The following is a 72089-nucleotide window of genomic DNA, read 5'->3' as shown; positions in this document are numbered from 1 at the left end:
CTAAAATTTTATTAGTACGGCCCGCCACAGCTCTCCTTAGTGCCAAAGTGGCCCGCATGCAAAAAAGGTTGGTGACCCCTGTTTTAGTCCATGACGAAATAATGCGTTTCATCGCAATTCGTTGACGTGAATACCAGCGTCGTCGCTTTCGATAAGTTTAGTGTTGACTTTTATCGCGACCACAGACGTGTGCGACGGATGGGTGGATTGCAGCGATTGGACGGACGAAAGGAACTGCACCTGCCCCACAGACTTCCCACTGCCCTGCGCCTGCCGCGAGTCGGGGGGTTCCGCGTGCGGGAAGGTGGATACCTTTACGACGTCACAAAGGAGTTATTCGATTCTGTTTAGCTGCTACTCGGACTGGGGTGACTAAAGTTGTGTTTTTTTTAATTTCGTGCCTTCTATCAATAGAGGGCGCCACATACCATCATGCTTCACCTGCTTTTCAGATGAACTGCTTCATGAATATGCTTCCAAAGTTGTAGCTGAGGAAAATTTCTGGTTTGATAATAAAACATGTTTACTTTTGTGATCCTGATGATTTGTTTATCATTGATAATTATAATTAATCTTCGGTTGACTAACCCCCTTCCACTTAAGGGCACGCACCGCAACTTACAAGGACTTGAAGATTAGCCTACTGGTCACAACGGTAAACCATAATCATGGACTTCTAAATAGTAGCATCTGGACTGGAAACTCAGTGGGCAACAGTAGGCCAAACAGTTGGTACAACAGTGGGCCAACAGCCAAGTAACTAACCCTGTTGGCCCACTGTTGGCCAATTGTTGTACCAACTGTTTGGCCTACTGTTGCCTACTGAGTTTCCAGTCCAGATGCTACTATTTAGAAGTCCATGCCATAATCTCTTCGTGGGAAAGTTGTAACATAAGATTCCCGGATGCGTTCGTCTGTATGCAATTACCGAAAAAAAAACGCTCTTCTGAAAACGTCTATTCAAAAATTGTATTTCTGTAAAAATAGCCTCAAGGCTGTCGAAATTGCGACGCAACACCGTACGCCACTAAAAGTTGTCACTACAATACAAATTACTGAGATAAAGACGGAAATTTCGTCCAGCTGGCAAGCACTAAGCAAAACAGTTAAATATGCGACCAACCTTTCAAGCAACAATTTTAAAATGACGAGAATAGATTTCAATATTTCAAACGCACGTAGGCAGCTACTGTGACGTAATAATGATAAGCATTATGAAGCTATTCCAACACCTGTTGGCTTTGGCTTACACCAGGGCTTCCCGATTGGGGGTGCTCGCACTCCCAGGGGGTGCGAGAAGCTGTTGATGGGGGTGCGAGAATCCACCGAGCAAGAAGAGCTATTCCATATATAGAGATGGATTTTGTTTGACGACGGAGGTGATGATTATCTCTCAGAGCATTCTATGTTGGCCCACACAGCACAACAAGAAAATACCACCTGACAAGTAATTGATAACAAAAAGGCTGTGGTTCGATCGTCACGTGATTGTTGGAGGGATAATGCGATAATATTGTGTCAGCAATTTGCTCATTGTTGGCAATTGTTCGCTCATTATTGGCAATTTAATGCGTTTTAAACGAGAACGAAGTTTTTCACGTTGTTGAGTTGTAGACTGACTTCAGGGTTGCCAGATTGGCCTTTTTACGGCCAAATGTCAGAAATTTGGCCTTTTTGAAAAGTGTTTGGCTGGACAATTTTTGTTTGGCCGCTTGGCCTTTTTTTGGCCTTTTTTAGTTTCCCGATTGGCATTTGTTTCGCCTTTTTTTCTTTTGGTTTTCATAGTTCTTTTGGTTATCCCTAGCAACAGTGAAAAGTTTTAGTGTAGCGTTTTACATCATGCTCATTTCAAAGACCTTGCTAGCTATGCTTTAACATGTCTCTGCATCCCTGTCAGTAATGCAGTAGTAGAGAGGATTTTTCATTACTTACCGCAGTGAAAAAAAAAAACACGAAACAAAATGCAGACTGAGCTTTTGGAAACGATTTTGCGAATACAAATGGACATGCTGCTAAATGGAAAATGTTGCACAAACTTTGATGCCAGTGCCATAATGATAAGGCGTTTCACATCTGATATTGTTTATGGTGAAACTAGCAGTAACGAAATGGCAGAGGCGCTAGCATTCCTAGAATAGTAAGGAGTGTTCATTGTGGAAGGATGTTGGACATAAATGCAATTGATTTGTCTGATTTTGCAGTGTTGGGTGTTTAATGTAGCCTACAAGTAATTGTATTGGGTATAAATATTGTATATATATATATACTATTTCATATTGCATTAAGTGATATGCCAATATTAACTCCTTCTCACTAGTCACCAGGGTCTCACTGGTGGACGTTAATGGCTTTTTAGTCTACAGGATGATGCTTAGCCTAATGTTGTATGCATATTTCAGTTGTATTGTAATTGTTTCCATACCTATCTGTTTGTATTTTATGGATTGCATTTTTTCAGGAATTTTACTAAGCGATTCTTCTTTAACAGATAACATGTAAAACAATAGAAACTGGGTAAATATTATATAATTTGTTGTTGAAAGTAAGTGCAAAAACACCACTGATTTCAAAAAAGAGAATAAAACCTCAGGTTTGGCCTTTTTTTCTATAATTTGGCCTTTTTTGGGGATGCATTTGGCCTTTTTTGTTTTATCAATCTGGCAACCCTGACTGACTTACGAAAAGGAAAGTGTTAGCTACTAGACAGGCTAAAAACAGAACGGAGATTGGCCTGACTAGCAACTGTTTGTTGTTGACAATGGGCATTGTTTCTATAGTTTTTACAATTGGCATGTAGTAAGTAGGCCTAAATGGTGTTTTGTGGCCAGCTTTTGGCAGGGCAGCGGGCAGGTAGTGCAAGCAAACCAAGGATTGGTCATTAGTGCAACTCTTACTAACTAATTACTAATGGCTGTAACCTTTAGGATAGCCTTATGGTAGCCTATCCCTAAGTAACTGTGTTTCACTAGCAGCCTAACTAATTTCATCATGACTACTAAAAAAGTTCGAAAATGGAAAGAAGATTACACCGAGTATGGTTTTACTAAAACAATCATGGATGGCATGGACAGACCACAGTGCATGTTCTGCGATGCTGTATTTTCCAATTGCAATCTGAAGCCATCAAAACTTGGCCAACATTTCCAAGTTAAACACGGTGGAAACAAAAGAGCAGGCAACGATCTTAATTCCTTGAAGGCTAAAAGGGCACGCTATGACAACAAAGGAACACTTCCAAGGTTAGGGTTTGCTCCCGTGGACAAGCCTCTACTTTTCGCATCGTACAAAGTTGCATATGAAGTGGCAAAAACGAAAAAGCCACACATTATTGCGGAGACTCTTGTCAAGCCCTGTGCTTTGGAAATGGTGAAGGCTGTCCTGGGTGAGGAGGCCGCTAAAAAATTACAACAGATTCCTCTGTCAAACAATGTTATCCGGAGTAGAATTGATGATATTGGCGCTGATATTCTTGATCAAGTTGTGTCAGATATCAAAGCTTCTTTCGCCAAGATCTCAGTTCAGTTGGATGAATCGACAGATGTCAGTAATTGCAGCCAACTTTTGGTTTTTGTTCATTATGTAAAGGGGGATGCCGTCGAGGAACATTTCCTTTTTTGTAAACCACTCGAAACAACTACAACAGAAAGGGATGTTTTCGATCTGCTTAAAAGCTTTTTTAACACTAACGACATTCCGCTGCAAGCTATCGGATCTATTTGTACAGACGGTGCTCCAGCTATGCTAGGAAACCGGTCCGGATTTGTTACTCTCATGCGAAATGACATTCCAGAGGTGATGAATACTCATTGTATTCTTCATCGTTAAGCTCTTGTGTCAAAGACTTTGCCCGTTACTCTGAAAAATGTGATGGATTCGTTAGTTAAAATTGTTAATTATATTCGAGGAAGAGCTTTGAATCACAGGTTGTTTAAAGCATTTTGCAGTGATCTTGATGACGGTGCTTCTGTGCTGCTATTTCATACAGACGTCAGGTGGCTCTCCAGAGGTAAGGTTTTGCAAAGGTTTTTTGAGCGCAGACTGGAAATTGAACAGTTTCTACAAGAACGAAAAAGTGCTCTTGTGCATACTTTTGAATCTCCTAACTTTGCTCCTATGTTGGCATACCTGGCGGACGTTTTCCAACATCTAAATGACCTAAATCGTTCGATACAGGGAAAGAATGTGAATATTGTGACCGCTTGTGGCTTGTTGCGTGCTTTCAGACAGAAACTGCCGTTGTGGAGTCGGCGTATCCTGCAGCAGAATTTCGCTAATTTTTCCTTGCTAGAGAAAGTCATACTGGAACACAGCAACTTGGACTTGGAAGAAAGTGTCAAGGTAGAAATTAGTAAGCATTTGGAAAGCCTGAGAGAGTCATTTGACGGATATTTCTCCCCAGGAGATCTGGAAGAACCGGAAGCTTGGATCATCAACCCCTTTGCCTTCAAATTAGAGAAGATGGAAAATGAGGATGAAGATAAGGAACATCTGATAGATATGCAAGTATGCCAATCGACAAAGCTGCTTTATGAGTCCAGCTCACTCGAAACTTTCTGGTGCAGTGTTCAAACTGGGTATCCAACTCTGGCGAAGAAAGCGCTGCAAGTTTTGGTTCCGTTTGCTACCACTTGGCTGTGTGAATCGGGATTTTCATCTCTACTTTACATAAAGAATAAATACCGCAACGCCCTGGACCCCGAAAATGATCTGCGCATTGCATTGTCCCACAAGGTTCCACGTTTCGAACAGATAATTTCAAAGAAGAGGCAAGAGAAAGCTCAAAGATCTTGATTAACGCCATTATGTTCTCAGTTTGTGTTATTTCTTTATTCGCTTCTGCATTTTTGTGTGATTACGTTGTTGAAGGCTGCCCCTTTTCCTACTCGTTAGCCATGTAAAGGCCGGTGAGCTGCTTTTCTGCGTTGTTTTCGTAAGTATTTTGAATTTTTTTCTCAGAACTACTCTGCTTCAAAACAGGGGGTGCGAGATTGGCTTCATCAATCCCATGAGGTGCGGGGTGATAAACGAATCGGGAAGCCCTGGCTTACACCATATCTCGTAATTCAAGATTTAACGATGATGTAATGTTTCAACAGGTGTGACCAGAGGTGATGCAATCTTTGCTAATTTCTAGCGATAGTCCATTACGTCATACGCCAAGATTCAGTAGACCTGAACGGTTTTATGTGACGTTTGATTTAAAAATTGTCCGGAACACCTACTGCAACTGATATTTTAGTCTTTTTGTTGCGTTGGTTGGAGATTACAGTTTCATACCTTTTAAGCTTCAAATCTTCCTCTATATTGTCCAAAACACAATCAGACGTTGAATGCATTTGTCTTTGCGCAGACGCGTGCGACAACAGCGGGGATTGTCCGGATGACAGCGATGAGACGTGCGAAGAATGTCCCGCTGTACGACCCTTCCCTTGCGCCTGCAAAGAATCGGGACGCTGTGGCGACTCCATCCTTTGCTACACATCAGAAGGTGAGATTGTGACGCATCAATGGCAAAAAAACTTAAACTTGCTAAAAAATGAACAAAAGATCAGTGACTGTCCAGAGTAGGCTACTTGCAAATTAGCATTGTCACGAATGGAAGGAAACGAGATACCAACCTTTCAGTTTTATAGGAATATGCTGGCTCTTTTGAGTAAAAGTAAATTAGACATGTCACATTCTAAAATTAATCGTGATTTAAGTGTAAGTGAGATGGCGCAAACCTTTGCAGACGCACCAACTGCTGATGAAAACATTTTGTTAGTCAGCCGCTATGCTACACCGGAGATAATTTCCAAAAAACAAACAACAACAGCGTTTTTTGCTTGACCTTCCACAGTTTGAACGGGGATCGTATTTATCATTGAAATTTTGCACTTACGCAGATGGATGCAACGAGGTGTTCGACTGTGGCGACCACAGCGACGAATGGAATTGTAATTGTTCTGAAAGTCAACTCAAGAAATGTCCTTGCAAAGAGCTGCGGAGTGATACTGTTTGTACCGGCGCACAATCATGTTACTCGAGCAACGGTTTGTTTTATTTTTAATATTTTGCACATCGCGATCTACAACAATGAGATAGACGCCTATGTAATGGTACTGGCGTGTGCTTCGAAAGCAAATTCTTGAAATGACTAAGTTTTATCAAAAATAAAGAGCCCAAATGTAGATACTAAACTCATGTTCAGCAAACAATTCGAAAACTAGGCTGTCTTCATATTCAATGCTAGAAATATATAGTTTTATCTTCAGTAGTGATTTTACTTTAGGAATGAGATTTATTTGTTATTGTACCTTCTGTGGGCTTCCGCTTTTTAAATAAAATTTTGCTATTTGCGCGAAAACGTTCCTTCAATGCGTATGATGTCGCAATGTTTGGTGTAAAACATTATTATCACTTTGCGACGCATGATAAACTATACTCAGAGATGGGCATAATCGTAATCTTTAAAATCTCTTTTCTTTCGCTGATCTTGATCTAAGATCACTCTTTGGTGTGATCTTGATCTTGAAGAACAATAAGATCAATATCACTTAAAACTGAAGTTTACTTACTAGATAGAGGCAATTTTTTAGAACTCGTACTGTACAAAATAATTAATGTCAATTACTAACATTAAGTCCTTGTAAATATGATATGTGTCCAAGAAAAGTCGACTTGAAGCTTCAATTTAACTTGGTCAGTGTTGTCATTTCAAATTTTAAAAAGTTTTCTGTGGTGTTTAAAAAATAAGTCAACTTTCTTATATACTTTATGTTAACAAATGATAAAAAATGATACAACTTAGTTCACAATTCCGTTTTGTGTATTCTAAAAAAATATTGCTTTCTTTGACCCAATTTTAGATGTTTAAAAACTTTACAATAACCTCCCTGAGAAAAGCGGTGTTAAAAAAACTGGGCTCTAATAGCCGACTTTCGTCAGGTAAAGTGGTTTATTGCAGCAAATCAACCACACCAATAATTGTTCAGGACCTAAGTGTGAACAAATATACTACATGTGAAAACATGCGCGGCTTCTTTTTTGTGTAGATGTTTCGTTTTTGTTTGGAGCGGTTTATCTGGCCGAAGACATGACTAAGTTTTATCAAAAACTAAAAAGGCCAAAATGTAGATACTAAACTCATGTTCAGCAAACAAACGTTTTGAAAACTATACTGTCTTCATCTTCAGTGCTAGAAATATATAGTTTTATCTTCAGTTTTGATTTTACTTTAGATTTATTTGTTATTGTACTTTATTTGGGCTTCCGCTTTTTAAATAAATTTTTGCTATTTGCGCGAAAACGTTCCTTCAATGCTTATGATGTCATAATGTTTGGTGTAAAACATTATCGTCACTTTGTGACGTCATGATAAACTATACTCAGAGATGGGCATGATCGTGATCTTGAAGAACAATAAAATCAAGATCACTTTAAGTTAATTATATTTGTTAGATTTTAGTTAAAATTTTCCTTGTCATTCAGTGACCTGCGACCAAGTGCAGGACTGTATGGACTGGGGGGACGAACACAATTGTGACATCACAGACCCCAACACACACAAGTGCGACTGCGACCAACCAGGCAACGTCACATGCGCTGGGAAGCCATTTTTTACCGAAGAAGGTTCTTGAGTCTTTATTTTTATGTTTGTTTAAAAAACGTTTTAATAATACAAACTATAGAATACTGATAACATGCTTCAAAGATAACTACTTGAAGGAAAAATGAATGGAAAACGAACTAGGGGCAGACCACCAAGAATTTGAACTAATGATAAGAAAAATCTCACAACAAGCAAACTTGGCGCTCTACTGCCTCAAACCCTCGACGAGAGGAATGAACTTAATGATGATGATAAAACGCTTTGGAAAGCTTTTCAGTTCAAATGTTTAAATTAAAAGTTTATTGCGTGAATGTGGATTCATTTGTAGAACGCTGTAACGGGGCGTTGGATTGTTCTGATGGAAAAGATGAGGCAGATTGTTCACCTTGCCCCCAGTCGAGGCCCATGCAGTGCGCTTGCGGTAAAAATGAACCCCCAACGTGTCAGAGAAAAAGACCTTGCTACACTGCGGAAGGTAATATAATGATTTCCACAATATGTCGTCATAATAATTCTTATGTGACGTCACTTAGTGACAAGCCGAACCACTAACGAATGGAAATGAAAGCCCATCGCAATAATTAAGTTTTGCTGATGTTATGTTTTAATGCTACTCCGCGATGTTCTTTGTAATGCACAAATACAAGAATGACGTCATCGTCAATGACCGAAGAGCGGTTCAGACAGTAATTGTGTGCTACTTGATTTCGGATGTTTCTGTCCAGAAGCACTTTGTGTTTTTTTGTTTGTTTGTTTTATTATCTTTATCCTGCATTGCGGGAAAGCGGACTTGAGCGCTATGCATCGGTGTACGCCTTCCGACGTACACCTGACCCACACTGCAGCCGACTGCAATGTCTGTTTCCGGTTGCCTACTCTATATAATTTATGAGTTAAATTTGGTACTACCCATTACTCGAAATCGATCACTGGGTAGAGGCAATTATCGTAAAGTTTCTTGCCCAGAGAAACAACAGCAAGTGCGGGTGGCTGGAGTCGAACATGCAGGCTCTCGACTGCGAGCCCAACGCGCTAACCACTCGGCCACTGCTGCTGCTGTCCACTCGGCCACTGCTGCTGTGTTGACGTTATCTACTTTGTTTGCGACGAATGAGATATGTCTTGTGGGATACCACATGGGCCTGTCTACTGACTGCCTGTGGACCTGTATCTGCCTGTGGACCGCGTTGTAAGCGTTTTAGCTTCAGACTGGTTTCGCTTGTAGCAGTGCAGTTGCTTTCGTTAAGTCGCTGTATTCTTTTGTGAAAGTTTTGTTAGTTAACATTATTGTGTTGTAGCCTGTGTAAATTCTTAGTTGATTAAAGTCAACATTATTTTGTGCGTCTGAATCTGTGAAACAAAAGGCTGATGATGTTAGATCATTGTGATGGTGAGGATGATTGTGGGGACTGGAGTGATGAGCGGAATTGCTCTTCATGCCATTCCAGCAGGCCACATCTATGCGACTGCGCTAGGAAGAATCAAACATGCGCTGAGGGACCGCAGTGCTACAAGAACGAAGGTAAGGATGTGATGGCAATGTCGGGACTAACGCACCCAGACAAAAACAGTATTTATTTTCATTGAATCAACGTCTGCAGACGATTGATTTGTGGTCTGTGAAGTTGGTAAGCTGGTAAAATATTTGGATCAATATGGTAAATAAAATATAAACTAGACAAGACTAGAATGCAACAAGTAGGCTACACAACTTTTCATTCTTGACAACATTGAGATAATGGAACAGAGGTAGAAGAGAGATCATCGTCTGCTTCATCATTTGTACACAAACCTGGTAAAATATCTTCTTGTTTGAATAAAATAATACAACCAAATAATAACAGATGACCTCTGCTATGTTTGGCATGCATTGTTTTTTGTTGTGATGGTCAGAAATAAAAACAAACTGAACTGAACAATATTGCTATTGGCTACAAGGCCAACTAATTTTATGAGGTAATAATTTATTGATACTGTCGTTATAGAAGCGTGTAATGGTGTGAATAATTGTTGGGACGGCTCTGATGAGAAGAATTGTAATCCTTGTCCGAGCTTCCGCAAATATTCATGCGCGTGCTTTTTGGACGGTTCCTGTAATAAAAGAAAGTGCTTCTCTCACGAAGGTGAGTTACCACGTGTTCACATGAGCATCTGGCATCATTTGGCATAATTTATAATTTGTCCTGTGGTTAAAAATTAACAAAAATATAATAAACATCGGTACCTAATAATTAACATAAATACATTAATAGTTATAATTACAAAAAATCTAAACTGGCTAAGTCAAGCGCTATTTCATTCTAAGTGACCTGGCAATTATCAGGCGCAGCACTGAAAAACAAAAATAAAAGTAACAAGGAAAAAGTAGAAATGCTACCAACGGATGGAAAGCAGCTTGTTTTTCAGTGTTGCGCCTGATGATCTATGAAATATATTAATAGTCATATGTAAAGAATATAGTGGGCTTCATGGCCTATTAGATTTCCAACCAATAAACTTGACCATTGAGTAATTAACATACAACTCGCAGCAACACTTTCTTCACAGAGATATGCGACGGCGTGGTGTATTGTGAAGATGGGACTGATGAGTGGGGGTGCAACTGCATGTCTGTGGATGAAGTGCCTTGTCGATGCAAATTGTTACGTAATAAGGACGTGTGCGTTGGTGAAATGTCCTGTTATGACGGCACCAATGGTGAGTAGATGGCACTCTAGAGGTAGCTAGGATTAGAATATCCATTCCGGTTGCAAGTCAACGATTTAACTTCCGTTTCTCCAATGTGGTTCATCTTCAACGTCTACTTGTAGAATTAACCACATATCAAATGTCATGTCGAGTATGTGTGGTCTTTGACGTGTCTGATGTTAGCAATAAGTGATCGTCTGCCCCGATAGCTCAGTTGGAGGAGAAACTTCGTCAGAGTCAAGTGGCGCTGGTTTGACTCTCTGGGTCTGCTCTTTATTTAGCAATTAGCAATATAAACAGACATAACTAAGCAACAACACTACATTTAACATTATAAAAACAAAAAACAACAAGCGAACGTTTTCGGCTAGTCATATAGCCCTTTTCAAGCCTATAAGAAAAATACATTATTGAAAGAAATGCTAAAGAATCATATAGTATCACAGCAAAAATATGGTCAAATCTAAACATTTGAGAAACTACCTCGCTCACACAAAATGATAACTGAAAATTACACAGCGCAACGGGTCAAGTATTTCAGAGGTGCATTTTGCGTATGCATTTTGACCCGTTGCGCTGTGTAATTTTCAGTTATCATTTTGTGTGAGCGAGGTAGTTTCTCAAATGTTTAGATTTGACCATATTTTTGCTGTGATACTATATGATTCTTTAGCATTTCTTTCAATAATGTATTTTTCTTATAGGCTTGAAAAGGGCTATAGCCTATGACTAGCCGAAAACGTTCGCTTGTTGTTTTTATAATGTTAAATGTAGTGTTGTTGCTCAGTTATGTCTGTTTATGGTTTAAAAGAGTTACCTCTCTACCCAAATTGAATTAGCAATATTCACAGTAAATAGAGTAATTCCCAGATAATAGCACTTCAACTAGGCTACAAGTAGAAACTTTACTCTGTCAATCTGGGTGATCGGACCAGCGTCAGTGATTCACAGGATGAAGACAAACGTACGTGTCGAAAACATTTGAGTTGGTTTTTTAATTATGTTATATCTCTTTGTAATAAAACATGTTAACCCGCTAAAGTTGCTTTTTTGCTTGTCTATCTTAAATAAATTTGGTTCAAACTTTAATTGAAGAAAATAAATTGTGGTAGCCTAGTTGTAAATTTGGTGACACACACAGTGGTATGCAATGCAATCATACATAAGAATTATTCCCCCAAAACAAGCCAGAAAATGTCTTCAAACTATTCGTTGCAAACTTGCGTTGGACAAACGCAATTTTAATCGTCCACCCCAGCACGGAAGGAAGACATTGATTTTATATTTTGCTCCAGAGAAGTGCAACGCATTTATCGATTGTGACGACAGAAGCGATGAATGGAATTGCACATGTTCCGCCCTCCAACAGCGCCCATGCGAGTGCAAGCTCTGGCACAGTAGGAACGTGTGCATAGGCGACGATACTTGCATTAAGGAAGAAGGTAAATGACTGGATTCGAATTTTTGTAAATGATTTTAAATTAATTTCTACAATTTTTAAAATTTTTTGTGTAAAATGAAAAAAAAAATTGATTAATTTTGAGTAATGTCATTAAAAATAGTATTTTGTTTAAAAATGTATAGAAATCTGGCAACATTTTTCGTAAAGCACTCTAATCTCAGAACTCAAAATGTTACTTTCGTTCGTGCTTCCGGTACGTTCTCGGTACTTGATTGATTTTCTGACTGTGCGGCATACAACTGATCTCGAGTCTTGTGTGCTTTAAGTTATGTCACTTCTTGTTAGACACCACTCGGCTATTCCATGTTCCAAAAGCAGACGCTATGAAGCAAGTAGGCTACATCAATTGTGAAGTAACAATCAAATTAATCTTTCCCTGTTTTGTTCAGAGCGTTGCAACGCGATCAGTGTGGATTGCCAGGACGGTTCTGATGAGCGAAACTGCACCTGCGACGATGACAAGTTCACTTGCTATTGTTTTACGAAGAACAATCCCGCTTGTTCACGAAGCAAGGGATGCATAGATGCTGCATCTGCTAACAATGGGGTGGTAGACTGCCCGGACAAATCAGACGAGCCCCACCTTGTGACCAGAAGAACCACCACTTGTGGCGCATGTGAGCTTGTGCTGTACAGACTTGATGACGTAGAAGCATGCCGGTTGTTTGGTCCTGATGTTTGTGACGTCAACACATGCGTCACTGTCCCAGCTCTGGGATGTTTGGAGGCGAATTGCTCCGAGACGAATGCCATTTGCATGTCTCCATGTGAAAGCGCGACTGAGAACTGCAACAGCTTCTTCCAATGCGAGGACCAGACCTTAATTCTGAGATTTAGATTTTGCGATGGTGTAACCCACTGCCCGGACGGAAGTGACGAAACAATGGAAGACTTTGGATTTTCTTGTCAACAATCAAACGATTCGCTGCTTTCGTGCATTTTGCCACAGTGGAATCTTTATGACGAAAACTCTGCTCAGTGTTTCAAAGAGATTGATGTTTGTTCCAACGAAGAAAATCAGTGTTTCCAATGTCTCGACAACAAATTGAAGCTCTCCATAGGTCAAGTCTGTGACGGCATAATAGATTGTCGCGATGCGTCTGATGAGTGTTTGTGCAGAAGCAACTTTGATCTTACCTTTTGTAAAGACTTGTTCGTGAATGACGACCCTGACACTTTCACTTGTGGGCGGAAAAACTCGCGATGCGACAGCTTCACTCCGAGTCACATAATCGGCGTCAATTGTCCCGATACAAACGCTACTACCACAAAAACCTCATTGTCAAACAATTCTGAAATACAATGCAATACCAAGCTCGGACCTTCCATTGCAAAGTTGTGCGACGGAAGACCGGAATGCGACGATTTCGTCGATGAGTGTTCGGAAGCCTGTGACACGATACCAAAGTTTTGTAAAAGCTTGAACGAAGGACAATGCAGCTCCTTCTATAATCTTGGTGACCGTTATTGTGACGGAACAGAGGATGACGTGTACAAGTTGCTGCAAGATCCGGTCAACTGCCCGAGAGGCTTCGATGAGAAGAATTGTGAAACGCGATTTCTTTGTCCATCTGGACGATCAATAAGCATTGACGTCCGTTTCGTCGACGACGGCGTTATCAATTGTGACGATGGAAGCGATGAAAATCTCAGTATTTTTTCTTCTGCCACGGAAATGATAAGTAGCCCAGTGATCCGGTACGCGATGTGGCTCATAGCCGCCGCGACTCTCTTCGGTAATTCATACGTCATTGTTACAACTTCCAGGAAGATAATAAACAAAAAACTTTCATCAACATTGCTTTGCAATCATGTCTTGATTCTGAACTTAGCAGTGGCCGACTTTCTAATGGGAATATATCTGTTGATGATTTCTGTTCAAAGTGTCATTTATAAAAACGTATATGGCAAGTTTGACTTCATCTGGAGAGGAAGCTCCACCTGCACTGCAGCTGGATGTCTGGCTATACTCTCCAGTGAGACCTCTTGCTTTCTAATGAGCGTTCTGACAACGTTTCGTTTCGTCAATGTTCTCAACCCAGTCAAGTCTCTCCACGCCTCCACCAAGCCATGGCAGCTTGTCATCGCTTCAGTGTGGACAGTTTCTCTCTTACTCGCCGTCATCCCAGCCCTCCCACAACTATCTGATTATTTTGTCTACCAAGCCTCGTTTGATTCGCCCTTCTCAAAACTATCTTTGCTAAATAAAAGTGAAATAATCTCTTTCTCCTGTCGCCATGCCACCTTGTCTAATATCACTCTAATTGATCGTTTGAATGATACAAGCTGGAATAGCATCACTGCCTTCATGGCTGAGACTTTTCCAGACTACACTTTGAACAAGATTAGCTTCTATGGCGAGACGAGCCTGTGCATGCCGCGATTCTACGTTGACTACGGAGATCCGGCTTGGGCGTTTTCATTCGTTATCATCACCATCAACTTCGTTTCGTTTATGTACGTTTGTATCGGATACATTGTTCTTTACAAGGTCTCCTCTAACCGTCCCGTTCTGACCAAGCAAACAGACGCTGCCAACGCAAAGATGCAGCGTCGCATTGCTCGATTGTTGATCACTGACTTCATTTGCTGGATTCCCGTATGCATTATCGCCTACATTAAGCTGAACACCGGCCTTCAGTTGTCGATTGACGTCTATGCGGTCACAATCGCTTTCTTGCTGCCAATCAACAGCGCGTTGAATCCATTGCTCTACTCTCCGTTCTTTGACAAAATTATAGACAAGTACATTTGCCGTAGATTCCACAGAACAGAAGAAAGCTCCTACACGCATCCCAAGCCTATCATGCAGAGCCAAACAAGCAGACTGTAGTTCCTACTTGTCCTTTAGAATGTCCTTTACAAATCTTGAACCTTCGAAGTTTTAGAAAATGTTGAAGCATAGAGAAAAGTCGTCACTGTGACGTAGCTGAGGATTTTGATGCGATGGTTGTACAAATCATGAAATGAGCTTTTTTGCTTTGCTTCTCCAAAGTGTAGGCCTATTGTACTTGAAATGCAGCACCGTGTCGGTACTGTGACGTCACGCAAAACGAGTAAGCTCATTGCACGTGACATTGCATATGACATTGAATATGACATTGCATATGACATTGCATATGACATTGCATATGGCATTGCATATGGCATTGCATGTGACATTGCATATGACATTGCATATGGCATTGCATATGACATTGCATGTGACATTGCATATGGCATTGCATATGGCATTGCATATGGCATTGCATATGGCATTGCATATGGCATTGCATGTGACATTGCATATGCATTATTATATTATAATCCATGCATACATAATCCATCCATTAAATGCCACTGAATGGAGAGCAGTCCTTAACCGAAAATTATTTTATCCACTGAGTGCCGTTGAATGGAGAGCAGTCCTGTAATGCGTTGCTCAACTGCACACCCCTACAACCGAAACCAGCGCCGCTTGATCTTGAGTCGAGCACTGAGCTAACGGGCACGTACTTTACTGGGGCTTCCCGGCGAGTTCTTTGACGCCCGAGACACGGAAAACATTCAGTACTCGTTGTACGCTCAGAACCTATCATTCCCCATGCGAGTATTGCACTATACTAGCCTACACTCAGGGTTGGAAGTAACGACTAGTTGTCACTATTCGATAGCGTTATTCGTTGCTTTCTGAATATCGAATGCTTATACCCATTCCTTTTAAAAATAAATATCGAATGTGCGTTATTCATTGCTTTTTTATGCAAGCAACGAAGTCATTATTCGTTTTTCACTAATCGATATTTAGGAGAACTGCTGAATCATTTTTTGTTGTTCACTTACTTCGTCGTCAAAGTTACTTCGTCGTCAAAGTTTTTGGATTACTATTCGACCTAGTCCTCTTCCGGTTTTCGAATTTTAAAGGATTAAGGAACATTTTTCGGCAACACAGTTCTGTTTTTTTCGAGTTTTCGTATTTTTTTTAGTTTGCAGATTGCTTGTTTTTGGGCTTGTTTTTTGGCCAGTCAATTTTTAGTAATTGCTATTCATTGCTTTTGTATCGATAGCGGAAAGTCATTGCTTTTTTGGGCACAATCGAATAGCAAAATAGTCATTGCTTTTTGACTAACGACTTCCAACCCTGCCTACACTCATCCCAAGCATCTCAACAATCGAGCCAACTTCCTGGATGAGGCCATGTCTTCATGTAGGCTACCTACGTATGTATTCGTCCGGACGGATGGAGTGCTGTCAAGCCTGCAGAGGCCGTATCAGTATACCGTAACCTTCTTGCTGGCAGGATGTCCGCTGCACAAGACCTCTGTCTCGCCCAATTGTTGCCGACCAGCCGCTCTACTGGAAACAGATGAACTATTAACGTTCGCATCGTGTGGAAGGGATCCAACCCGTTATTCCACTAATCGCCTTTACCATGTTCACCTCTGTACTGTTGTGTAGTTGCAATAGTGTGTCTTGTGTAAGCTACTTTTCGCACATCTTCATCAGAAGTCAAACGGTACAACCCGTTTGCCTTCTTCAGGGGGTGTCTGTATTATTAGCTCCTTCGAGCTGTACATGCGTCGTTTCTACGTTTTCTGAAGTCAATCATCATTGGTTCCGGAATCTGTGTAATCCTGCCGGCTGATTACTCATTTCTCGTTTCTCGGGGCATCATTGCTTTCTTTCACAACCCTAAGGACTGGAATTCCACAAAGTGCTTGGTCGCCTTCTCACAATTGTGTTGCATATGGCCTATCTTACATAGTTTTGCATTCATCTGGTTTGCTATGTGGTGCTTTTAATCAATATGTTGTGGCCACAAATTTTCAATTTAGGCGGGTTCTTTGTCCGCCCAGATAGCTCAGTTGGCTAGCGCATGACTTAATGAACGAAGAAACTTCAAGATCAAGCGGCGCTGCGGTTCGACTCTTGGGGTGTGCGCTTGAACAACGCATTCTAAGGAGTGTAAGAACTGCTCACCATTCAGCGCACCTATTGTTTTGTACCGTGATGGTCAGAAATAAAAAAAGTTGAACTGAACACCTCTGCATGTAGTATTGTAGTTACCGAGTAAACTGTAATCTTATCATAAATATCCCAATCTTACCTGCTTTGAAATTTGGTTTGAAATGAAACAAAAAGGCAGTGGCTATTTGACCGGCGCCGGTCTTTGAATCTGAAACACTATTTGACCGGTCATGACGTCACTATACAGTCACTTTTTTTCTTTTTCTCTTTCAAAGCAAAAGACGAGAAGCGCGTATATAAGTACTAAATTAGACAATTTTATTCAACTCGATTCGTGGCGCGTGCGATGTTTCGCCGTCTCCTATTCTAGAGGGTATGAGTTCGATACTACGCGGAAGCGTTTTTTTTTTTTAACTAAATTTTGACCCGAAGTGCATTTTTGTAGTTAACTTTTAATTTGAGTTGCATTACATTTACATACCATTACCATTTTTTTAAAAGAAGCATTGTATATAACTAACTTGTTGAGAGCAAAAATGTAATGCTTCGTTCGCCAAACACGGTCACATCAATCAATCAATCATTTTATTTTTCGTCATTAACGCGTTCGGGACGAAAAAGACACTAACTACAAAAATCGATATAAACCTACCAGCACGTTAATGAACGAGAAAAGGTGGCAAAACCTTGAAAGGTTTAAAACGTGCCTGAATGAAAAATTATGTAGTAGGCTATATATCAGTAGTTAGCACAGCAACAAACGGAAAATTACCCAGAGAAATTCTCAAATTCCAGCAAATTAAAAAAACTCTAACTTTATTACTCACATTTGAAAAGACATAAAAAATTGGGCTGTATGCAGTGATGTACGCGCATACAAAAAATATTGACGCCGTCAGCGCAAACGCAAACGTTCGAAAAACTATACGCCGCATGCGTCAACGCAACTTGTAAAAAAAGTTGGCGGCGTCAGCGTTAGCGCATACTCTAGCGCAAACTCATTTTGTTTGCTAGGTGCCAAATATTCACATGGTATAAACCACTCGAAACAACACACTTTTCAAGCGATTTCGCGATTTCTCGTTACAAGAAATTATCTTTTTGGCCTGAAGGCACATCTGGCATTGAAAATATAAGTTTTTGCCTTTCGAAGAAGAGAGCTTAAAATACTTTTTCATGTAGGGCCATGGATTTGTATTATCATACTCCATAATTTCACTTGGAGATGAGTATTACCGTAAGCTATTCCTTGAATACAATAATGTAGTGTAAGAAACTGTAGCATATGCCCATCAAGAAAATTCTAGTATTATACTAACTGTCGCTCCTAGTAATATACTAACTGTCGCTCCCTAAAAATCCATTATAAAAAACACTATTTTTAAAATGATTCCGTTTGAATGAGACTAATGTTGCTTTTAATGCCATAATTCTCTCAGTAAGCTCTATGCTTTTTTCTGATAAGATTTTTAAAAAGTGGGTTAATGGAAGACAAAACTGCCAGACACAAGCAAGTTTAGATTCTGAACTGCACAACTCTTTGTTATTAGCATTCAGGGATAGTTAGCATTACTAGTGTTATTAGCAGTAGGCTACTCAAAAGCCTCTCACAATTGGCCCCTGGATGCATGTTTTGCTAAACTGCTCATCAAGTTACAAAACATATATAATTACATACTTACGCAACAGACTGTATAAATTGTCAAGTAAAAATTACCTTAGCTTGATAGCCTACTGTATGTAGGCCTACACATTACTACGCTACATAGCCTACAACAAGAATAACCGGCAAAGGCAAAGTAATGTACTACATATAACATACAGAGTACAACATCATGCAAGCAAATATTTGAGTTTGTTTAGATACATAGGCTGCACTGCTCAATGAGTGCTCATTGCCTGAGAAGTTTCTGATTTGCCCCAAAATGCAAGACTTAACTAATATAAATTAAAGTGCTCACAATTGCTTACAAACGCCTTCAACACTGCTTGACTAAAAAAACTTCACACTACGAAGCCAAGTCATTGTTTACATTTTTTACATGGAGCGACATTACCAACCTACCTACTTGCTTGCTTACATTACATTCCTGTTCTGATCCGAAATTTACTAAGTAATTTTGCAGTAAGGCTAAGTTGTTTTAACTAATTCTTTCTTTTTTTCTGCAAGACTTCAGTCTCCACGTGGGACTCTAGCGTCAAAGGCAGTAGTGCGATATAAAAACAAACTCCAGCTGACTGAACAATAGATGACACTGTGACACAACACTAGAACAATGGGCAATTGCAAGACGTCAACATTTCGCAGTTTGGCAAAAAAAAATTGCAAACAACAACTAAGACATTAAAAAGTATGCGTTGACGCTATGCGCTAAAAAACCGCGAAAACTTTACGGCGCATCCTCAAGCGCAAACTATCCAAAAAAATGTGGCCGCAAGCGTTAGCGCAAACAAAAAGTATACGCCGCAAGTATGCGGCGTAGAATTTGCGGCGCATACGTACATCTCTGGCTGTATGCAACTCAAATTAAAAATTGACTACAAAAATGCACTTCGGGTCAAAATTTAGTTAAAAAAAGAAAGAAAAACGAGCGTTTCCGGGTAGTATCGAACTCATTCCCTCTAGAGTAGAAGCCAGCGAAGTATCGCACGCGCCACAGATTGAGTTGAAAAAATTGTCTAATTTAGAACTTATATACGCGCTTCTCGTCTTGTGCTTTGAAAGAGAACAAGAAAAAGGTGACTGTATAGTGACGTCATGAACGGTCAAATAGTGTTTCAGATTCAAAGACCGACGCCGGACAAATAGCCACTGCCAAACAAAAACAATTTGCACAAAACTCACGACTCCGAAACGGGTGGGAACGATGTTGTCCTCTGCCGATGTCGTACCTCTGATGTCGTACCCCCGATGTCGTCCCCTCATACGTCGGGACGTGCAATCATTTACGCCGTGAGAAAAAGCTTCATGTGGCAGGCTGTTGGATTTCAGGTCAAGCGTCAATGCCCATGTTGTCCCAGGTGAATGATTAGGCTATGAATAACATTGTCGAATAGACTTAATATGCGGCGGGCCAGTGGCGTACGCAGGATTTTCTCAAGGGGGGGCCATTGAGAGTAGCGTAACCAGGAATTTTGAAAGGGGGAGTTTTACGGCCGGCGGGCGAAGCCCGACGGCGTTTTCGCCTTAAACGACACCCAGTGGCGGGGGGTCTGGGGGGCCTCCCCCAGAAAATTTTGAAAAATTACTTCGAATTTGGTGCATTCTGAGAGCATTTTCAACAAAAATGTGGGTATGAATATTCCTGTAAAATGGTGCTGTCAGGTGGCATAGCAAAAGGATAAGATCATGTTTTCTTCGGCATTTTTCGGAAATAAAGCTAGACGTTTTCATGATATCCCAGTATGGTTTTAGTTTAGACTTTATCCATTTCTTTCTCACTATAATAGGCTTACAGAACACTATGCTACATTGGCATACCTGGGGTGGGGTAGGTGGATTGGGCCATGTATTTCGTATTGGCTTAGTCATGGCCATCTAAAGATATGGCCTGATTTGTCACATTTTGCAGAAATTTCCAGGTTTTTCTAACTTTGGGCGAACGTTTAAATAAATTTTTCTAAAAATTAGATTTTTACGCTTTCTTTATTCTTTTCCCCAGACGACACAATAGGTTTTAACATCCTCACATGTTGAAAAACAAAGAAAATTTGATTTTGTAAATTTTAGTCAGACTGTTAATTTTCAATAACAGTCTGATTTTGCGTTTTTCAACTTACTTTTTCTCATTTGCTACTGCTTCCCCAAGGCAACAAAAAAGTTTTTTGTCATTAGTAAACCGCAAAAAGTAAAAACATCTCAAAAAATGTCAGTCAAGCACTAGCAGTGGCTGTAATCAAAATCTGCACAATGTGACAAATCAGGCTGCATCTTCAGGTGGCCATGGCTTAGTCTATATTGTTAATTGCTTTGACAGAGCAATGCAAAACATATTAAATGGCTTAATCTACGTCGTTAACTACTAAAACATTTTAAAGGGGGGGGCCATGGCCCAATGCCCCCCCCCCCTGCGTACGCTAGTGCGGCGGGCTGTTGCATTTCAGCTCGAGCGTCAATGCGCGTGTCGTTCCCAGTGAGTGATTATGAATAACGTTGCCGAAAAGACTTGATATTCCATGAGAATACGCTTTTTTGCTGAAGCGTAGGCTACAAAAGCAGAATTATGAAAGTAGGCTGTTACATTTTCAATATTTATTGTGGTGTTTGTTACGTTATTCTTTCAGTTTGGTACAACTTGTGGAATTTGTTGATGAACAAACAAAAAAAACAATCAATTTGGCAGGCTACCCAGGATGCAACCTAATTCGTACCATGAACAATTCGTACCGTCAGTTTGTACCTTAAAGAGATCGAGAGAAAAAATTAAAAAAAGCCGATGTCGCTGATCGCAGTTTCCGCAAACAAACAAAAACTCTTAGGAGTATTACCAGATATTTTTAAATGTTTGCGGAAACTCCGATCAACCCTAACCCTAATAACCTTTTAAAATGTTTGCGGAAACTGTGATCAGTGACTTCGGCAAACTCTTAGGATCATTACCGGAATTTTAAAATGCTTGCGGAAAAACGGAAACTGCGATCAGCGACTTCGGCTTTGTTCTATTTTTTTTTCTCTCTATTTTTTCAGTTTGTTTGTTTGCGGAATCACCCTAACCCTTTTAAAATGTTTGCGGAAACTGTGATCAACCCTAACCCTTTTGAAATGTTTGCGGAAACTGCAATCAGCGACTTCGGCAAACTCTTAGGATCATTACCGGAAATTTTAAAATGTTTGCGGAAAAACGAAAACTGCGATCAGCGATGTTCTATTTTTTTCTCTCGATTTTTTCAGTTTGTTTGTTTGCGGATACCGATACCCAACCGATACTCCAACCCTTTTAAAATGTTTGCGGAAACTGCGATCAGTGACTAACCGATACCCTAACGCTTTTAAAATATTGGCGGAAAGTGACATCAGCGACTTCGGCTTTTTTTTATTTTTTCTCTCGATCTTTTCAAGATACGACCTGACGGTACGAATTGTTCATGGTACGAATTAGGTTGCACCCGGCTACCCAGGTCTCGAAACTGAAAGCGGCCATCGCTGCTATTAACCTACAAAAACTGACATTTTGTTCGACGGGTCTCGCCTCTCCGTCAGCCACATTTGTCCGCCATGAAGTTTCGAAAAATTTTTTTTACTTTTTTTAAGTAGGCTAGGCTACTTTTTTTTTAATTTTTTTTAAGTACTTTGCCACTTATAAACACAAAGAATTAGGAAGTAGTCAAAGCCCCCGATAAATCACAATACACACTGCTTGAATTGTTAACATTATTGATTGACCAAGCAGCTGATATCTGACATAAGCAGGATGCAAGTGACATCACAATACACTTTATTGATGCGATAAATCAACAGAAACTAATTCGTAGTGCAACCTAATTCGTACCATGAACAATTCGTACCGTCAGTTTGTACCTTCAAAAGATCGAGAGAAAAAATTAAAAAAAGCCGAAGTCGCTAATTGCAGTTTCCGCAAACATTTTAAAAGGGTTAGGGTATCGGAGTATCGGTTAGCGGTATCCGCAAACAAACAAACTGAAAAGATCGAGAAAAAATAGAGCATCGCTGATCGCAGTTTCCGTTTTTCCGCAGTTTCCACAAACATTTTTAAATTTCTGGTAATGATCCTAAGAGTTTGCCGAAGTCGCTGATATCAGTTTCCGCAAACATTTTAAAAGGGTTAGGGTTGATCGGAGTTTCCGAAAACATTTTAAAAGGGTTAGGGTGTTTCCGCAAACAAACAAATTGAAAAGATCGAGAGAAAAAATAGAACAAAGCCGAAGTCGCAGTTTCCGTTTTTCCGCAGTTTCCGCAAACATTTTTTAATTTCCGGTAATGATCCTAAGAGTTTGCCGAAGTCGCTGATTGCAGTTTCCGCAAACATTTTAAAAGGGTTAGGGTTGATCGGAGCTTCCGCAAACATTTTAAAAGGGTTAGGGTTGATTGGAGTTTCCCCCAACATTTTAAAATTTCTGGTAATGATCCTAAGAGTTTTTGTTTGTAGCCTATGCGGAAAATTTTAAAATGTTAGCGGAAACTGCAATCAGCAACTTCGGCTTTGTTAATTTTTTCTCTCGATTTCTTTAATGTACGAACTGACGGTACGAATTGTTCATGGTACGAATTAGGTTGCATCTTGATAAATCATTATTATTGCGTGTCGAAGTTCCGATGGCCGTCATGTGCTTGGCCGCCGAACTAGGGTTGTAAAGAGGTGGAAAGTTTCCGGGAATTTTGGAAACTTTCCCGGAAACTTTCCGGAAATTTTGAAGGACCCGGGAATATTGGGAATTTTCATTTGGCATTTATTATGTTTAAAACATTTGTTAAATATTTCATCAATTAGAAAAAAATATCAAAAACCTATCTTAAGGGGATACTAAAGGAAAAACCTGACTTGGCGATTTTCCACGTTCTTTCTGTTTAACATGATACCATAAAACGATTTTTAATAAAATTTTGCCCCTTTGCGGTCTGACCACCATTGCGCGCGTGCGCGGCGTGCTTTTGTCAGAGCTTTCAAAACGAGATTGGGCTTAAGCAGCGAAGCGTGCGACTGTACAGTCTGCGTCACTAGAGACTAGCAATCAGCTGATGTCGCAATAATTGTTACTACGTGCGATTTGACTGTAGGCTATGTATGTATGTACATCAAAACATCAGATTTCAACATCAAAACATCAGACAGTTTGGTTGGTGTAACAAGATAAAACTTACACAAGTTGTGACAAATTTATTAATAATTATAAATGAACTGTTATATAAGTTTTTTTTTTGACAAATCATTTTTAATAGCAAAGTATTTACAACTTTGTGAAGTGGACGCAATTACCTTAATGGTTGGTTTTGAATTATTATTCTTGGACTGACAAAGCCTTGATAGGTTATTCCTGGTTGTTTCACATATTTGTAGAGGGTTTTGAATTGATGCAGGGCCGGTTACCGAGATTGGCAAAGTGCAGTTTTCGATTGTTGAAGGAAATTATTCCATTCTCTAGTTTCCGCTGAATGGAGAGCAGTCCTAAAATGCGTTGCTCAAGCGCACACCCCGCGAGTCAAACCAGCGCTGCTTGATCTTGAAGCTTCTTTGTTCCACAAGTCAGGTGCTAACTAACTGAGCTATCGAAGTGGACAGATTCTTATTTGGAGATCGAGATTATTCGGAGCTCCACTGCTGCACCCTAGTTATAAATGCTATAACATAAGTATATGTCAAAGATTGGAATTGACCAAGACATATTAATACCGTATATAGGGTGAAATGTGTGAACACTGAACAGCATTCATCCTAGCAAAAGCTGTTTATGCATTCATTTCCTTTACTTAAGCATTTCTAACCCTATCCTTCAAGTTAGGTGAGCGTTTCGATTGGGGTTAGAAAATAGAAAAGCAGACATTGTCAAGACACAATTTAGCAGTTACTTCACCCTATATTTTTGGTTGATTCCAATCTATGACATCATAACATTTTTGACCGAGTCTGCTACTATTCGGTGAGTCCGATTCGGTAAGTTCCTAACCTCTAAACCCTAACTCCTAACCCCTAACCCTAAAACGGCAATGATAATTAGGCTACGGTACCCAATAATTTAAAAACAAAAATTCAAAAAATCACTGAATAGGGATCGGACTCACCAAATCGGACTCACCGAATCGGACTCACCGAAACGGGCCATTCCGTTTTTGACCAAGGCAGAGACTTGTGCAATGCTCCGGTTTTTTCTTTGGCAGCATAGCTACTGAGGTGTTGCTTGCATTTTTTAGTTGAATGTTATGAGCTCATTATTGCTATCATGATAGGGTTGTTTTTGTTAAACCAGGCTTATGAAATAATAAATGAGGCAAGCCATAAAATAATCTCCACAATATTTCAAAAGGCCAAGGGCCGAATGATTTTGCTTGGTGAGCCAGATCCAGGCCGTAGGTTGTCGGCCCCTAGAATAGAGGGTTGTTAAAAATTGCAGTGTTAAAGCCAGTGTTGTACGTTCTAACTAGAGATGTACCGCTATATCGGTATCAGTGATATCGGCCAGTTTTTGAGTATCGGTATCGGCAAAATTTGGCCGATACTAAACATGTAAAAAAAGGCGTTTGCTGCGGATTTTCTGCAGAAGCAAAGATATAGATTTTTTAAAGTACCGGTAGTAACTAACGTCACATTGATGTAGAAAAATAACAACCTGTTCAAATTTTTGATACCTCACACTCCCATGACTTCATGCGCGCACCTTTTGGCATTGTTTGCTTAGGCTACAGTGATTCTTTCACTCAAACAAAACGTTTTGTTTCAGCAGTTTTGCGTTGTTCGATTCTTAAGTTGTGAAGGAGACTCAATTTCTTCAATATTTATCATTTGTGTTTCTTTTTTATTCTCAGCAGAGGATAAAACCAGGCCAATACTACCCAGGTTGCAAAAATGTATAATTTTGCATCGTTTTTGCGTTGCTGGGCGTTTGAGGGAGCCATGTGGCTTGGTTGTTTTTGGTGGGCTGGTTCTGTCAGTTTGTGATTTGGTTTCCACCTTTCGTTGTGGTGGACTCGCCGGGCTTGGGCAATGTCATGGCGGAGTGGGTGGGCTCAGGGTGGGGGCGGTGGGACTGCGGGTCCTCGCTGGGCTGATCAATAAATGGTCTTGTTGCGCCTGGGCTGTCGGCGCGGGGCTGAGCACTCACTGGTGCAGCGAGCTGTTGCGGTTCGCTGGCCACAACAGTGTGGCTTCCACGCTAGCCATTTACACTATCCAATCAACTATATGTTTCTCAGCAGCCGTTTTGTAGCAAGAATTGACATCGACAAGAATTGAAGTGGCTGGTGTGGAAGCTGCACTGTTGTGATTGGCGAGTCGCTGTGCTGGTGAGTGCTCGGCCTTGTGCTGGTGGCCGGGGGGAGCGCTCCTTTCTTTGCGGTGGGGTTGTCGTCTTAGGCGCAGTGGGACCATTTTGATTGGTTTGGTGGGGATTCGTGGTCCCATTGCTTTCATTTTGAGCCTGCTTATTCTGCCATGACATTGTTTGGGCTTGGTGGGTTTGTTGCGGCGAGGGGTGGAAGTTAGATCGTGGACTGGTGGTGCCAGCTTACTGGGGGCAGCCGGGTTGCATGGTTTTTTTGGACGTTTGGCAACGTGGGGGCGATGCAGAGTTGTACATTTTTGCTGCCTGGGTAGTCTTGGCCTGGCAAAAGCTTTTCAACCAAACGACAAGCGCCCTTAGGTTGCACATTACTTGTCGAATAATTTTTGTACGACTACACAAATCACTTGGTTTACATTTTACATCTTATCAATTATGATAGCCTATTTGGAGAGTTTGCGCAAACACTTTATTAATTGTCAAGAAACCCCAATTATGATGTAATGTTTCTTCCCTTATACCCCAGTCCTCAATTACGGTGGCCTTTCATTACAAAAACCTACTATTATGACACAACAATGCGGTTGAGATTGGATTCTTGAATCTTTAATAAATTATGCCAATTAAAAGCTTTTTTTAATACTTTTGCGCAAATAAGGTAAAACTTAGCATTTGATATAATTCCTTGCAAATACCAAAATTGCTTCTTTTTGTAACACCAAAGTATCGGCCAAAATATCGGTATCGGCCTAAAAAAGTGATATCGGGATCGGTATCGGCCAAAATATTGGTATCGGTACATCTCTAGTTCTAACGTAAATTTGACGGCGTCAACTTTTTGTTGACACTGAGGCTAGTGCCGTCAATTTATTTTTTAGTTGACGGAAGTGATAGCGCCGTCAACTACTTTGCCGATTTTAAGCGTCAAGCGCTATGCGTCATTTTTTGTTTTCATGGAAAATCTTGTTTCACAATCAGAGTTTCACAATGTATTCTGGCCATCACGACTCATCCGAATTACCCGTTTTCGCGTTAGTTGGAATGGCTACCTGGAATCGGAATGGCCCGTTTCGGTGAATCCGATTCGGTGAGTTCCCTATTTGGTGATTTTTTTTAAATTATTGGGTACGGTAGCCTAATTATCATTGCCGTTATAGGGTTAAGGGTAGGGGTTACGGGTTAGGGTCTTATTTCAACGTTTAGCGACGTTAAAACGATGTAAAAGCGGCAATGATAATTAGGCTACGGTACCCGATAATTTTCAAAAAAATCACCGAATAGGGCTCTCACCGAAAAAGGCTCTCACCGAAAAGGCTCTCACCGAATAGTAGCAGACCCACCTGGAATATACAAGCGGAAGAAGTTCGCCAAATAGTGATCACTCATATCGTGAGCAGTATCGAGAACAAGAGATCAAAAAGAGAAAGAGGAAAATCAATGAATGTCATCGCGGAGGTTGAAGATACATTACTTCAAGAGCCCTATACCCTTGACAACAGCGATGTTGGTGCAGTGGACCTCGTTAAAAGATTTATATATGCTAAAGCTAAACCATCGCAGCACGCTTGGAACAGTGATCCCTTTTCGAGTAAACGTTTTCGAGACTTGTTCTTGAAATACAACACACCAATACCATTCAGCGCTACTGTGGAACGCATGTTTTCACTTGGAAAGGACATCATGCGTCCCAAACGCAGCAGATTGTCAGACAAACGTTTTGAAAGGTTCGTGTTTCTACAAGTAAATAACTAATAAGCTAAGCAGCTAATTACAATGCAGTCTCAAAACATAAAGCCTGCTCTTTATTTATAGCCATTGTTCGCCTAAACTTGGTTGCAATACTTCCATTTGTGAGACCCTGCCTGAAAAAGCACTAGAAATTATCGCTGACGCCGTCAATTTCTTTAATAGCTGACGCAGTACTTTACGCCGTAAAGTTTTTAGGCAATTCGCGCTGACGCTGGCACCGTCAATTTATTTCATTGACGCATACAACACTGGTTAAAGCGCACACCCTGGCAGTCAAACCAGTGCCACTTGATCTTGCTGTTACTTGAATTTGAAAGCTTAACCAACTAAGCTATCTTGACCTACAACATTCCTAAATGAATGATGGGGCAGTATATAGTATCAATAATACTTTTAATTACAGATTGTTTTGGAGTGTTTAAAAATAATGGCTTCTGCTCTTAATCGAATAGAAGAAAAGTTGAAAAAAAGTAAATTGAATTCAAACTTTTATGAAGCTCATCAATTGTACACAACTCTTTATTATCGCTACAACTCAAAGCAGAAGTATGGGAAGGCCCGAAAACTTATGGTGGAAGGTGCAAAGTATTTATTTGAAAATCAAGAAACAGGGAGTGGGGCACATTTGAGTCTATTGTATGTTGAGTCACTTGAAAATTATGTCAAAGAGTTGAACGATGAAATTTTAACCAATCTTTCGGAGCTTCATGCTAGTATAGAAGATGGTATGCCTGAGATGGAAACATTCGACAAGCGGTCTGTTCTATGGTCTGCATCTTGTATCAATGTTCCCAAGACTGGGGATAAAAAGTTGAGGAGGTTATTTGCCATCAACTATTGGGAGAAGAAGATGTATGCTGAAGCACGACAGAACTTCCTTTACTCCGATGATGGGGCTGAGTTTGGGAATATGTTGCAGGAATTTTCTATCAACTTTGGTCTGGCTGGTGAAACTGATCTGTTCCTAGCTCAAGCTGTTTTGCAACTTTTGTGCCTACAAAATGATCAAGTCGCTAATCAAGTATTTATATCCTACACGCGATTGCATCCCAAGATTGAAAAAGGTCCCCCATTTGATTATCCGCTTATAAACTTTATTTGCTTTTTACTGGTAGCTGTTGAAAAAAAGCAGCTCACTGTGTTCACCATCCTCTGTGATCAATATCAAATATCTCTGAAGAGAGACATTTTGTATATAGGATATTTAGAAAAAATTGCTTGCCATTATTTTGGAGTGGAACCAGCTAAGCAACAAAAGAAGTCTGGTTTTTTCAGTAATTTAATGCAATCGCTATTTGACGATGGAGATGTGCCAGATGATGAGGACCTTACAAGCAATGCAAGAACAATGACAATTGAAGATTTGGATTGAGAATGTTGCATTTTTGGCCACATGCTTGATTATCACATGGCTTCCATCAATTTATTCTTTTCAATGTTTGGTGATTGGTTTTAGCAAACTTTCTTTTTGACAGCTAAGATAAATCCATTAAATCTGCAAAGTCTATATATTACATTTACTTGCTTGGTTCTTATGTTAGATTCCTATCAAATATTTCATTCTTGTCAATGACCTAATTTGGTCAGCTTAGTTGTGCTCTCCGTCAGCATGTGTTGGTACATCCCATTTTTACTTTAATGCTTTGCATGTTTCGATCGGAGTGTTACATTGACAAGGTGTGCAAGTTTCCTGTGGTGTGGAAAGACTTCAATAAGGTTACATCTCAAAAACAAACAACTCTAGTTCTCAGTTTTTGAATTATATGGTGATAACCGAATTATCACATCTGTATGATCATTGATCACCCTCTCTGCACTGAGTATTTCAAGCTATCCAAAAATGCCAGTTCTCAATTAATTTTTTTTTGAAGTCTTAATTAACACAGAAAAATGTGAAATCATATTGGCGTGCCTGATTTATGAGACTCAGTAATTCGCTCTTAGGCTTGTTCTGAACCCAGATAATGTTGGTCGTAAATTTCGTACAGTTTGCTGGGTTTTGCCAATTTGATTCATTCAAGTAATGAAACATTCATGGCTGTCTGCATATAAAGTATTGGGGGTTGTGAAGAACTTCTCAACTGCTGCATGCAATGATCGTTCAGTCACCACCAAAGTTTTTTTACATGAACGGTTTTATTGTTTGTGAAAGTTTACTTTGAATTAGTTACAGAAATTATATCTCTATTCAATTACTATAATCTTCTGCAATCAAACTGATATGTTATAACCTGGCTTTCAATTTTTCATTTTGTACTTTTGTATGAACATATTTTCTTTTGCAACTGCAAGATTTCTTTGTCAAAATGTTAAACCTGTGTTCTATTTATAACAAGATGCTACGGAGGCCACTTGTTTCTGATGTAATTAGCAAAGATATTTTTTCGAATGTTGGATCCATTTGTCAAATCTTTAAAACAGTTGAGTCTTCTGTCCTATGTTTTGTCTGCAGTGATGGATGCTTTTGGATTCTGCCGATTGAGCACCTAACTTGATGTTTACAGTTATTGTTTGTCTTGATATACGATTAACGTGCAGTATCTTGTGGGTCAGGGAAGGTCTAGTTCATTGATTATTGGGTTTTGGTGCGTTCTTTGCTTCAGAACTTGTATTATTTGCTTTAGTAGGACCAGTTGAAAGATGCTTCCTGATAACTTGCTAATTGTCTTTATCTCCGTTGTCACTGCATTGTTAGCAGAAGGTGAGTGATTCTTCGATTGTCTGATTTTCTTCTTATTAATAATGTTTTGTGTTCGTCACTGTTGCAACAATTCGTAACACACCACCATTGTTGCAAAAATTCGTAACACACCACCATTATTGCAACAATTCGTAACACACCACCATTGTCGCAACAATTCGTAACACATCACCACTGTTGCAACAATTCGTAACACACCACCATTGTTGCAACAATTCGTAACACACCACCATTATTGCAACAATTCGTAACACACCACCATTGCTGCAACAAATCGTAACACACCACCATTGTTGCAACAATTCGTAACACACCACCATTGTTGCAACAATTGATTTCTTGCGAATGCTTTTCGCAATCAACATATGCTTGAAATTTGCGTCGGCGCTTTCGATCGATGTTCGTTTGGTTATAATTGGCAATCGCCAAATTGAAGGCTAATCCCATTGTGGTTTCTTCGCAGGGTTGACTTGGTTGCTTGTCTATCGAACGGAGAAATATCAAAAGCTCAAGTCAGAAGTGGACAAGCAAAGCAAGAAGTGTAAGTCAAATGTGTCGCACTTCCACAGGTCGCCGTTTGTATTGCAACAATACATTCGTTTTCAAATTTCCATTAACTGACTTTCAAAATAGCAGAAGCCACAAAATGTCATTGCGTTGCTTAAGAACAATGGATCGAATTTGTGTTGGGAATAAGTATAGGCTAGCATAGCATGGAGTATATAAACTTGGGACGACTGTAGTGGCTGATGCGTGAGATATTGTTTCAGTGGAGAAGCGCAAGGAGGCGATGGGGGAGCTGGCGGTCAACAAAAACCAGAAGAGGAGACTCAACTTGGAGGAGGAGAAACTAAAGAGTAACAATCGGGACTTGTCGGCGGTCCGGATGAAGTCGATGTTCGCGATCGGTTTCTGCTTTACCGCTCTCCTAGGAACGCTCAACTCCGTGTGAGTGTTTTATGACTGGTTGATGGCCTACTCTCTATCGCCACCTAGTATAACCTATGTGTTTCCTTCATGTCTGTGGTGAAAGGTGGAAACTGATAAATGTTAAAAAATATCTTTTAATCCTCGTTTTTTTTGTGTTTTATGTTATTTGAAATGATTTCGTATATTTTTTCCAGCAATAGATTGATCGTTCTCAAAAACTTTGAAAATGAAACCAAACTAGGCCGATAAAGTGTGGCTTCTGGTTCATAAATGACCATAGTTTTGTGGATCAGGACCACGACTGTTTTAACCACTGCGCTATCAGAAAAGTTAGCTGATATTGAAGGAATTAGTGAATCGACAAGTGGTTTGGATACTTTACTAATTGAATGGGTTAGGGTTTGTTGTCATAACCGGCTTTGCTTCTAGGTTTGAAGGAAGGGTCGTAGCAAAACTCCCGTTTATCCCGATCAGCTTCCTACAAGGGTTATCCCACCGAGGACTCTCTGGAAACGACTTCACTGATTGTTCCTTTATCTTCCTCTACATCCTCTGCACGATGTCAATCAGACAGGTGGGGAGCGGCAAGTGATGCAACAATGGGGCTTTGACCCAGTAGTCTAACGGGTTGCCTGGGAGACGAAACGTCATCATGAAAAAAAACTATTCACCTTTTATTGATCAGGAGCGTCACACTATAAAGATTTTAATCAGCAACGTGTTTCTCTGAAGTAACTGCACGAATATAATGTTTTCTTTTATGATGTTTTCTCCAAATTCCACTGATCTCCAGCATCAAACCTTTTAAACTTAAAATTGCAACGCACTCGGCTAACTTCGCGTTACCGTATTTATGACTGACACTGTCTGCTTTGTAAAGCGTTGAGGGGCGACGCCTACGGCGCTATATAAACACAAACATTATTATTATGTATGTCAGCCATGTCCGCCCCGATAGCTTAGTTGGTTAGCGTAGAGGTAGACGAAGCTTCAAGATCACACGGCGCTGGTTCGACTCTCGGGGTGTGCACTTGAGCAACCCACGTTAAAAACTGCTCTCCATTCAGCGGCATCTAATGGATGGAATTATTCCCCGGCAACACTTCAACAATCGGAAACTTCACTCTGCCAATCTCGGTAACCGGGCCTGCGTCAAAAGCCTCTACAAATATGCGAATCTTCGCTCTTGTCAAATTGTCGCATTTCAATTGCGATTCGCAGTTTATTCGTGAACAATTCTCCGCAACAGCATTGCCTGTTGTGATTATTACTTGTATTGTTTGCTTTTGCATGCTTGGTAGTAAATATGGACCCTCTTTTAGTCAGATGCATATAATTATCATCCACAGAACATCCAGAAACTTCTCGGGTTTGCGCCATCTCGAGCAGCCAGTAAGAACGCGGGAGGATTGTTCCAGCCCCCCCAACCAGCCAAGTAAGCTACGGGAGGCTTTACAGGGCGACCGCGTAATGCAGAGTTCACGGGAAGACGTTGCTTGAATTGTGTGTGACGTCAATGTGCAGTGACGTATGAGCAATAAATTATTATTTCCTTTGGTGAGGTCTGGTTGTTTCAAGGTTAATTGAAAGTTTAGCTAAAATAGATTTCCAGTCATTTCCTTGCACCGGTAGTTTTAATACCAACTTTGTATACGTACTACATAGGCTATTCACTTCACGGAAATCAACATTTTTGTGATGAGGGCTTTCCCCTTGAAGTAGTTTCACAAGTTTATTCAAATCAAAAATTACGAATTACAATGCGCAGCATCTGATATCGTTTTATATTACAGTAGAATTCGCCTATAACGGCTTCGTTTATAACGTCAATTCGCCTATCACGTCACATTTCGCTCGGTCCCGGCAGAATTCCTATCTTTTACGTACATTATAGTTCGGCTACAACAGCATCGCCTATAACGTCAATTCGCATGTAACAGCACCCTTTATTGGTCCCCAGACGTCTTTTGTTCGTTTATAACAGTGGTTCTTAACCTGGGCGCTACCGCCCCCTAGTGGGCGCTGTTAACTTTTAGAGGGGCGGAAATATTCAGGGGGCGTTATAGGGGGCGCTACATTCAGAAGGTGTAACGATATTTTCCTCACTGCAAATTTGCTTTAGTAGTTCTGCTGGGGGTACGAGAATCCACCGAGGATGAGGAGCTATATACAGTATAGAGATTGTGTTTAACAAGGGAAGTAGTGATTCTCTCTCAGAGCATTCTATGTTGGCCTATACAGCACAATGCACAACACCATCCGACAAGCGTGGACGTCGGATGGTGTTGTGCATGGCCTTTGTTGTTGATAATGGGCATTGTTTCCCTTTCCTTGTAGTAAGTAAATGGCATTTTGTGGTCAGCTTTTGGCAGGGACAGCGGGCAGGCAGTGCAAGCAAACCATAAGGACTGGTCATAATAATAGTCAGTCAATAATGGTTATTAGTGTAACTCTTACTAACTACTAAAAAATCAGCAGAGATGTGCCTTAAGACTTTTAAGTTAAGAGCCTTAAGGCACATCTGTGCTGATTTTTTAGTATTAAAACTAACATCGGCTTAAACTAGTTTTTTCTTACTAACTAATTACTACTGGCTGTAGGCTAGCCTTATAGTCTTGGAAGAAAATGTCATTAGTAGGCTACAGCCCTTATATTATGGTGGGCGCCAGACTATGGAAATCTCTGAAAAGGGGCGCTGGGGAAAAAAAGGTTAAGAACCACTGGTTTATAACGTCACTTTAAGGCATCACCTTCACCACGAACGGTCAGTCTTTTAATCCAGTTAGCGCTGCTGCTTGCAAACTGTCTTCCCTTTATTTTGCTAAACTATCACGTGTAAAAAGCAGCTCTACAGCTGACCTTTAAACAACTCAAAACAACAGTTGTACGTGCAGTAGGCTACTATATAAACTAATTAACTGAATTAACTTTTTTTCCCGCGTGAAAAACTATCACGTGTAAAAAGCAGCTTTACAGCTGTGTCAAAACCGAAGCAGCTCAAGATCAATGCCTTTTTTGCTAATAAACTTCTCTACTACTGTATGTAACGAGCTGTATTACGCAAATTACCTGTATTACCTTTCGCTGTAGGTTATTTTTTTTTAAACAATTTCTTTGTTCACTGTATTTTCTGCGTGCCTTTTGTCGGTTTGATGGTACACAGTAACCCTGATTGGATTATACACCTCTTTCTTTAATCAAAAGGCAGTTGTGGAATAGTTTGCGGTAGTTCGTCTATAACGTCAATTCGTCTATAACGTCAGTTTTTGCAAATCCCCTAGAGGTGCCGTTATAGGCGAATTCTACTGTATATCGACTTCAAAATCCAGCTTTACATAAATTATTCACAAAGGGTGCTCGTTGGGTCCAAGGAGCTTTGTTTCATTTATTGAACATTTGACCACAATATTGAGTCCGAAAAACCATTTTAAACTTGTGTTTTGCAACTTAAACTGTAACGTAGTCCATGTCCAACATATTCAATGAGTCAAGGATTTTTGTACAAATAAGAGTTTGCGCTCGCGGACTCATTCAAAACCATCGGCGGACTCGTTTGGGTCCGCGAACTCGGGATGAGAAACATGCAACATAGCAGCAGGGGTCTGCAAGAAGCGTTTGTTGATGCTCAATATCACCAGCAAGCGAGAAAGAGGGTTTGCATGATCAAGTAGTAACAAACATAGACAGCTCTGATGACACAATGCATAGTTGAACCAACACCAGATTGCGCACTGACACGCCTTTAAAGTTCCTCTGGACTTTGAAGAATGATTCGATTCTGACCTCCAGGGGCCAGGATGAACGACCAGCCAGTCCGCTCGCTTAGATGACGCCTTGCGCGATCCCACACCTATGACGTCATATGATGTTCGCTTCCAACATCGGTCTGTTGTCGATGACGCGATCGAAGCCGAACTCAGTGAGTGGATGACGTGTGGCGTCCACGTCGACCCCACGTACGGTGATATTGGCGAGCTTTTCGGCAGCAGCGCATGCTTGCTGGATGCCGTGACCACTGAAACAAAATATGGAGTTAGGTTCAAATCGTCCTGTGCAGGTTCATGAGTCAGCGGTAGACTCCCAAACGTAAATCCTCACTCATCATGGTGGTGTTACTGGGACGGACCGGTGGTCTGGGGTTTTTATTAAAGAGGAAAATGGCCCAGAATAGAGCTCCCGCATGACGGGACTGTGCTCAAGGGCGAAGAATTGCTCAGTCTCAAATTTAAAATTTCATGGAACGCAACTAGCAGTTTGTGGCATGAGGGGGCGTTGAAAAGTGCCGACCCCCCCATGCAAGCGATGTTCATGTGGGGTCCTCACCTGAACCCGGTCAGGAAGCTCATGGAGGTGTAATAGGGATGTGGACCGATTATTGCGTTTTGATCGTACGTGTTGTAGTCATAGTAACCGGCCCATGCTGACGTCAGCTGCAAAAAGATACGACAAAGAAATTGATGTCAGTGAAGTGATGATAAGCACCGGCATCAGACGACGACGCTGAGGTGTGAGAGAGTTGAAGTTGTGATGAGCGCTGTGGTCGCATACATCTTCATGCCACACATGGGCAGCCTGCATCTACCTACACTATTGAGAAAATAATGGAAGATGACGTTGTAGCAGCAATGAATACAAGTGCAAGAACACAGGAGGAATTAAACGAGACGACGATTTTTAATCAACTTGGTGTAGGAGGCAAGTTCGCCACTTTCTTGTCTCTTTCGGAATAGGTTTGAAATAAACTTCCGCCGTTGTATGGAAGAGGAAAGTTCGTTATACAATTTGAAACTTCATCAAAACAACTCAACTTCCAAACCTTTAACTTTTCGAAGGCAGGAATCCTTTTCGCCAATCGCGGCCAAATCTCGTCATTGAAAAAGTCGTAGTCAACTTCCAGATTGTCCGTATCAGGTTCTTGTTCCTGCACGAACATACAAGCGAAATGACAATAAATTTAGTGGAAACCCAACCTGCAAAACTTATGTTCAGAAAACGTTTCGAAAACTAGAGTGTGTTCAACTGTTAATCTTCAGTGCTATAAAGCCTACTCCAAATTCGATTTCCAGCTCTGGTGATTAAAACTGCAGTTTTCGAAATGTTTATTGAAGAGTAGTTTGTAGTTTCCCAACAAGTTTGCTTAGTGGAGAAAACATGGCTCGGCTCAAATCAACGTTGAAGTGAAACTCAGTTCCACCTGATCGCTTTATGACGTCACAGTCGATAATGTGCCACTCGAAAGTTCACTACAACAACAAAGACACAAGCACAATTGCCTGCCACCTGCCAGTTGTCAGTAAAAACGGGACCGCGCTTGAGGTCCGAGCCTCGGTTGATCCTACCCACCTCTGTTGGGGACATCCCGCATAGGTACTTTCCCCCTAAACCCTCTCTCCTGACGTAGAGGCCACTGGGGTCGATGACGAAGGGGAAGTCCAGCAAGGGGGCGTCTGGACAGTGGACGACGTAAACGTAACGCTTCCTCGGCTCAACTGGAAGCTGAAACAAGAATTAGACGGAAACGTTTAAATATCCACTCAACTCTTATGACGTAGAAGGTGAATGACGGCGTACCATCGACCGTGAACAAGCGGTTGATACATTCGGAAACAAACGGGTTCGACGAACTTGACAACGAGATATGAAACCGAAAACAATTAGTCGCAAAGAACATATTCATCGCCGGTAGACGTTGCATCAATATAAAAGGCTAATTGGGTATTTGATAATCTCTTGACGAGCCTACCTTGTGTTTGAGGAAAGGGTGGGCATCTGGAGAGTCGTCCCCTATCCCAGCCAAGGAGGCGATACGCCCCGACATGGGCCCAGCGCAGTTGAATATCGTGTTGCACTTCACGTACACCGGCTTGTCGTGATCGGGAGTCTCGATCTAAAACCAATTGTTAAAAAAAAACTTTATCATGAGATTTTCTGAAAGATATTGCTGGTTATGATCTTCAAAGGTTAGAGCTGACTTGAACCACCTTCAAAACTTAAGTTTTTAAATAAAAGCAACAAAGATGAACACCCACATAGACTCCATCCAGTCTGTCATCGACGTGGATGATCCTCCCATCCAGAGCTTCATGGAAGGCCGCCCTCGCATCCCTCCTTCCCTTGAACACCTCCTTCTTAAAACCGACCACCTTTCCTGTGACGTTGGTGATGGGGAACGACGTGTTCTTGTGCTGGCCAACAACATTTTATAAATTATGTTGAAAGAAAAATAAGATTTGATCAATTTTCGGAAAATTTCTATTTCCACGTTACCGATGTCATAGATGACACGCGGTCTGCTGGGAAACGAAGCAACTCACCTTGAACGCGCAAACCAGCGACATGGGATCGAACCAGCCCTCGTTCTCCAGGCCGTAGGTCGCCAACTCAATGTCATCAACCTCCAGGAAGGGAAAGGTTTCCTTCAGCCGGTCACGTGACAGAAGCATCACTTTCGCGCCCGAGTTGCTGTGAATGAGACGTGCGAGAAATCACCGATATCTTGGTGTCTCAAGATATGAACGACAGAACAACTTGCAACGCCCATATAGTGCTCCGCCTCAGTAGCCCATGCTCTTTGCAAGAAATGGATAAATTGCGGAAGGTAGCAAATGAAATAGCTAGACAGCAAATCAACCATTTTTTTTACATTGATTCAACTTACCCAGACGTTGAATCAATGTAAAAAGAGATTTATTTGCTGTCTGGGACTTTCAGGCAACTATCGTCAGGACTTTGCAGCGGAGGTAATTCACAGAAGGCAACAAAGTCGTTACATTTGCAAATTGTAGCTTTTCATGAGCTGATCAGCCCCTTCTTGCGTGGCCATGGTCAGGTATCCTTGGGGGTTGAACTGGACGTCTGGGTCTTGATGACGTACGGTGCTCAAGTGCTGGAAGGGAAACCACGACAAGTTACGATATCTATGTATTCTCCAATGGTACACAGATAACCGCGGTAGCCTAGTCAAGCATCAATAGTTCAAATGTCAAGGGAAGCGCTTGAACAATGCAATTCAATGGCGGCTTTCCCTTTAGCGGCACTTGTTTACTTGCAATAGTTTGCTGGTTCATTCCACCTCTTGTCACCAAATGCGGTTAAAATCAACTCTTGAACGATTTTCTTCAAATACATAAAGGAAGTGCAGAAAAATGGATAAATTTTAAATGTTGTCAAAACCGGACCAACAAGCTTTCAAGATATTAATCTTCAAAATTTCGGATTTTGGGGGAATTTGGATTTGGAGCCCAGCGGAACAACTGCCCCATGTCAGTGACCACTGGGTAGATTTAGATATAATTGGTTTCATTTAGTAGGCAGTTGGACTAAGGATTTAATTTCTGAAGTTCCTTTTTATATTGATCATTGGCATCCCATAATTGACACCAACAAACGAGATTACTTCTATTCGGCCACCGAGATTATAACTTCAAAAAGACATTAACATTACTGGAAAACTGACGTCATGTGCCGCATTGACGTTATTATTGAAAACAAGAACATTTCTATGAAATAAGGACAATTTATGTGTTTATGTGTTGCAAGAGTCTCCAACTCAAATTGCTCTGATGTTCAAATGAACACTTGTAAATCCACATGAGGGCTACAATACACAATAAGAAGTCAATAAGCAAAATAACTCAGTTAAAGCGCAATAAAAAAAACGTAGTAAGAAGACACCAAGAACGTTAGATCGCAAGAAAAAGTAGTAAAAACAAAGAGATAGAAAAACACTGTACGAACACAAAAAACGAAAAAGAAAAAACAAAGAGGAACTCAAACGAAACGACGGACCGGGAGAGTAAATATCTAGCAATCAACTTTCAAAAGCGCGAAAAAAAAAATGAAAAAGTAGCTTTAGCAAATACCCCAAAAAACTATTGCGATAACAACACAATGAGTGAATAGAGAACGCAATTGTGATGTAACAATACGAGTTTCTCGCAAGCAACAGGCTAAAAAGGGCTCCACAGTACAGTAGGTGCTAAAAAGTCGTGTGAAGTTTCATAGGCATTTTCAAATTGTTTGAGTAATTTGGGAGTGCATTTTATCTTTCTAAATCTATAACAAAATATGTACCGCACTGAATAATAGTTGTTAATTATATATTTTCAAAGTTTAACAATACATCGCAGGCCGCATGCAGCTCGTGTGTTTGAGATCCTTGGTCTATTGCAATGTTTTTTGATCTTCTTTTAACTTAGAAACACTTTTGTAATTTAAAAAAAAATTAAATACAGTATATAAAAAAAAATTCAACGAAATTGAAGTTGCGGCATAGCCTAATAATTACAACAATCACAATTTTCACTCAGAATTTTAGTGTGATTTGAGGAGCTTTGGTATTCAGGCAGCACTGACAAACGACCAGCACGCACACGCCGAGCCTATCAGCCTACTACTGTTATTTGTCCACGATTCTATTGTTTGAAACAACATTTCTAGTTTTCTTTCTTTGCAATCTGTTTATTAAGTAACAGAACCTTCAAGACATTGTCAATGTCACAATGGTAGGTTTACTGAGACAAAGCAGATGCACTTTTTAAGCACATTGTGCAAAGAAAATAACTTTTTCCCGGGTTTTTGTGAAATAGCAGATGATGTTCGCGGATTTTGTGTGGCTAAGTGTCAGTCAAAAGTTAATTAGAAAACTAGTCAGCTAAAAACTATCATAACACCATTTTTAATAAATATATAACTTGAAATTTGCAAATTTTGAATTCGTGAAATTTTGAATTTTGAATTGCGCCGCGAGTGTTTATAAGTTTTCAAAGGGTGAAATAACCAACAAAAAGTTCGGGATCCGCTGATATAAACAATTTTTTATAACCTCATCCATAAGGTCAAAAAGTCATTAATTCAAACGTGCATATTTATATACAAAAACTAACTTAGAAATAAAATCCTTAACTAATTAGCTACTACATGACACCTATTTCATCAGAATCTACCAAGCAGTTACTGAGATAGCATAGGGCACTTTCAAGTTGAGTGTGGCCCTTATTTTTGTACAAAATCCGAAATTTTAAAGACCACTATGTCGAAAATTGTTGGTATCATTTTAACAATGTTTAAAACTTGTCAACTTTCCTGCACAATCTTCATACAAACAACATTCGCATAACATGAATAAGAGTGAGTCCAGTGCTAAAGTGTAATTACGTCATTTTGGTGATTAGATGAGAAATGAGTCTATTCTTGGAAACAAGGAGTAACTTGAAACAATCAATCTCAGTAATTCAACTTAAGTTACGATGGAATAAGTGACCAGCTGTTGGTAACTCCAGCAAGGTTGCCAGAGCTTCAACGACTTTTTATCATGCAAAATATGTTTTGTGAGTATATATAATACATTACATATATAAATATGTTTGATGATAGAGCGCAATACTATTGAAAGCCTACCAGCTTGAGGTTTCGTAGAAATTCTGCAGATTCAAGCGATAGGAGAATGTTGGCTCGGTTTGAAAATTGTGAACGAATGCCACCGACGGACAATGCGGTGGAAGATTTCACAAGCTAGAAAGAAATTATAATTATTTATATTTATATGGTGGTCACTTCAGAAGATGAATTAAGTTAAAATGAGTTTTGATGCACAAACAAACCAAACTGCATTCAGTCCATGTTTACAACTTTCAGGCCTCTGCAACATTCCAATCTTACAAATCCACCATAGTAGGTATTTCACAGTTTAAACGAATCATTTAAAGCAAAGACTTTCACGATGCAAATGATTTGTTTAGTCTGTAATTGCTAACATATTTCATGATGGGAATCGAACACTGATTTTAATGCCAACAACCACATTAAAGTTTACAACAAGTCTTTTGTTCCTTCACTAAAGAGTTTCTGAAAGAATTCGGCGTATCTTAGATGAAATTGGTGTAAAAGTCGCTTTGAAACTTTTCTTGACAAAGACGAAGTAAATTTTTGCCGTCTTTAAAAGATTCTTGGAAACAAAGCGAAATCTCAGGTTTAGTATACCAAGTATCTTGTGATGATTGCAATTTAATTTATGTTTGCCAAACAAAACGAGATCTTAAATCTTGCATTAATGAACCACGACCTACTACAACAGTTGTGAACAGTCTGTTCTAGTAGGTCGTGAATGAAAACAAAAGAGCTTTCAAATATCGACGCCCGGAAAAATCAACTTGCTGCATGCATGCCAAAACTTCAGATTAAAAAGTAACATGGAGAAATTCTAAACTTTTAAAAGTTGAACGTGGTTATCAAAAACGAATGTTTTCTGAAAGAGTCATTCCATCCTTAATTTAGGTGCTTGTACAGTATGTACACCCATGGTTTCAGAATTTTATGATATATTGTATTCAGATACAGCTCATTGAGACAACTCTTTTAAAAAAAAATTAGCGTTCTATGACCTTCGGTTCTCGAGATATGAAAGATTGCAATTTGGCCACACGAGGCTTAAATCTGGTTACGCATGAGTGATTTTTAAGAATATTTCTTATATGGATGGTAGAAGAGCGGGAAAAATTGCTATTTGGGGGTTTTCAGGGGTGCTGAATTCAATAAAAAAGGTTCCAAATGGCTCAGAGCAGTAGTTTGTCTCTACAGTTATTTTTTCTCCTTCACTTCAACCAGTCGACATCCACATGCAGCCACGATGAAAATTTTCGGTTCACATCTCAAAATAAAGATGAAGAGTGCTTCTAACAGGAATGAGAAAATTTTTTTAGTGTATATTTATAAAACTTAAATAATGTACCAATCCTTTATGGCCATGTCCAGAATTTCTCAAATGCAACCCTACTACTCTGCCAGTGTTAACCTAGTGCAACACTCTTCATGTACTGTTTTAAGCATTACGTTTTATTTTGAAACAAACTGCTGCTGAATTCTGTTATGTAAATTGCGAGCTAAACAACTATATGGACACTGATTAGTTTTGATTTCAGTCACAAGCAATGCAACTGCACAAGGTGATTTCAAAAGCAGAAAATGAGGCTAGCAACAAGGCATTTTCACATGGTTAATAAAGTATTTTTTTTCACTCAAAGTGTATTACAGTAAAATCAACTGCAAAGGTTGCCAATCTGTTAAATTCTGTTTTGCTCTCCTGAAATGACATACAGTTCTTTCTCCTTTTTTTGAGAAAGCCTTGTGTGTAGTGTGACCCTGCTCGATCTAATATGTTCCAATAAAATGTTTTTGAAACCATAAAATAACATCAGTTTTTGTTCAACTTATCATAAGCATTAGTAAATGAAAGAATGTTAGTTTATTGGTGATGTCATTGGGATTTTTTTAATTCACTGTTGGTGCTTTATAATTATGTAGTGTACTATATGGACACCTTACTGCAGCATTTTAAATTTGCATTGGTGCACTAGGCCTATATTCTTTGGATTTACAAAATACTGGTATTGAATTCCCGTGTTCTTTTGATGACTTCACATGCACTATAGTAACATAATTATAATGTTCATTGTTCATCTAAATGCAACATAAAAATTGTATTATTGTACTTGCTGAATTTTGGAACATTAAGACTGCTATGTTTTATCCAATGTATTGAAAAAATGCCAAGGTGCAAAGTAAGTGCTTTGCACCTGCTCTTGCCGGCATTTTGGATAGTAAAGCGTCGTTCACACTGTTGTGCCATGTCTCGTGTTGTTCTTTGAGATGTTTTCGCTCCAATGGTTTTCAATGCGGCTGTTCACACTGCGCGGCTTGTGACGTGGTCGCTTGAGACGTTCTTTGTAAGGTTGAGCGAGAATTGCAACGGAGCGATTTCGGCTCAAGTCACAAGCGAGAACGCGAGATTTGTAAACAGGGGTTGAAAGGCAAGCAGGATCTTTGTGGATGCTGTGACATCACAAAAACTGCTTTAAATGAAAATTACTCGGCTGAGAGATGGTGCATGCTGGTGATGAGATGTTATTGCTTTCTATTCAATGAATCAGCTTATACAAAGTGGTAACTAACCGTGGGATCAGGTTCGACGATGATTGTGTTGCAGGAGCCAAGATGTTTGTATGCTTTCATTGCTGATACTTTTTCCAACTTCCTCCACAAATTGAATGCAAGGGCCTGCCCCATGACGCCCCCACCGATGATAAGATACTCTGCTTCGTTTCCTGGGTAACAATCATAATGTTATTTACAATACTCCATTAAAGTAACTTCACTATCCAGATGTTCAAGAATATTGGAACCAGTGGCGTCAGTAGAAACTTTTCATGGGGACTTTGAAAAAAATTTGCATGAGACTATTTTAAAGCCTACACATTCAGTTCATGACAGAAACAAAAGTAGACCTATGACAGGCCCGGTACACGACAAGTGGGCGAGACAAGGTGGGCGATGAGTCAAGTGGGCGACGAGTCAAGTGGGCGACGAGCCAGGTGGGCGACAGACCAAGTGGGCGACGGCCAAAGTTGGCGACGGCCAAAGTGGGCGACAGTAGCGCAAGTTTAGCCATTGGGAACGGTGATGACATGTTTAATTTATCTAGTTGCTTTGCGGCGTCACGGTTTATCGTGAAGCTAAAGAGAAACCCCTCAGAAAAGAAACAAACGAATGGCCAAAGAGTGGTTGCGTCACGGTTTATCGTGAAACTTTAGCGAAACCCCTCAGAAAAGAAACAAACGAATGGCCAAAGAGTGGTTGAAGTCATCGAAGCTTGTTTTGTCGGTCGTTATAAAGTTATATTTTCTGTTTTAGATCATAAAATATGACTTTCAATTTTTACTTTAAAATACAATGATTGAGGCAATGAGAGTTCTTACGCTGAGTTTCACGAAGCATTGGAAGCAAAATTTTCATTATTTTTGTAGTCTGGTAATAGCGCTTGTTGTTTGATCTTAATTTGCATTGTGACATCATCTTGACACATTATTTTGTAATTTGCGGCGTCACGGTTTATCGTGAAACTTAAGCGAAACCCCTCAGAAAAGAAACAAACGAATGGCCAAAGAGTGGTTGAAGTCATCGAAGCTTGTCGGTCGTTATAAAGTTATATTTTCTGTTTTAGATCATAAAATATGACTGCACAAATGCCTGCAGTTAGCATGCTTCCTTGATTACTTTTGCACTCCTCTTGTCACGTGTACTCCGCGAGGCAGTACTCCGTTCTATTCGTATCATTTCATTCTGGCAGGCTAGCGAACAACAGCTTCTTTTGTTCTAGTTCTAGTGTTGAGTTTAACAATCTTACGTTGTGTATTTTGTTGCAGAAATTGCGATTCGATCATTTTTCTTTTGTTAATACATTTAAGAAAAATAACCGTCTTTGTTCAATGACTTTCAATTTTTACTTTAAAATACGATGATTGAGGCAATGAAAGTTCTCACGCTGAGTTTCGCGAAACATTAGAAGCAACATTTTCATTATTTTTTGTAGTCTAGTAATAGCGTTTGTTTGATCTTAATTTGCATTGTGACATCATCTTGCTTTGATGATGATACGCTACGCTCGTCGAAAACATACGTATATCCGCCATCTAAAACTTGTTCGCGTTTTCTCTGACTCAATAGTGGCTCGGAACTTCCTGCCATACTTTGTACCGAAGTATTTTTCTGACTTGTTTGTTAAAGTACCGGTAGCTGAGTATCGTTCGAAAGACGCTTTCGATTGTGGTGACAACTACGACTTGCCTTGCATGTTTTATACCAAGTATACAGGTCATTTCAATTTGTGAGCACGCTTCTTCAGAATGTCGTGGCCTACATATATATATAGGTCACCAATCGAATGATTGTCCGATTTGTCCAGACGCATGCGATCAAAACAAAGACAAATGTCTGTAACCCCAGACCATAATCTTATGTGCTAAACGTTGCACTGCAAACAAAGACGTTGAATCTATGTAAAATGTTGCAATGATGAATCTAAAACTTTTGAAAAATCATTTGGTGATCTGCTTTGTTAAGTCAACATGTCAAGCAAATCTGTAAAACGAAAAGATCTGGCTTTAGCTGAAAGAGTAATTGTAATCAAAGAGTTAAAGAGGAAAACGCCGCAGAGAGTTGTTGCAGCAAAATTTGAGGTGGCACAGGGGCAAAATTTCACGGATATGGAAGGCACGGGAAAAGCTCTTGAGCAACCATCGTAACAACATCGACAAAACTCACCATAAATAAGTAAAAGTTGTGTTTTATTTCCAGCAAACACACAACTTCTTCTGTCCATCCTTCAGACCAAGGTATCATCAAGAATTTCAAACATCATTAATTCATTATCGATGGAGTATGTTGCAAAAACTTCCGGCCACCATCGATGCTGATGAAAACGCTACAGCCACCAACATAGCACGCGCAATCTGTTTTTTTTTCGCTGAGACTTTTCAGTCATTTGTCCGAAATGACTTGTAAAAATTCGGTCATTTTTTATTTATTTCGGTCATTTTTTCTGATGAAATTATTTCCTTTCAAGTAGCTGATACAAAAAAAATTGCACTTCCTGACCAGCTACAACATTAAGTTTCACTGAGAAACGTTGTCGTGTTTTACCTGAGAAAAGTTAGAAAAGACAAACGTTTCTTCAACGTTCATATCGGTCAATGACCGATAAATGACCGAAAAAAACAACAACAAAAAAACAGCGCACAATTAGTGTTGTAGAGTAGACGCTATAAATCGTATGTGCGCGGAAAATCCAATGTCTCATAGAGACTTGCTATTAACTTACATTTACAATGTTGTATGTGAAAGTACCAATAAAACTTTAATGGACAGGATCCACCACAGACTATGTGCGACTTCTCAAGAAGCATAAGTCATAATTTTAACTTGGGAACTTAAAGTCAACTGATATTTTTTAATCCGAATGCTCTAGTCTAGACGCTTCGTAGCTGCATCAGCAGTTTACAGAAAACATTTGGACTGACAGTCATTACTAGGGCCATTTTGTTTATAACCTAAAAATTGAAAAATGTGACTTTATTTTTAGAGCATCAAATTTATACTAATCTCCGTAGTGATTCGTAATGATTCGTATGTAAGTTTTTACATGTATTTTGAACAATAACACACTCGAACAACTAACAAAAAACTTCTGTTTCGCTTGAAAATCACTCAAAAATTCAAATATCTATTCAATTGTATGTACCTACCAAACCAGCTACTTAGTTGTTAAGATATCAGCACTGGCTGACCTAGTGACCTACCGCAAGTGTTTAAAATATTCAGAGACTGGATTGTGTGTTGCAAAATAATGTGTCAAGATGATGTCACAATGCAAATTAAGATCAAACAAACGCCATTACTAGACTACAAAAAATAATGAAAATGTTGCTTCCAATGCTTCGTGAAACTCAGCGTGAGAACTCTCATTGCCTCAATCATTGTATTTTAAAGTAAAAATTGAAAGTCATATTTTATGATCTAAAACAGAAAATATAACTTTATAACGACCGACAAGCTTCGATGACTTCAACTACTCTTTAGCCATTCGTTTGTTTCTTTTCTGAGGGGTTTCGCTTAAGTTTCACGATAAACCGTGACGCCGCAAATTACAAAATAATGTGTCAAGATGATGTCACAATGCAAATTAAGATCAAACAACAAGCGCTATTACCAGACTACAAAAAATAATGAAAATGTTGCTTCCAATGCTTCGTGAAACTCAGCGTAAGAACTCTCATTGCCTCAATCATTGTATTTTAAAGTAAAAATTAAAAGTCATATTTTATGATCTAAAACAGAAAATATGATTTTATAATCACTTCAACCACTCTTTGGCCATTCGTTTGTTTCTTTTCTGAGGGGTTTCTCTTAAGCTTCACGATAAACCGTGACGCCGCAAAGCAACTAGATAAATTAAACATGTCATCACCGTTCCCAATGGCTAAACTTGCGCTACTGTCGCCCACTTTGGCTGTCGCCCACTTGGTCTGTCGCCCACCTTGCTCGTCGCCCACTTGACTCGTCGCCCACCTGGTCTTGCCCAAGTGGGTATCGCCCACCTTGTCTCGCCCACCTTGTCTCGCCCACTTGTCGTGTACCGTGACAGGCCACGTACCTCAGGCTTGTAATTGTCCTGATGATGAAGGCCACGAGATGGTCAAGTAAGCTTCACTAACATTGCATTTTTATCAAAAAATTATTGGTTAGGTGGCCAATGGAATGTAAACCATGAATGTAATGCACTGTCTACAAATAGACCCATTGCGACCTTATGCTTTTTGGCTGGTCTTTTCTGTGTGGAGTATGAAAACACTTTTATGAAAGTTACGTAAAGATTCTATCTTATATCAAAAAACTACTTTAAATACTTGTTGAAGTTGCTTATTACTTTGCGACAGAGAAGGTCAAAAATCATAAAAAAATTTACAAACTCAATGATTAACATTGAGCCTACTACGCTTTTTTTCTAAATGTTTGAAGTATTTCATATTTCTATTCTCTTTCAAGCTCATAACAAAACCAAATTGCTACAATTTTGAAACGAAAAAATACAGAAGAATTTTTAATCAAAATGTAACATTTTGTTTTAAAAACGTTTTAACATAAAACTAGGTACAGAAAGTTGCTCGTGTTAGTAAGCTGCCCCAACAAACTGTTGCCTACTAAAAAATTAGCTAGCCACCTAAGAAAAACAGACCAATTACAGTATTCCAGCAGGGGTTAGCCTCGATCCAGTAAAACCTAGTTTTGCTTCAAGCAGCCCCACTAGGCTTATTGACAAACAACAAAAGCAAGCAAAAAATCAATAAATTTTGATGCCAGCTACTCAATTTTTCACTTTTTTGTTTTGTCACAGATCATTTCTAGGCTATATATAATAATTGCTATATCACAATTCACAACACACATACGTTTTTACTAAACTCGATTTACACAATAACTATTGATACCTAAGTAGTGTTGGTGAAGTAAAATAGAGGATAACACATTTAATAAAGCCATAATAAGCAAGAAACAAAATAAAGTCAAACATCAACTTCAATGGGGCATTGTAACTCCCCGCCCCTCTTTTGTATGCGCCACTATGGGGCATTGTAACTCCCCGCCCCTCTTTTGTATGCGCCACTGATTGGTACCACAACTAAACAACTGCAGTCTTTCCCCAAACTTTGTAAAAATGGCAAGAATAAAAGCAGAAGCCCTATTCGTGAGTGGTACTTTCATATTAGTAAGAACTGTAGTAACACACATCATACCATAAAATAAAGAGGGTCCATCTCGGGCCTCATGATCTTCTCTATGCCCATCATAAACTTCGTGATCTTTGAACGTTGACACATATTTCGTTCCACATGGGTGCCATGTAACAGATGACAACCGACATGTTGTATGAAAACATTTTCTTGCAAGACTTTGTGTGAATGGTTTATGTATGTATGAAATCCCAACAATATATTTATGAAAATGTCTCAATCCTTTCATCTTTAACATAACAACTGGAATGAACAATAACATTCATGAGTCATCAAGATAGAAGATTAAGTAATGTGAACACTGAACAAGTTATATATATATATATGTAGCCTATGGTTCTTATGTCACTGATGGTGCAATAGGGAAGCAGGACATCTGTCGTGGTCAACTTGAAACAAAACAACTGACTGTACCAACCTGTCACAGGGACATCTTACTGCTGTACGACCTGATTCGTATTCTACATTATTCTTGCAGATATTTCTTGCAATATCTAGACTTTTTGTTGACCAATTAGCAACTTCCTTATCACAACATGCTCGTTTATCGGTGCTGGTTAAGCATCGGCCGCCTTGGTCAGTGACGTCATGAAAATGTGTGACGTCATGCAAAAAACGCAACTACTTTTAGGAAGGGTGCAAAAACGCGGAATAGAAGTAAAAGCGGAAAGACTATTGATTTTTAAAAATTTGTATTGAATAGTGCCTCCTAGCTTTCTCATTTCTGCTCGGATTTTAACAATTTTCCTATCGTTGGAAAGCATGATGCCTCATCTACCCGAATGGATTAATTGCCAGTCTAAAGTAGGCATTACATTTATGTAGCGCTAACTTAAACTTTACTATTTTGTGCCAATTCTCAGCAATTCATTTTTTACAATAAAAATACCAAACCAACACAAATTAAAAGAGTATGTCTTGGTTTATTCATATGTTAACTTTCACATTTATATCTAATCAACAAAACGAGCAATCGTTGTTCAAACGTAACCGCTCGACGAAGCTTTTTTCCAATGCATTTTTCAAGGCGATTCGATCGTGGTTCAGTATAAGCCGCCCACAGTTTGCAGTGATCGATGAATACTGCCTCCACCAAATGTGTTGTAGCTTTCTCATTTCTGCGCGGATTTGAGAAATTTTACCATCGTTGGAAAGCACGATACTGCATCTATCCGATTTAATTGGTTGCAAGTTTAAAGTATGCATTATATTGATCTAGCGCTAACTTAAACTTTACTATTTTGTACCAATTCTCAGCAATTCAATTTTTACAATAAAAATATCAAACCAACACAAATTAAAAGAGTATGTCTTGGTTTATTCATATGTTAACTTTCACATTTATATCTAATCAACAAAACGAGCAATCGTTGTTCAAACGTAACCGCTCGACGAAGCTTTTTTCCAATGCATTTTTCAAGGCGATTCGATCGTGGTTCAGTATAAGCCGCCCACAGTTTGCAGTGATCGATGAATACTGCCTCCACCAAATGTGTTGTAGCTTTCTCATTTCTGCGCGGATTTGAGAAATTTTACCATCGTTGGAAAGCACGATACTGCATCTATCCGATTTAATTGGTTGCAAGTTTAAAGTAGGGGAGACTGGGGTTTGTTGGAACATGGGGTTTGTTAGAACATTGCTTTTTTTTGCACCCCGAAAATATTTTACAGGAATTTTTTTTTATTTTACGACTGGAAACACTGAAATGCTGCTGCTGTGATTTTCTTTGGCCAAACCTTCCAGGAGTTCTCACTGGAAAAGTGTTTGTTTGTTTTTGATGTCTAAAAGTAAATTTGGGTACCGCCTAAAAAGTTTGCCTACCTGAAGGAAAAAGGAAGATAATAAAAAAAAGTTTTTGTTTGTGTTACCTACAAAGGTAGAGCTGTTGCAAAGTACAAAAAAAGTTTGCTTAATTGTGACCAGATTTGCAAATTTATCTTATTTATTTCAGTTTAGCTTATGGGGTTTGTTAGAACATCTCTCATGGGGTTAGTTAGAACATGTTCTAATAACCTCAATTAAGTGAAATTTGTGTTTGTGCATAACTTGTCTTTTTCAATGACCAATGATTTTAATAATACATATCTAACAACTTATTTATTACAATATTATACTTTTTAGTTGTCAACAATTATAGAAAATTTCTTTCTTAAATTGATAATCAGTATGCGTACTTATAAGCGAAAAACACAATGTGCTACAATGCCAAGAGATGTTATGGAAAGGGCGATGATGGAAGCATTAATCCAAAAAAGACTATGTCGAACTGTTGCAAAACAGTATATGATATTCCTCGTGTGACATTAAGGAGGTATTGCTTAAAGCATCGACTGAAATTACCATCTGCAAATAGTAATCCGGATGAAGTAAATTTACCTCATTATGGATGTTTCAATAACAGAAATGTTTTTACTGCTGTTCAAGAAGCTGAGTTAATGAATTATATTTTGAAAGCATCAGCTTTATATTATGGCTTGTGAACTAAAGAAGTTAAAAAGCTGGCATATGATTATGCCAAGGAGCTTGGCCTGAAGTTTCCAGGCTCTTGGGAGCAAGGCAAGTCAGCTGGATGTGACTGGTTGCAAGGATTTATGAAGAGGCATCCAAATCTATTGTTGCAAACACCAGAAAGTACATCATTTAAGCCGTGCAACCAGCTTTAATGTACAAAATGTGACAACATTTTTTAATAACCTCTCCTCTGTAATAGACAGGGATTCTTTCACACCTTACAAAATATGGAACCTGGATGAAACAGGTTGCACTACTGTGCAAAAGCCCTGTAAGGTTGTGGCTCCATCTGGTGTAAAACAAGTAGGCGCTATTGTTTCTGCAGAATGAGGAAAGCTTGTCACATTGTGTTGTGCAATAAGTGCAATTGGAAATTCAATTCCACCTATGTTTATCTTTCCAAGAGTAAACTATCTGACATTCAAGAAGGAGAATTTGTTCTTGTCAAAATCAACACTTCGAAGCGTTTACAGCACTTTGTTGGGAAAATTATTGATGTTTTTGATGATAGTGATGTGACTATTCGATTCTTACGATGCTGTGGGCAATCCAAAATGCTTGATGAATGTCCTGCATTTGTTCCAAAAATAGTGACAATTCTGATTTCACTCATCACCTTTGTGACATTGTCTTTAAGTTACCGAAACCTTCCAATCTAAAAGGCACTAAGCGTCGCCAAGAAAAATTTGTGTTTTCTGTGGAATTAGCTAGATATAATCTCCAATAAATTTGTTAAATTCAGTGTTGTTTGTGGTTGTGTACTAATGCTTGTGATATCATTTTCTTAGACCATCATCATAAACAAGCAATATTTTTTTTTTTATTTCAAACAGTTTGGACTAAAAAAAATTGTTTGTTTGCAAAAGCCATGGTAATCCATCATTTTACATGGTAATCCACTATTCTACCTTAAGTGAAAACATAATAAACCTTTCCACGTTTTTTATTCAAAATACAATAATATACTGCTTTTTGTGAAATATTTGTAAAGAAAAAGCAATGTTCCAACAAACCCTGTGTGATGTTCCAACAAACCCCAGCACCGGGGTTTGTTGGAACATTTGACTGCTGTTGGTAAAATTAAATTTATGAGAAATGTTTTAATGTGTGGTGAATTTTTCTTTATTACAGTGTTAGACAACAGGTTAATCAAGGTTATTGAGAAAATTTTCCTTTGAATTGCAAAGGGTTCTTTTGTTACGTGGACTTTTCTAGAAAATGTTCCAACAAACCCCAGTCTCCCCTATGCATTATATTGATCTAGCGCTAACTTAAACTTTACTATTTTGTACCAATTCTCAGCAATTCAATTTTTACAATAAAAATATCAAACCAACACAAATTAAAAGAGTATGTCTTGCTTTATTCATATGTTAACTTTCACATTTATATCTAATCAACAAAACGAGCAATCGTTGTTCAAACGTAACCGCTCGACGAAGCTTTTTTCCAATGCATTTTTCAAGGCGATTCGATCGTGGTTCAGTATAAGCCGCCCACAGTTTGCTGTGATCGATGAATACTGCCTCCACCAAATATGCTGTAGCTTTCTCATTTCTGCTCAGATTTTAACAATTTTACTATCGTTGGAAAGCACGATACTGCATCTATCCGAAGTACTTCGTTGCAAGTTTAAAGTAGGCATTATATTGATCTAGCGTTAACTTAAACTTTACTATCTTGTGCCAATTCTCAGCAATTCACTTTTTACAATAAAAATATCAAACCAACACAAATTAAAAGAGTATGTCTTGCTTTATTAACCTAACAACTTTCACGTTTATATGTTATCTACAAAACAAGAAATCGTTGTTCAAACGTAACCGCTCGACGAAGCTTTTTTCCAATGCATTTTTCAAGGCGATTCGATCGTGGTTCAGTATGAGCCGCCCACAGTTTGCTGTGATCGATGAATACTGCCTCCACCAAATATGCTGTAGCTTTCTCATTTCTGCTCGGATTTTAACAATTTTACCATCGTTGGAAAGCACGATACTGCATCTATCCGAATCACTTAGTTGCATGTCCAAGGTATACAATACATTTATCTATAGCTCATGTAAACTTTACTATTATAACATCAATTGCTCCAAAAGTGATATGACATTTGGACAACACCATGAACTCCGAACAGACTTAAGCAATGATATCCATAAGCAGACAATAGGCAAAAGTGTTTACTAATTCCCTTTAATTGAATCTTGCTTGAACATTTTTAATTATTCCAGACATGTTGGATCAATGTGCTTGGCCTACGCCAGTGGTTCTCAACCGGGGGTCCGCGGACCCCAAGGGGTCCGTGAAGCGATTTCAGGGGGTCCGTGAAAGTTTCTGAGTTTTTAGCATGATTAATAAATTACGAAATTGAAAATTTGTTTGTGTTTTGTTTATGTATTAGCCTACAGTAATTCTCAAACTGTAAGTCGCAACGCATTGGTGCGTCGTTTGAAATTACAAAGGACATACCGGTAGCACAAAGGTTTGGTTTCTTAACTAAAACATATCATATACCTACACTAAATGACTTAAACCCTTTAAAAAAAAAGACTCTGTTGGCTATGTTTAAATTGATTCTTTTAAGACAACAGATTGTTGATCAATGATTAACTTAGACTGCTGACTAACGTTTGCATTTCCATCACCACTCACAGTTTTGCAGCGGCTATGATTATAACGAATTAATGTTGATCTAATGTCGATTTACAAATGAAAAAAGGGAAAAATTCTCTTTAATCGTCGCAAGTATTCTATTAACTTTTGATAAAATTTATTGAAAAACATCAAATGAGCATATGGATTACTGATGTTTGATCCTGTGTGCCAACAGATAGCTCATACCTTCATTCATATACGTCGCATGATACACCTGTCTTTTCCATGTTTCTAGATGCCTCTAAAAGCTTTTGATAAAATTAATCATCACACATTGTTTAAAAAAATGATTGAAAGAAGAGTGCCTATGCAATTTGTCCGTTTGTTACAGTATTGGTACAGTCGTCAAACTATGCGTGTAAAATGGGGTGGCCATCTCTCTCAGCCTTTTCATGTTTCAAATGGGGTGAGGCAGGGTGGGGTTTTGAGCCCTTACCTCTTTGCCCTCTATGTTGATGATCTATCCAAAAAACTTAACATGTCTAAAGCGGGTTGCTATGTAGGGAATGCATTGGTAAATCACATTATGTTTGCTGATAACTTTTGCTGCTTTTGTCCCAGCCTTGTTGGTTTACGTGAATTGATTGAAATCTGCCAAGACTTTGCTAAGCAACACGACATTACATTTAACTGTAGAAAATCCTTTGGGGTGTTATTTAAGCCCAAACATTTCGATCTGTCTGCTTCCCCAAGGATTATTCTTGACCAAGAACCGATTGAGTTTGTTGAAAATGTTAAGTATTTAGGTGTGCATATCACGTCCTCATTATCAGATGACAAGGACATACTGCGACAAGTTAAATCTCTTTATTGTACTGCAAACAAATTAAAAAATAAATATAGTAAATGTTCACGGAGAGTAAAAAATGTGTTGTTTCGCTCTAACTGTACATCTCTTTATGCTTGTCAACTTTGGCACAATTATCGCCGTTCTTCTATCAATCGGATTAGAATTGCATATAATGACTCATTTCGAATTCTACACAATATACCTCGCTTTACTAGTGCACGTGAATGTCAAGTCAATGCAAATGTTACAACTTTTGATGCTCTATTGCGGAAAACAGTTTATGCTTTTGTGCAACGTTGTTACAAGTCTCTCAATTCTCTTATCATAGCATTAATGTCCTCAGACGCTTTCTATAAAACGACATATTTTAAGCACTATAATGATATGTTGCACATGTCATCCAAGTGACTCCTTAGGTCTTGTCTTTTTGTGTTTTGGTTTTAATATGGACAACCTTGTCTGATGCAAATAAATAAATAACATAATTTCGTCAATCTCATCAATCATCAAGTGCGTTGCGAATCCAGCAAATCCTTCCAAGTGTGTTGCTTTGAAACTTAGCCTATCTAACATATGATTCCATAAGGAGACGCGATATATCAGCCTACCAAAGTTTCAAATATAAATTTTCAGGGGTCCGCGACCGCTTCGAAGGTACCAAAAGGGGTCCACCAAGACTAAAAGGTTGAGAACCACTGGCCTACGCAGTTTTTGAAGTCAAGATTCAGTTGGTCAAGCAAAAATAGTAGGCTACACATTTAGCCAAACGCAGCAGCACCACTTTTCAAGATTAGCCTAAACAATAGAAACCCTTTAATGATGCAAAAAGCAGTAGTCTTAACAGCATCAAATTTTACGTCTTGAAGCAGTTTAACATCGCCTATCTTAATACGAGAAGTAGAATGGGTTGACTTTGGTCCAGTTATGAGACACCGCTTACTTTAATGTGTAATGGTTCTGGGAGTCTTAGGTATATTGGCAAAACTCGCTCTTTTAACGCAGTTTCGTTTAAAATAAGGCAAGCTTTGTTTTAGAGACATAGAAACTGAAAGCATTATTCTCAATCTCGTGACGTCACACGCGTGCCAAAGGGAGGGTTGTAACCCTCACCCCCCCCCCCCCCCTTGGCTACGCCACTGTGTTGTACATTGCAGGTAGGTCATCTATGCCAGTGGTTCTCAGCCGAGAATCCGCGGACCCCAAGGGGTCTTAGAGCGATTTCAGAGGGTGCGTGAAAGTTTCCGAGTTTGCAGCATGATTGATAAATTACGAAATTTAAAAGTAGGATGTGCTTTATTTGTGTATTACCGTGATTCTCAAACTGTAGCCTACCTAGCGACGTTCTGTTGCGTCGTTTGAAATTTCAAACGACATCGTAAGAAGGTTTGGTTTCCTGACTATTCAAAAGCTTTTTTAGGGCTACCAAAACAGCCCTTTTTAGGGCTACTCAACAATACAAAGAGTAGTCCATGTTGTGCGAATTTTACACTTAAAAACGACAAAGCTTTCACAGCCATAACAGAGAAATTGTTTCGTTTGTTTGGATAGGTATGCTATAGGCTACTCTCTAAACAATTCTGAGGAGAGAGAGTTTAAACTTGAATTGTGTTGCGTGTACTTTGAAGTGAAGAAGTTACCAAAACGGCTAGCGTCTTGCTCTTGCTCTAGCTGTGAGAAACATCAGTTTGTCCCATTATGACATTTATACTGTAACACTTTTGTCTTGAACGCGTTGCGACAACATAGCCCACTGTACAGACAATGACACATCACAGATGCAATACAACAAAAGCCGAGACATATAATCAGTACATTGACAAGGAGGTATATTTTTTGGACTCGGACCCGAGATGATTTGAGGGTCTCGCAACCCTTCCGAGAGGTCCGGGAAATTGAAAAAACTAAGTCATATATTTATACAAAGTGCGTTTTTGTTAGAAGTGCCTTGATTAGGGGCCCGCGAATCTCATGGGTACCGAGCAGGTGCTCCGAGAGGGGGAGGGAAGTCGGGCAACTTTCTTCCCTAGCAAAACACTGTAGCCTAAAGGAAAAACGAGTAGTTTTTCGCTTATTTAAGTTTGACGGGGTCCCTTTTTGCCACAAAAACAATAGTGTACCAACTTTAAAAATTAACAAATTTTTGGATGAAATAGGCAGTTCCAAACATTTTTCGATCATGGATAGATGCTACTTCAGATGTTTCTCATCAAGAACAAATCATTCCGTAAAATGGGTTGACATTGGCCATCAGGGGTGACTTTGTACCAAACAAGAAAAAAGGTTACTGGTTAACTTGAGCAACTTAAAATATTTCTGCAATATTTTGGTCATTTGCATAGGTTTGTAAATATCCTCTTTTGTGTGTTTTCAGAATTTTTTAAGAAAAATGTGAATTCAGTTGTTTACTCTGGAGGATCCAATATGGCCGCCAAATAACACCAAAAAATAACTTTGCAAACTTTTACCTGGCACGCCAGTGTCTGACCATACTGGGTATGCCAAGCATTGACAGATAGTAGGTCTTAGCTCTAGGTTCAGTATTAATTATGTAATTTGGCTGCTGGGCATTTGCTTCTTTCACCTAGGTGGCTATATAGTCACCCCTTGACATGTAGAAAATATGGTGTGACTTTGGCCACTTTTGTATGATGTTAATCCACTTTTTATCGTTTATTGCAGAATATTAGCTGTGTTAGTGATCCATTTTCTTCAATTTTGGCTTGATGGAGTGCAGATTAATATTTCAAAAATTGACATACCTATAGGAAATACAAACGGAAACCAGGTGCCAGGCCATATATTAGTGCTACATTTTCGTTCGATTAACTTGATATTTGATACGTAATCACGAGTGCTGATTGTTGAAAGTATTTTAAAAACTCTGAAAGAGGCCAGTGACACCCCTTTTTGGGGTTGGCAATGAGCATGTCTTGAAAAAAGATTACTGCTTATAGTTTTTTTAAAACACTGGAGTGAAAACCACTTATAGTTTTTTTTTTTTTTAAACTCTACGCATGGACCAAATGACTTCAAACTTGGTAACATGTAAGGGCTCTTGATAGCCCTCAATATGGGTAAATTAAAGTTTTCTCCCAGAACCATTGTAAAATTAAAGTAAGCGGTGTCTCATAACTGGACCAAAGTCACCCCATTCTACTTCTCGTATTAAGATAGGCGATGTTAAACTGCTTCAAGACGTAAAATTTGATGATGTTAAGACTACTGATTTCTGCATCATTAAAGGGTTTCTATTGTTCAATCTTGAAAAGTGGTGCTGCTGCGTTTGGCTAAATGTGTAGCCTACTATTTTTGCTTGACCAACTGAATCTTGACTTCAAAAACTGCGTAGGCCAAGCACATTGATCCAACATGTCTGGAATAATTAAAAATGTTCAAGCAAGATTCAATTAAAGGGAATTAGTAAACACTTTTGCCTATTGTCTGCTTATGGATATCATTGCTTGAGTCTGTTTGGAGTTCATGGTGTTGTCCAAATGTCATATCACTTTTGGAGTAATTGATGTTTTAATAGTAAAGTTTAAATTAGCGTTAGATAAATGTATTGTATACCTTGGACATGCAACCAATTGATTCGGGTAGATGCAGTATCGTGCTTTCCAACGTCAGTAAAATGGTCAAAAAAGCTTCATCGAGCGGTTACGTTTGAACAACGATTTCTCGTTTTTTAGATAATATATAAACGTGAAAGTTGTTAGGTTAATAAAGCAAGACATACTCTTTTAATTTGTGTTGGTTTGGTATTTTTATTGTAAAAATTGAATTGCTAAGAATAGGTACAAAATAGTAAAGTTTAAGTTAGCGCTAGATCAATATAATGCATACTTTAGACTGGCAATTAATCCATTTGAGTAGATGAAGCATCATGCCATCCAACGATAGTAAAATTGTTAGAATCCGAGCAGAAATGAGAAAGCTACAGCATATTTGGTGGAGGCAGTATTCATCGATCACAGCAAACTGTGGGCGGCTCATACTGAACCACGATCGAATCGCCTTGAAAAATGCATTGGAAAAAAGCTTCGTCGAGCGGTTACGTTTGAACAACGATTTCTTGTTTTGTGGATAACATATAAACGTGAAAGTTGTTAGGTTAATAAAGCAAGACATACTCTTTTAATTTGTGTTGGTTTGGTATTTCTATTGTAAAAATTGAATTGCTGAGAATTGGTACAAAATAGTAAAGTTTAAGTTAGCGTAGATCAATATAATGCATACTTTAAACTTGTAACCAATTAATTCGGATAGATGCAGTATGGTGCTTTCCAACGATTGTAAAACTGTTAAAATCCGAGCAGAAATGAGAAAGCTACAGCATATTTGGTGGAGGCAGTATTCATCGATCACAGCAAACTGTGGGCGGCTCATACTGAACCACGATCGAATCGCCTTGAAAAATGCATTGGAAAAAAGCTTCGTCGAGCGGTTACGTTTGAACAACGATTTCTTGTTTTGTGGATAACATATAAACGTGAAAGTTGTTAGGTTAATAAAGCAAGACATACTCTTTTAATTTGTGTTGGTTTGGTATTTTTATTGTAAAAAATGAATTGCGGAGAATTGGTACAAAATAGTAAAGTTTAAGTTAACGCTACATAAATATAATGCCTACTTTGGATTGGCAATTAATCCATTCGGGTAGATGAAGCATAATGCCATCCAACGATAGTAAAATTGTTAAAATCCGAGCAGAAATGAGAAAGCTACAGCATATTTGGTGGAGGCAGTATTCATCCATCACAGCAAACTGTGGGCGGCTCATACTGAACCACGATCGAATCGCCTTGAATAATGCATTGGAAAAAGCTTCGTCGAGCGGTTACGTTTGAACAACGATTGCTCGGTTTGTGGAGTAGATATAAATGTGAAATTTAACATATGAATAAACCAAGATATACTCTTTTAATTTGTGTTGGTTTGGTATTTTTATTGTAAAAAATGAATTGCTGAGAATTGGTACAAAATAGTAAAGTTTAAGTTAGGGCTACATAAATGTAATGCCTACTTTAGACTGGCAATTAATCCATTCGGGTAGATGAGGCATCATGCTTTCCAACAATAGGAAAATTGTTAAAATCCGAGCAGAAATGAGAAAGCTAGAAGGCACTATTCACTACAAATTTTTAAAAATCAACAGCCTTTCCGGTTTTACTTCTATTCCGCGTTTTTGCACCCTTCTTAAAAGTAGTTGCGTTTTTTTGCATGACGTCACACATTTTCATGACGTCACTAACCAAGGCGGCCGATGCTTAACCAGCACCGAAACGGTGTTCTGCAAAGATCATGTTATCACCCATAATATTTAACATCTACATTCTACATCTGTGACATGCCAAAAACTAAGTCTCACCAGTTATGTTGGCCATCTGGCACGACTCTATTCTGACAAGTGCTGTAGAGCAGGCATGTGCATTGTGCAACGTTTCTTTATTGGCTGGCTGAACATAAAATTTAAACAACACCATGAAACAATAAGATTCAATTTGTAATGGCTAGTAGGTTATACAATATTCACTTTCAGAATTAGCCTAGATGTTATGATTAATCAGGGATATCTAGAGAAGGGGATATATGAAGGCCCGCAACGATTGCCTTATTCTCATGACACTACCAGGACGGTAGTTTGTAGTAGGGTGGAGTGAAAAAAACTTTTTCTGTCATATTAATGAAGAGGGGTGTTAAAAGGGTGTCATAAGGTCTAATATTGACTTTAAAATTGATTTTTTTGACGTGGCACCCAAAATCGAGCGTGCCACCCATCCCCATAGGTCACGCAAAGGTCAAAATCCACAAAAACAGGGTTGCCACTTTAAAAAGTTACATTTTATTATGAATTTATGCAGGGAGTCGAACCGTTTGATTTTTCCGGTTCGGGTCCGGTTCTGGTTCAATAATTGTTTCAAAATTTGGTTCAGTTCCGGTTCAGGTTCGAAGAAACTTAAAACCGGTTTTATAAGTTCCGGTTCGGGTCCGATAAAATTAGGCCTAGGCCTACTATTGCCCAACTACTAACTAGCCCAATTGGGCATTAAAACCGCAAGGTTGGCAACACTGATCTCAACACTGCTTTGCTCAATTAACTTGCCTTTGTTGTTTGTTGCACAAGTTACAATCAAACTATATTGTCTATGATGTCACAGAACAGAAGTTGCTTATCTCAAAAAATTCCTCTCCAAAGCATCGATGATAGTGGATCGTGTGTTACTGAATAGGCTATAATTCATCCGTACAATGTGGCCTCCAAGATAACAACATGCTACGTACAACTTCACTTACCACAATGCGAACAATGACGTAACGTAATGCTGGAGTGAACCGCTTTTTTCAACCGGTTCGGGTTCGGTTAGGGTTTAAGCTAACTCAAATGTTCGGTTCAGTTCCGGTTAAGGTTCAGACAAAATCGCACCAAAACCGGTTTACGAAAATCCGGTTCGGGTTCGGTTCGACTCCCTGAATTTATGACAAAATGGAGTGAAAATTTATGCCTATTTTTTATGATTTTATCCCAAATTTTCATAAAATTTTATGCTAACCGCCGAAAATTAATGCTTCAGTTAGGGGATCTTTCAGAGCATTTGCACACTGCTCTCATACCTTGCGGTTTTCTTGATAAATGAAAATTTTTCTGCTTCGGAAGGAAGTTTAAGAAATGCTGCTTTAGGTTGGTATATTGTTCTAATATACGCACTGCAACATATTTCATCGATAACCATCTAGTTTCAGTGTGATGAGTGACATAGTGTGCTGCAATATCGGTTACATCTGCCATTCGATTATAGTCCTCACGCATTGCACCGGACAACTTCAAAAAGAATGCAGGTTGTGATTTGTGAAAAAAAGGTATCAATATCAAACTAACAACTCCTTTTTGAAAAGCTGTGTGAACTGGAGTGTGCAGATTCCAACGTTAAGCATGGTAGTTTGCAACGTTTCTTCCAAATACAACTTTAGTTTTCTTTCAAAACTTAAAATTACATTTGGCCCATCCATTCCAATGCTCAAAATCAATTGTGGGTTTAAAGAAAGGCTTTGCATAATCTGTCCCAAGTGTTCCAGAAGAAGGTCACGGTTGCAATGGCCCAGAAACAATGAACCATACCCAGCAAACATTGATTGCTGGGCCAGCGTCGGCTATATGCTGGGTATGTTGGCACAAGGCTGGCAATTTTGTCCAACATATTGCCAACATTGCCAACATTACGCCAACAATTTCAATACTTCTTATTATGCGTTCAAAAAGGTCTTAAAGATTTTGTTTCAGGTTTATTTGTTTTAAACTGTAAAAATACTAACACAAACCTCTTTTCATGTGGTATTGCTTCAAAACACAGTTGTGTGATTGGCTGACATCGGTCAGAAGCATTGCCAGCGTTGTGCCAATTCATAACAATTTCGGTGTTTTCTTCAAAATTATGCAAATGTAGCCTATACCATCATTTTGCTACAATTTTACATTTTAATAATAGGCTATCAATGCTGTTATTATTTTCTGATACCCTACGAGTATACTATGAATACTTAAGACCAGCGTAGGTTAGAAGGGTAGCCAACAGTTTGCCAACAAGGTAGTTTCATTTTAGTTTGTTTATGCCAAACTGAGCAAAGGTCTAGAAAAAGGCTGGAGCAACAAAACGCGAACGCGATAACGTGCTTGATACCCAAACAGTTTAAAGTTTCCATTTGCCCTACACGTTTCCACAAAATAAACAATTGCAATGTCGGCTATATGCTGGATGTGAGGGCACAAGATTGGCAATTATGTCCAAAATGTTGCCAACAATACGCCATCAATTTCAATAACTTATTTCTTATCATGCGTTCAAAAAGGTCTCAAAGATTTTATTTCAGGTTTATTTGTTTTAATCTTTAAAATTACTAACACAAACCTCTTTTCATCATGTGGTATTGCTTCAAAACACAGTTATGTGGTTGGCTAACATCGGTCAGAAGCATTGCCAGCGTTGTGCCAATTCATAACAATTTCGGTGTTTTCTTTAAAATTATGCAAATGTATACCGTACCATGATTTTGCTACAATTTTACATTTTTATAATCGGCTATCAATGCTGTTATTATTTTCTGATACCGTACAAGTATACTATGAATCAGGCGCGGATCTAGGAGTTTTTTTCGGGGGGGGCCAGAAAATTTGAAAATCAATTAAAAAGAAAGAAAAAGATAGAACACATATGAACAATGATACTACGACATATAGCCTAGATATGATATAAAATAGACATTAAAACAGCCATTTTCATCAATTGTGAATGTTTAAAAAATAAATTTTGCTTCAATAAAAATTGCTAAGCATGCAAAGTAAACTTGAAATCTGGTTTAAAACCCTGCATGCCTATCCATGACCAATTGGATATAAGTTATTTTATGTTTGCAGGCATATACGGTAATTGATTGAAATTATAATGAAGACTAAAAACTAGAAAACAGCCATTCCAGTGGCGTAGCCAGAAATTTTGAAAGTGTTTTTTTTTTGACGTCAGGCTGGCGAAGCCACCGGAGTGTTCGCCTAAGACGACACCCAGCAGCGGGGGGTCTGGGGGGCCTCCCCCAGAAAATTTTGAAAATTTACTTTGAATTTAATGCATTCTGAGAGCATATTCAACAAAAATGTGGGTATGAAAATTCCTATAAAATGGTGCTGTCAGGTGGCATAGCAAAAAGATGAGATCATGTTTTCTTCAGCATTTTTCGGAAATAAAGCTAAGTCTCTATGTTTTCTTGTTGCTAATTCCTGGCTGAGATATTTGAATATTTGGTATCAATTGGCAAAACTCGCTCTTTTAATGCAGTTTCGTTTAAAGTTAAGTAAACTTTGTTTTAGAGACATAAAGAGACTGAAAGCATCATTCTCAATATCGTGACGTCACATGCGTGCCAAGGGGGAGGGTTGTAACCCCCAAACCCCCCTGGCTACGCCACTGAGCCATTCAATGTTTCAGATTGTTTCAACTGACGCCATTTGGTTCAGCGTTGGTTTCAGCCCCAACAAATGTTGCTATTAAAGTGTATTTGAAGTTGTATGAAAGAAAATAACAGAGTCTGATCGATGGGTAATTTCAACCATAACAACAAAAATCTATTCTCCCCCCCCCCCTCCGGGATAAGTTAAGTCCGCCGTGGGACTAACATCAGCTGTATAGAAGCATATCAAACCATTTGATGCGGAAACATACAATTTCAACAATTCCTCACAAAATTTCGGGGGGGGCCCGGGCCCCCTGGGCCCCCCCCATAAATCCGCGCCTGCTATGAATATTTAAGACCAGCGTTGGTCAGAAGTGTAGCCAACAGTTTGCCAAGTTTGTTTATGTCAAACGGAGCAGGGGTCTAGAAAAAGGCTGGAGCAACAGAAACGCGAACGCGATAACGTGCTTGATACTGAAACAGTTTAAGTTTCCATTTGCCCTACACGTTTCCACAAAATAAACAATTGCAATGTCGGCTATATGCTGGATGTGAGGGCACAAGATTGGCAATTATGTCCAAAATGTTGCCAACAATACGCCATCAATTTCAATAACTTATTTCTTATTATGCGTTCAAAAAGGTCTCAAAGATTTTATTTCAGGTTTATTTGTTTTAATCTTTAAAATTACTAACACAAACCTCTTTTCATGTGGTATTGCTTCAAAACACAGTTGTGTGGTTGGCTAACATCGGTCAGAAGCATTGCCAGCGTTGTGCCAATTCATAACAATTTCGGTGTTTTCTTTAAAATTATGCAAATGTATACCATAATTTTGCTACAATTTTACATTTTTATAATAGGCTATCAATGCTGTTATTATTTTCTGATACCGTACAAGTATACTATGAATATTTAAGACCAGCGTTGGTCAGAAGTGTAGCCAACAGTTTGCCAAGTTTGTTTATGCCAAACGGAGCAGAGGTCTAGAAAAAGGTAGGAGCAACAAAACGCGAACGCGATAACGTGCTTGATACAGAACCAGTTTAAGTTTCCATTTGCCCTACGCGTTTCTACAAAATAAACAATTGCAACGTTGGCTACTTCATTTCAGCTTCACTGGATTTATTTTTTGAAAATATTAATAGCCAACAATAAAATGACTCTTTAACTAAATGACTCATGTGGTTTAGTGGAAAAACACAGTTTCTTTCGCATACCGTATTCTTGTACCCACAACGCCATGATAAAAATCGTTTGTTCATATTCAATTGCTTCAGATAATTTAGTGCAATAAATGTCTTGTGATTCAGAGAACACTTCCAGAAAGTTTAGGCTTTGGCGCCTCCAACACCCAACTAGCATAATCCGTTCTTTTTACATTGATTCAACGTCTGCAGACGTTGGTAAGATAGCTAACAAGCGATAAACTTAAAAACGTGGTTGCTAATTCAAGTTGCCAGGTCTTCATTTTTTTCTTGTGTTCAACAAAAGCTTTTTTAATTTTCATGTTTAACTATAATAAAATGTGTTGTAATATTTTTGAAAACATTTTTTCAGGACTAACCTCAAAATTTGCGTGCAGTTCAAGAAAATTTAAAACAACTTGTAAGCGTAATCGAATTCACTTGTTGATGTTTAGTAGCGCTCGACACAGCAGCATGATTGTGGTGATCATGTAATCATTGAGTTGCGGCTGCACTGCCGCCGCGCTGCTTCTTCTTCGTTTGAACCTTGTTCTTCGCCACTTCAAGGGTCGAGGGGCTCTGCCTTTTACCACCCTTGGGCAGTGGCGGCGACGCGGTCTAGATGTTTGGGCAGGTGTCGAGCAGCCATTGAATTGATTCGTCATCCAATTCACGCAGACCACGCACACCATTTGGCGCATGGTAGATGGCGCAGTTACAGATGGTGTGGTCTACGGTTTGTTCCTCCATGCCACACTCACAGATCGCGGATGGAGCCATCCCCCATTTGTGCATGTTGAAGCGAAATAGTCCGACGCCAGTACGCAGGCGGTTGAGCCGCACCCAGGCCTTCCTTGGCAACTCACATCACATCACTCAACTCACATCACATCCGCGCTGCTGACCTGTCTGCAGACGCTGAATCAATGTAAAAAAAATCGATTGATGCAGTACCACTTGTTGATTTTGTTCTGAGAGCCGTCTCGCTCACTGTCTGATTTTGACCACGTGGGTGAGATTCTCGTGTCGCCAACAAAGGGGCGTCTTTACTTTAGATGTAGCAAAGCTTGCACAATAGGCCAGCTTCAGGAGCAGTCATGTTGCGTCGAAATCTCTCCTCAATTTCTTGAAGCGAGATTTCACAAAACGACCGCTACTTTTACTTTCAACCATACGGCGAATCGTTTTTTCTCCTCTCGCGGTGCATAGAACAATACTGCAGGCACAATAATTGTTGTGAAAACTCCATTATGACGTCACTACTTAAACTTTGACTTGGCAATATGACGCGTTGAAGTGAAAGAGGCAACAAAGCTTTAGAATGCGGCGATGTGTTATATCAACGTGAGGAGATGCAATTTAGCAGAAGAACTTGGTTTTTTTATGAAGGAAGACAAAGGCCATGACGTAATCCTTTGCTAAAGGGATTATGACGTCACTCGATTCACTTCGACTGTTCAAGCATGGCGGTTGTGCTCAATACACAATTACGTGGAGAGCCGAAAGCACAATGCTTATGTGAACAGCGCTAAGAGGAATTTTCGCTTCTTGCATCGAAAATATAAAAAATCGAATTCAATTAAGATAGGCCTATTACGGCCGAAAGAAGTTTTAGAAATGATCAAAATGAAACTATAGGAATGACTTACGACAATGTTTATGAAAACCTGGTAAGTGAATGTCTTTTATTCATTGAACCTGAAATAATTGTGTAAAGTCGTTCTTGTCACTAGGCCACGTTTACACAATTTAAAGAAAGTTATAAAACTCAATTTAGAGAAAGTTATAAAACTCAATGACCAATGGAAAACTTTCATATGAAATATTCTCGTGACAAATTTAGTGTCAGTGCTTCTAGATGATTGCTAAGAAGATATCAGCAAAGTAGCAGAGCTTGTGATGTCCCACAACATGTGTAAGGTTCTGCTCAATCTTTGATTTTGCTGCTCCGGCAGTGTTTGCCTGACTGCTTGAATGTGTTTGTATTTTTATGTCGTGTGGATAGGTCTGTGATGGTTGTAGAGTATTTGCAAATGTAGTTTTCATTGCCGTCAACTGAATAATAATAATAATAACATGTTTTATTTTGCGCCCATTTCGACAACATAGCCTACAGTAGCCTACACTGCGACCTACATACGCAACAAAACAGACGACTGGAATCCCAAAATAAACTTTAAACGTTGGCTGTCATTTGTAACAGTCGAAAATTTCTGTAACAAGTGCTGAAGCTTTTTAATATGATGGATGAAACCCCTGTCATTACATTCGATTTACATTTTGCAGGTGGCAAATTTAAGTTAAGCTGTTGGCAAAAATGCAAGCGATTGTATCAGTGGACTTATTCCAACTATTATTATCGAACACAACACAGTTCAAGTCATGTCGAGAACAAAGAAAGAAAAAAAAACATCGTGAAGTCTATAAGCACTCGTTTGATTGTTTAAAAAAGAATCTGAAAAAGATTGTTCTTGGTGAGTACGGATAAATGTTTTTACTACGACTAAATGATTATGTCATAACTATGCCATTTTGTTCTATTGATTAATGTATGATGTAATTGTGAAGAGTATTGAGTAATGTATGAAAATGTTTTAGTGGTGTATTCGCATTGATGTGAACAACGAACATGGTGGTTAGTAGGCTATGTCGGCATTTATATACTGATTTAACACTTCTTTTTTTACTTTTATGATTAGACATGGTGATGGCGCACGACAAAGCTGCTGCCGTGTAGCAAATTGATGAAGAGTTTCAGAGTGATTTCGAAATTGGAAAGACAGGCAAGGTGGCTGAAAACGGCAAAAACTAACTTTTGGTGAGCTTGTTATATGTTTAAAAGACAACAGCGCATGTGTTGCTTTAGTTGTTGAATAACTACTGTACACGCAATTAGAATGTATTGGAACTTGATTATTGCTCTGCGTGGCGCAGAATCGAATGATAAGTTTTTTGTCACGCACGTTGGAGAAAGGGATATTACATTGATATTGCAAATTGTCAATTAACTTCGTAGTGTCTTGAACGACAACTGATCAGCAGTGACCGAGTGACCGAGTGGTTAGCGCGTTGGGCTCGCAGTCGAGAGCCTGCATGTTCGACTCCAGCCACCCGCACTTGCTGTTGTTTCTCTGGGCAAGAAACTTTACGATAATTGCCTCTACCCAGTGATCGATTTCGAGTAATGGGTAGTACCAAATTTAAGTCATAAGTAGAGTAGACAACCGGAAACAGACCTTGCAGTCGGCTGCAGCGTGGGTCAGGTGTACGTCGGAAGGCGTACACCGATGCATAGCGCTCAAATCCGCTTTCCCGCAATGCAGGATAAAGATAAAAAAACAAACAAAAAAAAAAATCCTACACAGTGGCGTAGCCAGAAAAATGTTTTGGGGGCGGCCAAATATTTGATGAATTGAACAGAACAACAAAGTGTTTGATTTAAAGCCATCGCCACTTGATGTGCAGTGGCGTATCCTGGTGGGTTGAAGCAATAAAACTGGTAGCGGGGTTAGAGCGTGCCGAAAGCACGCGTATTCTAAGGGGGTCCGGGGGCATGCTCCCCCGGAAAATTTTTGAAAAAATACACTCAAATAATGGATTATAGCGCTTTTTGAAAACACTTTTATGGTAATATTTGTATGAAATTTATTAGCAGATAAACAGCTATTAACTTATTAAAGATAGCTCTTACACACTAACTGGCAAAAACTGCGGCTAAATTAGAGAACACCAAAAACACAGCTAAACAAAAACTCAATAACTACACAAAAGCCCAACAGAGTAAGCCATTCTGAAATTGCTTCCATAAATTAGTTCAAAGAAATGTACATCGCGTAAATTTTGGGCGATTTACGATTTGGAAAATTTATTGGTGTCTTTCTGTGTGTCTAAAACAAGTCCTTGGGGGTGTTAATAGCCAGATGTCTTGGAAAACGATATAAATTTCTACAAACTTTATTGCATTTTCAACAAAGGGCTCAACTTCGGAATCCAAAGTTTGAAAATTTGGGGGGCATGGCCCCTTTTGCCTCCCTGACTACGCCTATGATTCCTACACTGTTGCCAAACAGCTCTCTTGAATTAAATATTTTTGTTTCATTCGCAGGAATTCACAATGATAAAGATACACAAGAAAAAGCTGCTGATGTGCAATGAATCTCCATCTATCAATACGATTTGATGTGGCTTGTTTCTAATAAATGTGAAAATATACGAAGCTCGGCTGTTACTTTGCTTTGTCACAAAGGGAGAAGTGTTGCTTATAAATCCGTGTTGCTGCTGTTCTTTCGCCCAAGGATTAGCTAGGTTCAACAATAAACTTTTGGTGATGAGCGAGGTTTAAGTACAGAGACGTTTGGCAAATGTAGATGCCAATGCTGTTCAGATGTTTTATGCACCAGCTTGCTTCGCATGGCCAACCTTGGTCAAAGCGCGGGCATCACAATAGTCAATAGATCAGATGAAGCAGCATCATGGTGCATAAAAGTCAACCAGAATTTAGGCGCCAGATGAAGCAAAATGGTACACAAGCCATCTTGCCAACGTTGGCCAGATACAGATGCCAGCGTTGGCAAGATGAAGCAAAATGGTGCATAAAACATTTTGCCAACGTTGGCAAGATACAGAAGCCAACGTTGGCTAGATGCAGAAGTCGACGTTGGCTAGATGCAGACGCCAACGGTGGCAAGATGCATACGCCAACGCTGGCCAGATGCATCCAAATGGTGCATAAAATATTTTGCCAACGTTGGCAAGATGCAGAAGCCAATGTTGGCTAGATGCAGAAGCCAACGTTGGCAAGATGCAGAAGCCAGCGTTGGCAAGATGCAGACGCCAACGCTGGCCAGATGCATCCAAATGGTGCATAAAACATTTTGCCACCGTTGGCAAGATGCAGAAGCCAATGTTGGCAAGATGCAGAAGCCAGCGTTGGCAAGATGCATAATCCAATGTTGGCAAGATGCAGAAGCCAACGGTGGCAAGATGCAGACGCCAACGCTGGCCAGATGCATCCAAATGGTGCATAAAACATCTTGCCAATGTTGGCGTCTGCATTTTGCCAATGTTGCGGCCAACTTCTTGCCAATGTTGCCCCAACAATCAATGTTTACTGGGTAATAATAAGCATTAACAATTTCATTTTGTTTGTAACTCCAATAGCCTACTGCACATAATCGCCGTAGCCTATTTCTTTTTGACTTGGGAGGCTGTTGTTTCATCAAATTTGAAAGAGAATGGTGTGTGGCGCACATCATAAATCTATCTGCTTTAAGAAAAGGAGCAATGTCGAACTGAATGTTATATTTAACTTTTGTTTTAGCTTGTCCATAGTTTTGTGCAATTACTGAATCCGGAAATATTAGTTGAAACCTCTTACCATCAGGATTAGCACTCAAAAACGAGTAATTATACTGAACAAAATGCAATGCCTGAAGAATCTCGGCGTTAACCACTTCGTCTTCCTAAACAAGAATTTCTGGCTTTGCTGCAGAAAGCTCTACTGTGCTATAGCCAGCCAAAAACAAAAGTGCGTTGCAATGATGCGGAATGTGAGATTTAACTTTTGCGTGAGATTTAACTTTTGCAACACCACTGCCATCAATCTTAACCGTTTGTTTTTAACATTGCTTACAAAACGCTTCGTAGGCCTATACATCATTTTTCACATGATCAATCCATGGTAATGTACCATCCCAGGAAAATTGAAACTTAGGTTTACCCATTATCCTTACTCTAAATAATTTCTGAGACAAAAGTGCACAAAAATAAATCATTTTGCCGCATCCAATTAGCACAGGAACCGAAATAGGCTACTAGGAAATTGATATTGTGCAATTGTGTGAGTTACGGCAAGAAGGGGTTCAGGAAAGTTTAAATTTCTGGTGCTCCTGTGCTGATTGGATAAACATGGTTAGTCTTGAATACATAGTGATAAAACTACTATCCTTCCACAATCAAGTTAGTTAAATAGTTATCAACTGTCGAACAACAAATCAGACCAAGTCTACAAACAGTCCGACATATTACAGTATAGCCTATCCACAACCAATTAGTTAAACCATGCAGTTAGCTGCAGTAATCATTTTTGTTGTCGTTGCAGATAAACAAACATGCAAAGAATGATGCTTTTTTAATGTGTTTATAACAGATTGGCAGTTGAAACAACAATCAAACAAAAGTTTAAAAAATATTAAGCGTCATATAATTATTGGAATACCATGATTTTTAAAAAATTTATGACTTTTTATGATGAAGTATGATTTTTATGAGTTTTTTATGCTACACGGTGTTTTTGGAAGGATTTTATTATTTTTTATGATTTTATGCCGTGTGGCAACCCTGCAAAAACAGCGTAACTTTTTTTATAATGGTTAAAAATAAAGGGGTTTTAAAGGGGATTTTTGTAATTTTTATGAAAAGTTGTTGCTAAGCAACAGGGAATAACTTCCCAGACGTTGATCGAAAAAAAATTTTTATGCATATTTTTGAAATCAGAAATTGAAAACCCATGCAGAAAAGTCACAATATAGATGAAAACAAAAGAAAGTCCGGGGATTGGGGAGGTCTACCACACATACAAAAGGTGTTCATATAATATTGTAGGTCTATAATCATCATCATCATTAAGTTCCTTACTCTCGTCGAGGGTTGGAGGCAATGAGACGCCAAGTTTCTCTGTTTTGAGCTTTTTCTTTTGCAGTTTTGTAGTTAAGTCCTGACCAGTCTTCAATATCATTAGTCCAAATTCTTGGTGGTCTGCCCCTATTTCGTTTGCCGTTCATTTTTCCTTCTAGTAGTTGTGTTTGAATAGAATTATTGCGAATCATGTGGCCAAAATATTTCAATTTTCTTGATTTAATTGTTTGTAGAACTTCCATGTTGGTTTGTATTCTGGATAGTACATCTTTGTTTGTGATTTTATCCTTCCATGAAATTTTAAGCATTCTTCTATAAATCCACATTTCAAATGCCTCAAGTCGTTTAACCATTTGTGATGACAGTGTCCATGTTTCTGCATTGTAGAGTAGTGTAGTCCATACCTATATAGCATTTCGCAATTCGTTTTCGAGTGTTGATGTTAATTTTGCGTGTTGTTAATGTCTTTTTCATTTTCACGAAGTTGTTTTTTGCTATTTCTATTCGTCTCAATATTTCCGTATCACATCTGCCATTTTCAGTTATTGTGTGTCCCAGATAGGTAAAACTTTTGACTTGTTCGACCAGCATTCCGCCAATAGTAATATTTAAACTTGGTACATTTTCTTTTCTTGTAATAATCATAGTTTTCGTCTTGTTTATATTGATTTTCATGTTATATTCCTTTCCAATGTTGTTACGGCCAATCTCTGTACAAATCAAACGTCATATAAAACCGTTCAAGTCTACTGAATATTACGTCATGGAAGTTGCTAGAAAATGTGCCAAAATTGCACCATCGTTCATAGACTTGTGTCAAACTTGTTTGGACTTGTTTGGACCTGTTTAAACAGGAAATATTACATCAGCTTTAAACACCTGTTGGAATGACTTCATAATTGTCTTTCATTTATTGCGTCACAGTACTGCATACGTGAATTTGAGATATTGATATCTATTCTGGTCATTCGTAAAATGATTGTTTGAAAGTTGGCCGCACATTTAACTGTTGGCTTAGTGCTTGCTAGCTGGACAAAGGTTCCGTCTTTTATCCAATTAATCTGTATTGTAGTGACAGTTTTTTTAGAGGTGTAGGCGTTACACCTATTTTCGATAGCCTCGGGCTAATTTTACTGGAATACACTGTTTGAATAGACGTTTCGAAAGTGTGTTTATTTTTGGGTCATTGCATGCAGACGAACGGATTTGGGAATCTTACGTTACAATT

General features: G+C 39.1%; 3 protein-coding genes across 3 annotated transcripts; 2 read left to right on the top strand and 1 right to left on the bottom strand.

The window, feature by feature from the left end:
- The first annotated feature begins 27798 nt into the window (after nucleotides 1-27798).
- LOC145768663 (Golgi to ER traffic protein 4 homolog B-like) lies at nucleotides 27799-30013 on the top strand. Its single transcript, XM_082580221.1, has one exon. It carries the CDS (start codon nucleotides 27817-27819, stop codon nucleotides 28759-28761), a length of 945 nt encoding a protein of 314 aa, XP_082436347.1. The 5' UTR covers nucleotides 27799-27816; the 3' UTR covers nucleotides 28762-30013.
- Nucleotides 29901-32577, top strand: LOC145768664 (calcium load-activated calcium channel-like). Its single transcript, XM_082580222.1, has 5 exons — nucleotides 29901-30090; nucleotides 30554-30631; nucleotides 30861-31038; nucleotides 31450-31594; nucleotides 32370-32577. The coding sequence occupies exons 1-5, from the start codon at nucleotides 30030-30032 to the stop codon at nucleotides 32457-32459; spliced, it is 552 nt and encodes a 183-aa protein (XP_082436348.1). The 5' UTR covers nucleotides 29901-30029; the 3' UTR covers nucleotides 32460-32577.
- A 1741-nt stretch (nucleotides 32578-34318) lies between these two features.
- Nucleotides 34319-48380, bottom strand: LOC145768682 (FAD-dependent oxidoreductase domain-containing protein 1-like). Its single transcript, XM_082580246.1, has 11 exons — nucleotides 48147-48380; nucleotides 42970-43121; nucleotides 40420-40533; nucleotides 37791-37906; nucleotides 37335-37482; nucleotides 37050-37205; nucleotides 36764-36907; nucleotides 36364-36516; nucleotides 35837-35941; nucleotides 35344-35450; nucleotides 34319-35035 (listed from the first exon to the last, which is right to left on the bottom strand). Exons 1-11 carry the CDS (start codon nucleotides 48370-48372, stop codon nucleotides 34879-34881), a joined length of 1578 nt encoding a protein of 525 aa, XP_082436372.1. The 5' UTR covers nucleotides 48373-48380; the 3' UTR covers nucleotides 34319-34878.
- Between the last annotated feature and the right edge of the window lie 23709 nt (nucleotides 48381-72089).

Source organism: Aplidium turbinatum, chromosome 4 (genome assembly GCF_918807975.1).
Source record: "Aplidium turbinatum chromosome 4, kaAplTurb1.1, whole genome shotgun sequence".
NCBI lineage: Eukaryota > Metazoa > Chordata > Ascidiacea > Aplousobranchia > Polyclinidae > Aplidium > Aplidium turbinatum.
This window is presented reverse-complemented; position numbering and strand designations above follow the sequence as displayed.

Coding starts and splice junctions, on each gene's coding strand:
- LOC145768663 (XM_082580221.1), top strand. CDS start 27,817: ATGGCTTCTGCTCTTAATCGAATAGAAGAAAAGTTGAAAAAAAGTAAA.
- LOC145768682 (XM_082580246.1), bottom strand. CDS start 48,372: ATGAAAGGATTGAGACATTTTCATAAATATATTGTTGGGATTTCATAC. Junction 43,122..48,146: donor TGGACCCTCTTTATTTTATG/GTATGATGTGTG, acceptor ATTGTTACCCAG/GAAACGAAGCAGAGTATCTT. Junction 35,036..35,343: donor AGCTTCCTGACCGGGTTCAG/GTGAGGACCCCA, acceptor ATTTTGTTTCAG/TGGTCACGGCATCCAGCAAG.
- LOC145768664 (XM_082580222.1), top strand. CDS start 30,030: ATGCTTCCTGATAACTTGCTAATTGTCTTTATCTCCGTTGTCACTGCA. Junction 30,091..30,553: donor CACTGCATTGTTAGCAGAAG/GTGAGTGATTCT, acceptor GTTTCTTCGCAG/GGTTGACTTGGTTGCTTGTC. Junction 30,632..30,860: donor GGACAAGCAAAGCAAGAAGT/GTAAGTCAAATG, acceptor ATATTGTTTCAG/TGGAGAAGCGCAAGGAGGCG.